This window comes from Bufo bufo, chromosome 3 (assembly GCF_905171765.1).
Source record: "Bufo bufo chromosome 3, aBufBuf1.1, whole genome shotgun sequence".
NCBI classification, from domain to species: Eukaryota; Metazoa; Chordata; class Amphibia; order Anura; family Bufonidae; genus Bufo; species Bufo bufo.
The window spans coordinates 639,789,402-639,861,490 of NC_053391.1; the positions used below are offsets into that span (position 1 = coordinate 639,789,402).

Genomic DNA, 72,089 nt, shown 5'->3' on the forward strand with positions numbered 1-72,089 from the left:
ATCTTATCCAAGTCGGGACCAAAGACATATTGGCCATGGAACAGAAGAGAAATTAATTTTTTCTTGGACGTCATATCCTCCAACTAGGCCTTCAACCAAAGGACTCTTCTAATTGTATTAATTAGAACCACCATACGGGCAGATAGCCTTACAGAGTCAGCGGAGGCGTCTTCCAGGAAGCCAGTGGCCATCTTTAGTAGGGGAAGAGTGTCCAAGATCTGCTCCCTCGGGGTCTTATTAGTTAAATGGTGCTCTAATTGCTCCAACCAGACTTTTAAGGTACGAGCCACACATGTCGCAGCTACTCCCGGCTTTAAAAGAGCTGCCGTGGCTTCCCATGTCTTTTTAAGAAGGCTCTCCACCTTCCTGTCCATAGGGTCTTTCAACTGTGTAGCATCCTCAAAAGGAAGAACTGTGCGTTTCGCGACCTTAGCTACAGGAGCATCGACTCTAGGGACGGACACCCAGTCTGCACAATCTGCTTCAGAGGGATACCGCCTCTTAATGCCGCGGGGAATGAAGGAACCCTTTTCAGGTTTATCCCATTCGGCTCTAATTAGCTTCTGTATAGCTTCTTCCGGAAACACAGATCTATGCCTTTCCCCCAGACCCCCAAATATCTCCTCCTGAACCGATCTGGGCTTCCTGGGAATCTCCATCCTGATCGTGGCCCTTATAGCTTTAATTAATTCTTCAGTTTCTACAGGGTTAAATAGGAATCTCCTATATTCGTTATCTTCATCGGACTCCTGGGTCATATCCGAAAGATCAGAATTTACTGAATCGGAATCACTTCCCACGCTAATAAGATCTCTAGAAAATCCCGGTCTAAGAGGGGGGGGGGCCTGGGGGAGGGGGATGCATCCTGGGAGGCCAGGGCAGATTGAACTTCCTCCCTAACCATGGATCTGATGTCTTCCAACAGGCTAGTGGATTCAGATTTGACAACCGAAGCGGTACATTCTTTACACAAAGGTTTAGACCCAGAAGAAGGCAGACGTTTTGAACACAAGCCGCACTTCCTGGCCTTAACCTTAACAGAGGAGGACGACTCCTTTTCTCCCTGAAACATATAAGGGAGAGAAGGGTCAACCACTACAGGGTAACAATAGTACATGAAGGGTGCCTGACACAGGCTATTCACTAGACCCTGGGTAGTGGGAGGCTCCGATCCTGAGCCAGGTGTGGTGGGGGCACTCATCTTCAACAGGTCCCGTCCACCAGAACGCCAGAGGCACAAACAGGGGTGACAATCCGCTGGGTGCCATCTTAAAGCCGGCATTGCCCCCTTTTATTCACTGGGCATACGCCGGAACGAGCACCGGCGTGACATCACAAAGCAAAGCCATGCCCACTTTGCGATATGACGTCATCACCTGGCAGATGGAGGGAAGCGCGTCCTAGCGTCGCTCCAGCCACCATTACCACTCCGCATATAGCCCCCCTGGACCGCCGCAGGGGCCTGGGCTCAGACCCTCCTGGAGGAGGGAGAGTAGCGCCAGCGGAGCCGACCTCCTGTCTGTAAAAAAACAACAACTGAGGTACGATACTGCCAGGAACCCCATAGAGCTCCCAGCACTTCTCTGGTCTTCCTTCCCTGGCAAGACAGGAAAAAACACTGGCGATGAGTGGTAGGGGTGGGGCCTTTAACCTCTCTGTGTTTTTTCATGTCCTATCAGAGAAAGTCAGTCTCAAGATGTGCTGTCATGGAGACGACTGGGGAAAATAGTAATACATTACATTTCAGTTCATCCTGCAAAAAACAAGTCTTCAAATATCTATACTGATGGAAAAATAAAAAAGTAAAAAATTCATAGATTTTATAATGCAGAGATGAAAAAAAGGAGAGAAAAAAAATCTGCATCATTATAGGAGTATTCCCATCTCAGAAAGACCTCCTCGCCAACCTCCTTCAGCCTTGACGTGATAGCTGGGGGTGATCAGAACTACAGACAACAGACTAGCGGACTGTAGCTGTTATACTGTACAAGTGAATGGGAGTGACGAAAATGGTGTAGCACAACTACTTCCAAAAATTGTGAGATGCAGAACCCGCATAGCACAACTTACTCATCCCAAGTTTCCATGTCTCTGACCACCTTCGGTTGTCGCATCCAGGCTCGAGGAGGTCAGGTAACTGGTCAGTCTTGAGTAGGGTTACACCTAGCCTTTCTGCTGCCTGAGGCAAAAACTGAAACGGCACCCCTCCAATGCCAATTTCTTAACCTAATCCTTTTGCCACAATGAAAGCCCTCATTGCCCATGGCCCTTCCATTGCCCCTCTCTTGCCCCTACTTGGTGCTGCCTGAGGTGATCGCCTCACCTGGCCTCATTGGTGGTGCACTCCTGGTCATGAGGAAAGAAGGGCAAGGAGGGTGGACATGATTGAAACCTTTAAAGAGCTTGTGCAGTAATATATATTGATGACCTATTGTCAGAATAGGTAATCAATATCTGATCGGCGGGGGTCTGACACCTGGCACCCCTGCCGATCAGCCGTTTGAAGGGGAGGCAGCGCACCATACAAGCACCGCTTCCTCTTCATTACACTACGTGTCATCTCTCTTGCAGTGTCGATATAGTGTAATTACAAGTGCTTGCTCCATTCAAGTGAACAGAGAGAGTACTTGTCATTACACTGCACTTCCAAGAACATGTGCAGTGTAATGAACAGGTAACAGCGCTTGCATGAAGCTCCACCTCCTCTTCAAAAGGCTGATCCGAGGGGGACTCCCAATTATCAAATATTGATGACCTATCCTGACAATAGAAAAAAAGACAATGCAACAGCACTCTGCAAACACAAATAAAGTACAATAATGCCATAATTATAAAAAACATTCTGGTGCTAATGCTACCCTTATTTAGCAAATTTGAGATTCTTGGCAAATACATTTTGTACAAAATTATTTGGGCCCGTCTGCCAAACGCCAAGGTGATCTCTATAAGACGGGAACCTAACACTAAATACTACCTGTTATGTGCCATAATGGCCACCATAAAATTCAGGGACAGCAGGACCCAGCATGCATGTGGAACCTGCACTCCCTGAATTTTATGGTGGCCATTATAGCACATAACAGGTAGTATTTAGTGTTAGGTACCCGTCTTATAGAGATCGCCTTGACGTTTGGCAGATGGGCCCAAATAATTTTGTACAAAATGTATACCTTAGCACCTTACTTTGCTCATTGTATATGGATATATTGCCTTTGACCCATATTGATGATTGGAAGGAAACAGTACTATACTGCTTGGGATTTATATGTGTGCCCAGCTCCTTCACAAACTCTGGTGGTGTTAAAGGCATCCATCCGATAAGAGGTTCAGCCATTTAGGGGTTGCATTTGTTGACAAATGACATGTGATGTGTAGTCCCATTTTTTATTCTTGTGTATGTTTGCTGCGTATACTTAATTTTAATATTTTTGTAGAGGTGAACAATAAATTAATTATTTGTACTACATATTTTGCTGTGTGTGCTTATTTTGGGGTGATGGGTCAACAATACCATAGTGCAAAACACCATCCCAGCAGAACCAAATAGCACAGTGTAGCCCAATATACTGGCCCAAAAGCTGGCCCTCTAAGGTGGCCATCAGTAGCTACCATCTTCTGTCCTCCTCCTCCAGTTGTCTGTGGATCAGGGGCTTAGGAGGTGAGATGTGGGCCACAATAGTTGAATTCAGGAGGGCATGTGTGGTTGCAGGCCGGGTACATGAAAACTTGATTCTCACAGAGTTAATTACTGCTGAAAGTTTATTATGTACCTGACCAGCGGCAGAGAGGAGGACTTGGATGGCCCCTTGGGGCATCGGCCTACCGGGAAATTTCCCTGTAAGGTCTATGGCCAATCCTCCCCTGTCTGGGATACACACATCTATCCTAAGACAAATAATAAATGATATAAGGGCATACTGGATGGACCAGGGGGTCTTATTCTGCCGTTAATCTTTTATGTCTCTATGTTTCTATCCTGCAAAGGGTTGATTTATTTTCCCATTAAGTTGTTCCCCGGACAGAAAAAATACATTTATATTTTTTAGTTCGGGCATTTTGGGATACAGTGGTGCAAATGGTTTTAATTTTTTTGAATATTTTTTTTTATTTGTAATCTGGAAAAAGGGGGGTGTATTTTTTTTAAACTTAGAAAATTTTTTTTTTTACTGTCCCTTATGTTCATCTTTATCGCAATGTTTGTTAGTAGGTTTAGATGCCTAGCCAGTGCTGGTTTTACTATACACACAACCAATTCAGCAATGGTCAATGCTTAGATAGATGAGGGTAACCCAAAATTCAGAAAACACTACACAAATTATATCCAACAGGTACCTTAAAATTAATACATACGGTAACTTTTATTGTTTAATTGCTAAAATTGCCCTAATAGTTAGATGTCCATTGTGTATTGACATCTAACTATTAGGGCAATTTTAGCAATTAAACAATAAAAGTTATGTATTAATTTTAAGGTACCTGTTGGATATAATTTGTGTAGTGTTTTCTGGACTTGGTTTTAGCAGAATAAGGCTACTTTTACATCAGTGTTTTGGCATCCCTGGAAGCATAAATGAAAGGAAGTGGCGGGCGCGCACCTCTATAGGACACCAGCATGGGATAAAGAATGGAGGCAGTGCAGCCGGAGGACGCATCTGGCAGGCACGTGGCTGCCACATCTGGTGGAGACTATGGTTGTTTCGATTCCAATATTTTGATTCGGTTTCGATACCATAAAAAAGTGTTGCGATACTCGATACCTTTCGATACCACGCAAAAATAAAATAAAACACAAAAAAGCCTTTTGATTGAATTAAACTGAAAAACCTGCACCAGATATCAGATTGTCAAAGTTCGATATTGAATTTGACAATGTAACAATGCTAATGAGGAGCATTCACCTCTCCTGCCCGACTTCTCTTTAGGCAAAAAATTCTCGAGCATTTATTCTATGTTTTACAAACTCAACCCCAACATTAACCCCAGGTTGCCCATCAGGGCCGGTGCTACCATAAGGCAGACCAAGCGGCTGCCTTACGGCGCACCCTGGGGGAGGGCGGAAAAATGTGACATGGAGGGGGAGAAATGTGACATGGAGGGCTGATGTGACATAGGGGGGTGATTTGACATGGAGGGGGAGAAATGTGACATGAGGGCATGATGGCTTACATGGGGGCATGATGGCTTACATGGGGGGCTGATGGATGGGGGCTGATGGCTGACATGGGGGGCTAATGGCTGACATGGCGGCATGATGGCTGACATGGGGGGCTGATGGATGGGGGATGATGTCTGACATGGGGGTCTGATCTGAGGTCTGATTAACATTGGGGGTCTGATTGCTGGTCTGACCTGAGGTGTAATGGAAAATATATTTTTCTTATTATCCTCCTCTAAAACCTAGGTGTGTCTTAGAGGGCGAAAAATACGGTCCTCAAACCAGCGATTGTCTGAAGCAGAGAGAAGATACCAGGACCACACAGAGGAGAAGCCAGCTGCTGCAGATGGGACCAGCCAGCATTAACCCCAATCTTGCTGGCTGCCTGATACAAATGTTTTTTGCCTGCCCTTATTTTGAGGCAGACTAATCACTCTAGACTTGCACCGTGTGGGGTATCTTCTATGCTGGCTGTTCAGGGCACTGACTCTGGGGCTCGAGCTGACAGTGAGCTGTGCACTCAGGAGGAGGATTCTGCCGCTGCTGCCGTTCGCTGAGCTCACTAACTCAGCCGGCGCAGCGGTAACTTTATCACCTCCCCGTCCCTACTCCTGCTTTCATTAGTAGCCAAACATTCATTGGCGCACCGTGGAAGTGGTGCGAGCAGCTTCAGAGCCCAGTGCCCACTCATTTCATTGGTCTCACAGCGGCCGCGTCATAGGAGGGAGGGATTCCCTCCCTCCTTCTTCACTGTCTGCCGAGTGCGGCACACGCCATATTTTCATATAAGAGGAGCGCAGTCTAGCACAGTATGATACCGAAAAAAAAGAACATCCCGATACCGAATCGATACTGGCATAAAAGTATCGATTGGGTATCGAAAGTCCGATACCCGAAACAATCCTAGCAGAGACAGCAGCAGGCAGCGAGGTAGGAGATGTTGGGGTTATGACAGGTGAGACAGCGAGAGGTATGGCAGAAGTCCCAGGCCTAATACATATAAAACTACATGAGCCAGTCACCAGACATTACATGCCATAGTGCTATTTATTAGTGAAATCTCTGGGTCTGTGTGTGAGGGACTATTCTGCAAAGAACGAAAAGAGGAGAACACCTTTGGAAACTGAGGGTCAGTAAGATCTGAAGCAGTACCCCAAACCTGGGGGTATCTGCAACTGTTTGTTTTGTTCTTATTGTTATGTTATGTAATGTACACCCAGCATGGCATGGTATGGTTGGCAGGGACAGGGTTAACCACCCTGTTCCTCCCCTTTTGGTAGGAGTGGGCTGGTTCTGCTTCCTGACAAAAGGGGGAGCTCCTGAGAGATAGTGAGGAAGGTAGGAAGCACATTCTAGAGCTCCTACTCCAAGGAACAATAACAAGTGCTCATGTGAGACCCTTACTCCAGCAAGATTGCTGGAGTGAAGAATATTGCTTTTAAAAACAGTGATCAGCAAAACTAAACCTTTATAGACCATGCTGCAGGTGAAGGACAACGACTCAGCACCCATCACCTAGACCTTTTCCTGGAGAGTCTAACTCCAGGCCTGTATCCCTCCATTAACCACTATATCCACAAGTTCCTCTAAGTGCCATTTAATTGCCAACTAACCAGACACCATACCTCATCATCTGATGAACAAAACTGCATTTTGAACCCACTACTTCTAGATGTAGCACAAGTTATATAATTTTACTTCTTGCCTGCTTCTTCAAATCACCTTTCTGCTGCACTGATCCCCAGGGAGCAATGGCCCGAGGGAGCACAATGTAACATCTCATCAGAGCCACTACCACTCCCATCCTCTGCCCTGGCTTCTCAGGCATTCGCTGCACACACATCGCTGCTCCTGCCTGTGCCAGCTATACTTTTCTAAAGCCTGGCACAGCACATTACAGCAGGAGCAATGATGTGATATGCAGAGCTCCTGCTTGTGCCCACTTTACTCACTAGAAGCTCTGCATAGCACATCAGTACACGGTCCCCTGCAATAATATGCTATGCAGAGTTTTTAGCCAGCCACATGTGGCATAGGCATGAGCAGCAGTGCATGATCCTACATATACATCGCTCATTGCAGCCACACAGTGGAAACTGTGCACCAGTACACTTCTGACATGTATATACTACCCCTTTCCCCCCAATATGCCCCTGCTAAACTCCGCTAAAATACATTGACAGGATTAATGAGCTTGCATTTAGGAAGTCCTCTCCATTATGTATGCGTGGCTCATGAGTCCTATCAATGCATTACAGCAGCAGTTTGCGGGAGCACATCGGGGGAACAGGGGGGAGTATAAATATATAAAGTAGAGATTCAGACTCATTGACAGTAGTACTACTCATAGTTCTTCAGGGAGATAAACTCCCTTTAAGACTTTCAGTTTCAAAACAGGAGCCAAAAGTCAGCTGGGTCGGTACTGGAGACATATAAATGGGAGTCCATGGGACAACTGCTCCCTTTCTAACACTATTATCTAGCTATGGCTGTTCATCTGTAGATCAACTATTTTAGAAATGATCTAGATAAACTGGGACCATGCTTTTCAAGTGTACTTTTTATGACAGAAGATCCACAATTGTTTTAAAGGTTGTCTTATCTATGGGAGAATAATGGCATATCCATAGGATATGCCAGAAATGTCCAGTAGGTGCAGGTCACATCTGATGGACCAGCTTCTATGTCAAGAACATGGCCCCGCCATGAACGGAGAGCATACCACATACAGTACAGACCAAAAGTTTGGACACACCTTCTCATTCAAAGAGTTTTCTTTATTTTCATGACTATGAAGGCATCAAAACTATGAATTAACACATGTGGAATTATATACATAACAAACAAGTGTGAAACAACTAAAAATATGTCATATTCTAGGTTCTTCAAATTAGCCACCTTTTGCTTTGATTACTGCTTTGCACACTCTTGGCATTCTTTTGATGAGCTTCAAGAGGTAGTCCCCTGAAATGATCTTCCAACAGTCTTGAAGGAGTTCCCAGAGATGCTTAGCACTTGTTGGTCCTTTTGCCTTCACTCTCCGGTCCAGCTCACCCCAAACCATCTCGATTGGGTTCAGGTCCGGTGACTGTGGAGGCCAGGTCATCTGGTGCAGCACCCCATCACTCTCCTTCATGGTCAAATAGCCCTTACTTTCAAAGTTTTCCCAATTTTTCGGCTGACTGACTGACCTTCATTTCTTAAAGTAATGATTGCCACTCGTTTTTCTTTACTTAGCTGCTTTTTTCTTGCCATAATACAAATTCTAACAGTCTATTCAGTAGGACTATCAGCTGTGTATCCACCTGACTTCTCCTCAACGCAACTGATGGTCCCAACCCCATTTATAAGGCAAGAAATCCCACTTATTAAACCTGACAGGGCACACCTGTGAAGTGAAAACCATTTCAGGGGACTACCTCTTGAAGCTCATCAAGAGAATGCCAAGAGTGTGCAAAGCAGTAATCAAAGCAAAAGGTGGCTATTTTGAAGAACCTAGAATATGACATATTTTCAGTTGTTTCACACTTGTTTGTTATGTATATAATTCCACATGTGTTAATTCATAGTTTTGATGCCTTCAGTGTGAATCTACAATTTTCATAGTCATGAAAATAAAGAAAACTCTTTGAATGAGAAGGTGTGTCCAAACTTTTGGTCTGTACTGTATGTGTAGTGTCCTTTCCAGTCACTGCTATGGGAAGCCCAAAAATCGCCGATCGAGCTGGTCGGCCTCATAGCAGTAAAGTCCCAAGCCACACGTGCACCCACACCTCCATTCACTGCTAGGGGACTTTGTTTAGCTATTTTCAGAAGTCTCATAGTGGTGAATGGAGGGGTGGCTGTGCATGAGCAGATCGCTTTCCATTCATGACAGGGCCCTGTTCTTCAAATAGTAGCAGGTCTCAGAGGTGGAATCTTCACATATTGGACATTTATACCCTTTTGTTACCGTATGCCATAAATGTCCCTTTAATGCATCATGTAACCTTCCCCAGTCTTGACTTGGCCTGACATGAAGCCCTCTAATGGACTCAAGGACCACATTTAAAAGGGGCATTCTGGTTGGTATCACCTACAGCAGGCATGCTCAACCTGCGGCCCTCCAGCTGTTGCAAAACTACAACTCCCAGCATGCCCGAACAGCCTACAGCTATCAGCCTACAGCAGGGCATTGTGGGAGTTGTAGTTTTGCAACAGCTGGAGGGCCGCAGGTTGAGCATGACTGATTCCTACAAGATAGGGGATAACTATTAGATTGGTGGGGGTCCTACCACCAACCACGAGAACAGGGGACCAGCCCCCCTGAAATGAATGGAGTGGCCACTCGCACATGCGCTCAGCTGCTCCATTCATTTCTATGGGCGTTCCAGAGATAGCGCTCTCGTGATCGATGGGGTCCCAGCGATTGGCCCCCCTACCGATCTAATAGTGAATAGAGGATAACTTCTACCAACCGGAATACGATCCCATTATTGTGGCTGGTTGAAAACTACATAAACTGTGTGAGCAGGACTAGCTCTGAAGTGGTTTTAGGGTTCTGCATCTGAACAAGAATAGTTCCATCCCCTGCTGGCAAGCAGAAATGTTTAAAATGGCACAGAATTACAGTTACATTTAGGAGTATCTAGATAAGGAGTCAGCTAGAGAAAGTATGCATGCTTGTGATTTCACCTGGAGTGCCAGAGGTTGCCTACCCCTGATCTAATTGTCAAAAAGCAAAGGTTTTTTCCAGCTTGGAACACTTTTCACAAATAATTTATCATTATCGCTCGTATATTCCCGGAATAATAACGTATTACTGAAAACATTAACTACATCAAAAGAAATCATTAACAAAACCCAACTGTGGCCACCAAATAATTATTAAACAGACGTTTCCTACATCAGTCTTCACCCCCTGTTTGCTGGAGTGAGATAAGTGAATTTCTTGAAATTCGTTTCGGGTCCGATTCTAATGTATTAGTCAAAAAGGTTGATTCACTTCCGAATCAATTCTGCCCAAATCAAAAGTGCTTCAATTGGCCTGAAAGTTGGTGTATGACACTCTAAGTCTCCTAGGACTCATATTTTTTTCTCGCTTGTCTTTCTCTCTTTTTATTTTATTCATATGTTTTCTCTCCCCCCCCCCCCCCCCCCCCCCCCCTTTCAAATTCTTTGATGCACTGACAGCAATAGTAGATAATGTCAGAGTGACAGTGACATAGCTATGGGTAAAGGCATGGTTGATCGTGGTTGAGCCTGTTTAAAATCCCACTGTGCCATTGGATTTGTTATGCCTTTTTAAAATAAAAACTTTAAAAAACACTGGTATTGATGTACTAAAAAACAATTATTTGTGCATTTATAAATGGTAGAAAAATTGCAACAGGTTTTCTGGCTGCGCCTACATTACACACTGCAACTGACATGTATACCTTAGAAAATTTTCAAGAGATTTTTGGGGGAAAATACAGGCCCCCAGGCTCTGACCACACTATACACTGGTATTGACTCACTAAAATACACTTATTTGCAAACTTAAAAATGGCAGAATTATTGCTACTGCAAAATATATGCTGCTGGTGATGCTGGGGAAATTCCTATAAGCAATTATGAACCGTGGAAGCTTTGCAGTAGGATTTTGGACAAAAAAGGCTGGGCTCAAGCACATAAAAACAAATAGTGTACTGTCTCTGCACCCTGAATTCATGTGATTTGTGAGCAGCTCCAGTCTTGGTACAGCCAGAGTTCACATCACCGGTATGTTTCCGTTCTTCTGATCCTTCAGAAGAACAGAAAAAAAAGGATCCTGTAAAAAAAATGGATCCTGTACATTACAGCTCATGCACATAAATGTATTTTCTTCCCGTGTCTGTTCCTTTTTTTTTTTTTGTGGACCGTATGCGGAATCATTTATTTCAATGGGCCTGCAAAAAAACAGAAGTTACAGAAGTTACTCCGTGCACATTTCGATTCCGTATGTCTTTATTTCCATTCCGCAAAAAATGTCCTACTGTATGTCAAGGATAGGACTGTTCTATTAGGGGCCAGCTGTTCCGTTCCGCAAAATACGGAATGCACACGGACGTCATCCGTATTTTTGTAGGGTACGTTTTTTTGTGAGTATGCACATTTAGCATCTGTTTAAACCATTTCCGTCTGAGATCCGTTTTTTTTAGATAGGAAAAAAAGTCCTGCATGCAGGACTTTTTTCTGTCTAGAAAACAGATGTCAGACAGAAATGGCTCATACGGATGCCGAATGTGTACACTGCGTGCAGAATTATTAGGCAAATGAGTATTTTGACCACATCATCCTCTTTATGCATGTTGTCTTACTCCAAGCTGTATAGGCTCGAAAGCCTACTACCAATTAAGCATATTAGGTGATGTGCATCTCTGTAATGAGAAGGGGTGTGGTCTAATGACATCAACACCCTATATTAGGTGTACATAATTATTAGGCAACTTCCTTTCCTTTGGCAAAATGGGTCAAAAGAAGGACTTGACAGGCTCAGAAAAGTCAAAAATAGTGAGATATTTTGCAGAGGGATGCAGCACTCTTAAAATTGCAAAGCTTCTGAAGCGTGATCATCGAACAATCAAGCGTTTCATTCAAAATAGTCAACAGGGTCGCAAGAAGCGTGTGGAAAAACCAAGGCGCAAAATAACTGCCCATGAACTGAGAAAAGTCAAGCGTGCAGCTGCCAAGATGCCACTTGCCACCAGTTTGGCCATATTTCAGAGCTGCAACATCACTGGAGTGCCCAAAAGCACAAGGTGTGCAATACTCAGAGACATGGCCAAGGTAAGAAAGGCTGAAAGACGACCACCACTGAACAAGACACAAGCTGAAACGTCAAGACTGGGCCAAGAAATATCTCAAGACTGATTTTTCTAAGGTTTTATGGACTGATGAAATGAGAGTGAGTCTTGATGGGCCAGATGGATGGGCCCGTGGCTGGATTGGTAAAGGGCAGAGAGCTCCAGTCCGACTCAGACGCCAGCAAGGTGGAGGTGGAGTACTGGTTTGGGCTGGTATCATCAAAGATGAGCTTGTGGGGCCTTTTCGGGTTGAGGATGGAGTCAATCTCAACTCCCAGTCCTACTGCCAGTTTCTGGAAGACACCTTCTTCAAGCAGTGGTACAGGAAGAAGTCTGCATCCTTCAAGAAAAACATGATTTTCATGCAGGACAATGCTCCATCACACGCGTCCAAGTACTCCACAGCGTGGCTGGCAAGAAAGGGTATAAAAGAAGAAAATCTAATGACATGGCCTCCTTGTTCACCTGATCTGAACCCCATTGAGAACCTGTGGTCCATCATCAAATGTGAGATTTACAAGGAGGGAAAACCGTACACCTCTCTGAACAGTGTCTGGGAGGCTGTGGTTGCTGCTGCACGCAATGTTGATGGTGAACAGATCAAAACACTGACAGAATCCATGGATGGCAGGCTTTTGAGTGTCCTTGCAAAGAAAGGTGGCTATATTGGTCACTGATTTGTTTTTGTTTTGTTTTTGAATGTCAGAAATGTATATTTGTGAATGTTGAGATGTTATATTGGTTTCACTGGTAAAAAGAAATAATTGAAATGGGTATATATTTGTTTTTTGTTAAGTTGCCTAATAATTATGCACAGTAATAGTCACCTGCACACACAGATATCCCCTTAAAATAGCTAAAACTAAAAACAAACTAAAAACTACTTCCAAAAATATTCAGCTTTGATATTAATGAGTTTTTTGGGTTCATTGAGAACATGGTTGTTGTTCAATAATAAAATTAATCCTCAAAAATACAACTTGCCTAATAATTCTGCACTCCCTGTATATGATGCAACTATTGTAGTACTCTTGAAACCAGGAAAGGACGCGGATGAGTGTGGATCATATCGTCCGATATCCTTATTGAACATAGACTATAAGATTATAGCAAAGATCTTAGCCATACGACTTGGTAAGGTAGCCTGCACCTTGGTGCATCCAGATCAATCCGGATTTTTGCCAGGCAGGTCCACCACTGATAATATTAGGAGGGTGCAAGTGGTGACCCAGATTGGGCTCCAGAGGCAAGAGGAATGGGCCTTAGCGTCTTTAGACACAGCAAAGGCATTTGACTCTGTTGAATGGCCCTATTTATTCCAGATCCTTAAGAAATTTGGTTTCGGCCCTAAATATATACAGTGGGTGGAAATGTTATACAAACACCCAAGGGCGGACATATTAGTGAATGGGATGCTCTCAGAAAGGTTTAGATTGGGACGTGGTACCAGGCAGGGGTGTCCTCTGTCACCATTACTGTTCGCCTTAGCTATAGAGCCATTGGCTATACGAATCAGGGCGGACTCACAATTTCATGGTACCCAAGTAGGGGAGCAAGAAGATAGAGTAGGCCTATACGCTGATGACATGGGGCTCTTCATGTCACAGACGGAGTCCACACTTCCTAGAGCAATTACTATAATAGAACAATTTAGCCAGTTTTCTGGACTAAGGATAAACTGGTCCAAATCGACCCTGTGCCCACTATATCAGATGGATGATACCGTCGCCCGAGGGGAATTACCCATTGTAAATAGCTATAAATATCTAGGTATATACATAACAAAGGATGTCACGTCCTATTACGACCTAAATATTCAGCCACTTATAACATATTGTAAAGAAAAGTATAGGGTGTGGCAAGGATTACCTCTATCAGTTTCAGGGAGAATAAATCTGATAAAATTGATCATATTACCGAAGTGTCTGTATATTCTACAGCATGCTCCATACTTAGTTCCAAAAGCAATTTTTCTGAAACTTAACTCCTTGCTTTCACCCTTTATCTGGGGAGCAAACAGACCCAAGTTGTCAATGGTGAACCTAACCCGCTTTAAAAAAGAAGGAGGTATGTCCTTGCCAGACATTCACTTGTACTACCTTGCAGGGCAAATGAGGAATATCAAGTCATGGGTATATCCGGAAGGTTCTCTCTGTAGACAGGAGAAACAGCTAGCCGAGTACCTGGGTCTCACTAACCTATGGCCGGTTCTAGAACAACCAAAACTGTTCCCACGTAAATTATTACCAATTCATAGAGTGGCAGTCCAGGTATGGACAGCCTGCAAGCGGCTACATGATGTGGAGGCGGATCTATTGGAAACCCCGGTTTGGGATAACCCCATGTTCCCTGATTTGTTGACACTGCAAGACAGAGCATTCTGGATGGAACATGGGGTCATCACATTGGGAAACCTCTATAGTAATAATGTTTTCAATGATTTTGAATCCATGAGCCGTAAATATGAGCTGCCGAGACAAGCATTTTATAGATACCTACAATTGAGGCACGCCCTACAGACGCATTATCGAAACACCCCAGTCCTCTTGTCCTCTTTTCCAATGATTGGTATTATACGCTCTCAAGGACCACGAGGCTTCATATCAGCACTATATACCCACCTCTTAGATGTCAAGCTGAAAGGTACCCCGATGCTAGCGTTAGATAAATGGAAAGCTTTGATTCCTGACTTATCCAATGAAGATATAGAGGACGTGCTGGAATCCCCCACACTAGTGTCACCGGCCATAAATAATAAATTTATTCAAGTATGTATAATACACCAAAGTTACCTAACTCCGTCCAGACTATTTAAGATAGGCAGACGTGCTCACTCCGAATGTCACAGATGCACGTCAGAGGGAGCTGATTTCTGGCACCTTGTCTGGGCATGCCCAGTTATACAATCATTCTGGGGTGAGGTTATAAATCTGCTCTCAGATCTCATAGACAACACACTCCCAATACATCCGAAAACTTGCATTTTTGGAATATTAGATGACACTGTATATTCTCATCACACTAGGATATTTTTGAGAGAGACATTGTTTTTAGCGCGCAAGGCAATAGGCATGAGATGGATGGGTGATAGGGCACCTACCCTAACGCAATGGAAACAACTGGTTAACACTGTCATACCATATGAGAACATAGTGTATAAGAATAGAGGCTGCTCGCCCAAATTTCAAAAAGTGTGGGGGACATGGTGTGCGTCTTCCAGGACTGCTTATTCTGCTCGAAGGTTAACCGAAGCTCTAAATGCAGAACAAGCTGGATAGATGTAAAAACCTTGAAAGGTGGAAAACAATGGGTACAGGTGAAAGCAACAGATTCTATGAGGGGTGCAACCTCTAGAAGGTTTTATTCAGACATACAAATACCTCTTGTCTAGATAAGAAAACGCAAACGAGTGGATACAGCATAAATGTTTATTGTTCTTTTATTATGCAAAGTCATGTTACTTTTTTGTAATTATCGAAAATTACTGATGTACATTATGTCATAGAATGTGTACAATGATTGTCATCATAATTGGCTTTGTGTGTTCAATAAAACGAATAAAAAAAAAAAGAAGGCACTGGCACAGCTTACCAAACACAGTGCCGTCCATTGTATAGCGGCTGTGCTTGATATGGCAATCAGCCCCATTCACTGCTCCTAGCCCACATGACACATAAACGTGTCCATCACACAGCCTAGGAAAAGCTGAGAGAAGGCCACAGCACTCACCGGAGTGCCGCTGCTTTCTTAAACAGCTGATCGTTGGGGATCCCGGGTGTTGGACACCCACCAATCAGGTACTGATGACCTAAAGCACAAGTCAGTTAGCAAAGTGCAGAAAAAGAAAGCTTCAACTACTTTAAAAAGACCTTTTTGGCCTATGATTACCTGTGCAGCCGTGAGACCTGTAACATTTGAGGATACTGCATTTCAGGTCCATTGCAAGTAAGATCTGTCCTGAACTGTTTGCACTTGAATTCTTCAGTAAAGAAACAGTTGTTGCTCAACTATCTCTTCATCTTCTTGACCACCATCAAATAGGAGGAACCCAAGAACCAAAGAGTTCCTCAAAGGGAAGAACCTGTGCACCCTTACCATGACTGCACGCCAACCCATGGAGCTTCAGAAACGCGAGTACCATAACTACTACACCCATCAGGACACCCACACTCATGCGTGCCCCTGATGCCGCAAATAGTTCGTATGGACTCTGGCTTTGACACAGTCTCTCCCCACCACTATTCCCTTATACAGAAAAATCCTCCCTTTAGCTGCCAGGTATCATCCTGAAATATTGAGAAAATCATTGTATTATCAATATGCAAATTATCTCTTAAGTGCACTGAGGATGTTTGGTGCACCACAGCTCTGGACCTTTGTCCTCTATGCTTCCTATTCTTGTTTAACTGGGACGGCCAAGCTCAGCATTGGACTGGCCCACCAGAGTACCAGAGAATCTGGGCCCAGTTTCTGATACCATAGTGGGCTCGAAAGGTCCAGAGAAAAAAACATTTGGAGCTGCCTTTAGAGACAAAAAAATTGCCACTAGTGTCTATTTTTTTCAATCAAAACCTACTAGACTTTATTGATGATATAGTGGTTGGGCCCTGTGACGAATACCACACCTCGTACCCGCTTGACGTCAACTACTTTGGGCTCACGAAATGCGGTACTGTCCCTGTTTACCAAAAACGTGACGTTACGCCCTCCGGGAGGAGCAGGTAGGGTCAGGTTGGTACAGTTTACACACACACACCTCCTGTCCACGCGGACACAGAGAGGCAACAAGCTGAGAGACCCTTTTAACTGCCGCAGTTAAAACAGCGCTGTCTCAGCCAGGGAAATCTGCCACCAGCTTCTCGTTTAATATAAGCCCGGTCCACTAACGGGATTATATAGGGTCAGAAACCAACCCGCGATAGCTTATAACTAGGCCAAAACACGGACGTGGAGATTCGTGATCGAGATACAAGATAGCACAAGATTAAATGATATATTTAATCGCCGTAAGGGCACACTAGATTTAACACAATATACACAGAATATACACAGTGGTCTGAGGTTACAGATACGGGTTATATGGGTACAACAGGGTTAAAGGGAGTCTGTCACCTCCATATGGCCATATACAGTGCTTACATGGCTCTGTAGCACACCTATACAGGATTGTAACGGTACCTTTGTTCTTTTCTTTAGACTTGCACCAGCAGGAAAAACGATATTTAATTCATATGCAAATGAGCACACGCAAGTGCCCAGGGGCGGCGTTCAGTGTGTAGGTGCCCAGGCTGCTCTGCCTTCTTTTCACTTTACTCCTCCCCAGCCTCTTCCTTTGCCCGCCCTCCAAGTCTCTTGCCTCATCAATAGGTCTGGACTTGGAGGGCGGGCAAAGGAAGAGGCTCTCTGTATAGGTGTGCTACAGAGCCATGTAAGCACTGTATATGGCCATATGGAGGTGAGAGACTCCCTTTAAGCAGAGTAAAAGTCAGTTACCGGGTAAGATGAAAGTTCCTTTTGGTTGTGAGATGTTCTTTGCTGCAGTCCACATGAAGGGCCGTGATCTGAGCTAGTTCCTGGGTCCCTCTAAACACATTACACGATGTGACCCTTCTTCAGAGAAATACCCGACCGCTTGCTGGCACAAGCCTTTTAACCTGTAGCCGGCCCCTCCCCTCCCGACCTCAGGGAGGGGTTCACTCCCCCTCTTCTGGGATGGCAGCAAATGACCCACAAAACCCTTTAGGGTTCATAGCTCCAGACCAGAGGGTCACAGGGAGATGTTTCTGGGACCAACGGACCTGCCTGGGTTCCGGCTACAAGTAGAGTCCAAACCTGGTACCGTTATGTGGTTTCTATGGGGAGATATGGATATCTCCCTCCCCTGACCTCGTCCCATTAAACAAAGCCCATGGGCACGTAGATCGTGGCCACCGGGACACAAATATGTATCCGGTTTGTGCCTGCGATGGCCAGGTGATTTATAATTCCTTATGAAAGGTAGGTGCCAATATGTCTGGGAGGTCTCATTGATCCTGGGCAAGGGCTGATACCCCCTGCTGGGGGTGTTCCTGCAGGATTTAGCTTGGCTCCAAACTGGTGGACTGAGGTGTGACCTTCTCTACCTGGGGCCTCCTTGAAGCCTGGACCCCTGGGGCTTTCTTCCTTGCCAGCTGACACTCAGATGGCTGGGGGGGTGGAAACTTATTTTGCATGTATACTGATGAACCTGCCAAAAGGTGAATCAAATGACAAGCAGGGCTGGGGCTCTGAAGCAGGGCCCTCCTGTGGAGTTCACTACCTCCGCTATCTGTCAGCAAATTGGGGTGTGAGGACATGGCTGACAGTAAATATTAATCCATATTTCTTACAGGCCCCGAGAATAATTTTCTTGGGTGGACCTGAGGAACCGCAGTCCGACCCTGGCCAGGCTTCCTCCATGTCACTACAGCTTACCCACAGAAAAAAAAGCTTTCACACTAAAGATGAGCAAACAGGTTCATAACGAATTTCACAAAAATGAATCTGCAAAGCAAACCCAAAGCTTTTCAAGTATGCTAGCAAATACAGACCAGTGAATAGGGAGGGGGGCTAAGGAGCCCACAATGAGATTTAACAGTCTGATAAAAGTGGCAGGAGGGTGAAGACTCCAATGATTGTGTGTTGGTCCGGACCTGGGAGCAGGATCTGGGCGCCAAAGGAGGAGACATCTGAGGAGAAGGGTGATGGCGGTGGTGGCAATAGAGTGGAGGCAATTTACAGCTAAAACCTCCAAAAGAACTGCCAGGGCCAGATCTGCTTGTATTGTGGTCAGCTCAGGAACTGGCGATGCTGCTAATAAGCTGTAGGCATTCAAACACAAACATAGGTACCAGAGCTCTATTGCAGCACATGAGACAGCATCACTAGATCCTTTGGAAAAATAGAACTGGCCAGCATTCCCTGTCAGAACAAGTCTGTCCTCTGTTTCCTAGTCTTCTTTGTGGTACACAGCCCGCATCCCCAAGCAATACAGTGTCCTTATCATCATCATCATTAGCTTCTTCTTCTCCTGGTAAGGCCTCTTTCACACGAGCGTGGCGTGTGAGGGCCTGATAAGATACGGGTGCGTTGCGGTAAAATGTGCAATTTTTCCGCGCGAGTGCAAAGCGTTTTAATGCGTTTTGCACGCGCGTGAGAAAAATCGCCATGTTTGGTACCCAGACCTAAACCCGGACTTCATCACTGAAGTTCAGGTTTGGGTTAGGTGTTGTGTAGATTTTATTATTTTCCCTTATAGCATGGTTATAAGGGAAAATAATAGCATTCTTAATACAGAATGCAATGTAAATTAGGGATGGAGGGACCTGGCAAAAGACCTGTGGTGACGTCACTGTGCTCATCACATGGTCCAATCACATGGTTCATCGCCATGGTGAGGGACCATGTGATTGGACCATGTGATGTGACATCACCACAGGTCCTTAGCCGGCAGCTCAACATTACAGAAGAAGACAGAGATCCGCAACTACGCGATCAAGTGGACTCGGTGAGTTAATTTTTTTTATTTTTAACCCCTCCATCACTATTTTACTTTGCATTCTGTATTCAGAATGCTATTATTTTCCCTTATAACCATGTTATATTTATAAATCTCTCTTAGGCCGAATGCACACGGCCGTGAACGGTCCGTGGTATGCCGGCCTGGATTCCTGCTGACAGCAGGAGCGCACAGTGTCATTGGTTGCTATGACGCCGTGCGCTTCATGCCGCCGCTGTACTACAGTAATACACTCGTATGATCTATACGAGTGTATTACTGTAGTGCAGCGGCGGCATGAAGCGCACGGCGTCATAGCAACCAATGACGCCGTGCGCTCCTGCTGTCAGCAGGAATCCAGGCCAGGATACCACGGACCGCTCTCGGCCGCAGAACACGGCCGTGTGCAGGAGGCCTTATGCGGTGAACACTGTAAAAGAAAAAAAAGAAAAGAAAAACTGCGCGATTCGCCATATTTTTTTTTTGTTAACTTGTCCCCCCAAAAAATAGCATAGGACTGTTCTATTATGACCGGACGTTCCATAAAATGCGGAATGCATGCGCCATTTTTGGGCGTTTCATTTTTTTCGCGTGGTATTGAGTATCGCAATACTTTTTTATGGTATCGAAATCGAATCCAAATTTTGGTATCGAAACAACCCTAGTCTGATGATTACTGTATAGCCATGCTTTTAGAGCCCTGCTATTATTAGGAACCCTAGGACAGGTGCCTAGGGCGGGGCCAAGCAGGGGGGGGGGGCACCACCAGAGAGAGTTTTCATTTTTTCATTTCAGTTATTATTTTTTTTACTTGGCCACCATATGGATCCGTCATGGATCTGCAAAAATGTTTCCGTTACAATAATACAACCACATACATCAGTCATGAACGGATCCAGTTGTATTATGCGTTCTATAGGCAAGACACATCCATCATGAACACCATTGAAAGTCAATGAGGGACGGATCCGTTTTCTGTTTTGTCAGAGAAAACGGATCCATCCCCATTGACTTAGGGCTCATGCACACGAACGTATTTTCTTTCCGCTTCCGTTCCGGGTTTTTTTGCGGACCGTATGCAGAACCATTCACTTCAATGGGTCTGCAAAAACAACGGAAGGTACTCCGTGTGCATTCCGTTTCCGTATTTGCGTTCTGCAAAAAAGTAGTACATGTACTATTGTTGTCCGCAAATCACGGTCCGAGGCCCCATTCAAGTAAATGGGTCCGCAAAACGCACACGGAACACATCCGTATGTCATCCGTATTTCGTGGATCCATACTGTAGAAATGCTATGCCCAGCCCATATTGCTCATGTGTTTATTGATTAATAAGTTACTGTTTCCGTTTTCGATCCGCAAAAAAAGGATCAAATACGGAAACCATACGGATATGTTTTGTGCAATAACAAAACGGAAGAGGGGAAAAAAACTCAGATGCGGAACAACGGATCCGTGAAAAACGGACCGCAAAACAACAACGGTTATGTGCATGAGCCCTTATATTGTGTGTCAGGACGGATCCGTCTTGCTCCGCACCACATCTCGTACAGAAAAACGCTGCTTGCAGCATTATTCTGTCCGCAATGGGAGCGCAACCAAACGGAATGGAATGCAGTCTGGTGCACTCCGTTTCGTTCAGTTCAGTTTTGTCTCCATTGACAATGAATGGGGACAAAACGGAAGCGTTTTCATCCGCTAATGAGATCCTATGACAGATCTCTATAGCAGAATTGAAAACGCTAGTGTGAATGTAGCTTTACATGCCTACCATCATGTTCTGTATGGCTGCTGCTGCCACCATCATGCCACTGTCTGCCTGCTGCTGCAACTCCTCGCTGCTAATCCCCTACAGCCACCAGTATTACTTTACACATCCGTCACTACTATTACTACTACCCATAAACAGCCGATCTACTGCCTTGTATGTTTCATGATAGGTTGCTAATGCTGCGACTACTCTTGCGGCCTCATGCTGCTATTACCTTACCATATTCACACTGTGTTCTTTCTGCTCTCAATTAAAAGGGAGAAATTTTTCCTGACAATTAACACTTGTGCTTGCATTCTGCCCTCGTTAAAGGGCTCATACAGACATTGCCCTGCCGTGCCAATATTGCTGGTGCCGCAATATACGGGCACCAGCTGTTTGTGCACCGAATTACATATTTGGACCCATTCACTTGAATGGATTTGCAATGCGGAAGGTGCGGAACGGAGGCACGGAACCCCACGGAAACACTACGGAGTGCTTCCTCAGTGTTTCTGTCCGTGCCTCCGCACCGTAAAAAGTGCATGCACCGTCGGATCGCGTACCACATTCAAGTGAATGGGTCCTGTCTCCGCATTCGGAGGCCCTATGGTCGGTACCCGTGCAATGCAAACCACAATTTGTGGTCCGCAGCATGGACCCGGCCGGCACACATTCATGTGCATAAGACCAAGGCATAATTTTTGGAGGCTTAGTCCCAACAAGCCACTCTTTTTTCTGACACCCATAACACCATGTACTGTATGTTTAAACATCATCTGCCCTCGATAAGGGACAATATTTGGAAGTTTTGGAATATGAAAAAGCATGAGACATTTGCCGGCGCAATGTTTTTAACGCCATCAAGCATGTGTTTACCCATAGCTATGTATGTCAGTGTCAGACATGATTTACTATTGCTGTCATTGCATTCAAGAGTTTAGGGAGAGGGAATAGAAAAATGTTTTTAAAAGTCTGTCATCTACTTGAGACATATTCAACTGTTATCACTGCCCTGTAGGTGACAAACAGATTGTACCTTTCTTTCTTACTTCTGTGTATTTGATGTTGAATAAAGGAAGTCTAAAGATATATGTGTCATGTTCTGTCAGTGTTCGCAGAACATACAAACAAAGAAAGCCAAAACACATACTTCATTAAACAGGAAGTAACCAAAAACAAGCAGCATAATCCTGGACAAACAGGTAGGAAACAGTGGCAAATGTAGAACCACAAGGCCAAGTGACCGGTTTGACTTGGGGCCAAACTATAAGGTCGTTATTCCGGTGCTCCCCTGGTTTTCACCCTTTAATCTCTATACAGGGATCTGGTCTTCGCCACAGGGAAGCGACCGGACCACTACCCCCTGCGATGGTCCCAGTACACTTGGAAACAGACGCTGGTGCATAACACCAGTGGTCCAGGCAAATAAAACCAGGAACACAGGCAAGTAAACAGGAACCCAAACACATATGCAACATAGGACACTGTTCAGGCAAAGACCAATTAACAGGAAGACAGACAAGCCACATCTTCAGGAACCCATGCAGAACTGAATACAAGGAGCATGGCGCTCACTGACAGACAGGGCAAACTAAGAGACATACAGACATAGCCAGAAACCCATGTGGAAACGGACACAGGGTGCATGGTGTACACAGGCAGACCAATACGTGCAGACAACATAGACACATGCCTGTGCCCAATGTGGAAGTCGGTGCATGATGAAATATCAGGCTGACACACAGTGGTCAGTAGCATGCACCCTTCACACAGCATTCCTGGAAAAAGACTGAACCCCAGGCATGCAGCACACAGGTCTAAATAGCCAGGTGAATTAAGGCACCTGACCACCTGATAATCAGACACAAACACAGGGCAACATTAACTCTACGAAGACACAGGAAACACGCAATTCACAGGGTACCGTTCACACTATAGAAAACCGCAGGCAGTACGCAACACACAAGCAACCAGCATACACGGGAATGAGAATTGCAGCCAGTACGCAAGTGCACAGGCAGCCAGCCTACACGGCAATACAGTGTAACAGTAAACATCACTGCGATACATACAAGACACAGGGAGTACATAAATTCACAGGACACAGTTAACACACTATAAGGCCGCAGCCAGCACGCAGCACCCAAGCAACCAGCATACATGGGTAACAGCCCTCAGCTGGTACACAAGAGCGCATGCAGCCAGCCTGCACAGCAATAAGTGTCAGTGAACAGCACTGTGGCAATATGCAAATAAGTTGCAAGTGTCCTCCAAGTGCCCATGTCCTACGGTAAATGCCGTTATAGCACCTCCCATGTTTCACTGTAAGTCAGCCCAGTGCCCTTACGTCACGGTCTCTGCTCCGTGAAATCTCGCACCAGCTCGTGTCACTGTTGGGTCCAGGCATGCTCCGTACACTGCCCACTCTGGGCAGCTGCATCAGTGAACTGACTGCACATGCCTAGATCCGGCAGTGACGCAATCTGGAATGTGATTTCAGGGAGCAGAGTCTGTCACGTAAAGGCATTGGCCTGTCTTACAGTGAAACATGGGAGGAACGATAACAGCATTCTCCATAGGACATGGGCACTTGCATTCGGAGAGGAACACCCCTGGACACTTGCAACTCATTTGCATATATCTTCAAACTTCATTTTTTCAACATCAAATACAAATTTTTTTACAGAGAGAGATAACATCATTTCCTATAAATTCAGAGTCCTAGGATACTAGGGGGTGTTATAAACCAATTTCCAGGTCAATTCAGGTAGAATTGATTCGGGTCCGAACCGAAACTTTAAAAAAATTTGGCAAACCTTAAATGAACCAAATCTCAAAAGGTTCACTAATGTCTACTTCACACAACTCTGTGGATAGAAATATAAAATAGTTATGGGTGTCAGAATGTGGCTATACAAAGCACATTTTTTTTCTTTCAAATTTTTTAAAACAAAAATATCCCTGGTTAGCGGAAGAGGATGGCGGGTTGTCGGTTCCCTTTTTCCAGGGATATTATTTAGCTTCCCAAGTCCAATGGATAAAGTCAGGGGGAAACAACATAAATGAATATCTAGCTTTAATGGCCCAAAATACTATATATTTAGTATATTGGAGACTGGATTTATCAAAACCAAAGGAAAAAAAAAATCCAATATGCCGAATGGTGGACCTGGTTTAGGGTAAGATAAAAGGAATATTAGGAATTTTGAAGACTTAAATTTTTTCACCCTTATGGTGCAATAGTAATATTAGGGAATTCCAATTATTCACAGAACACAAATATTGGGAAAAACACAGTATTATTTATGTATCACAGTTAGTTAAGAATGGGGAAATAAGACCACTAATAGAATTATGCCCTGGAATGAATCTAGACTCAATGAGCTGTTACCGATATTATCAATTGAAACATGTATTTGACGCTACACAAAATAGGGAATATTTTATCACAACAAATCACAAATTCACTGATTTTTGTTACCAATACACGTCCACAAGGGTGACTATCTCCCAAGTGTATAGGAGAATAAGGAAGGGTTTGGGGAAAACAATAAAATTTAATAGTGAAGAAAAATGGGCAAAGGATATGGGATCAAACACAATAGAATGGGCGAATATTTATAAAAATATTTAAAAAACGATTTCCAGCAACTTTCGACTAATTTATTTTAATATAATTCATGGAATATATATGACCCCCACGTTTTTAAGTAAGATCTATAAAGAGCGAGAATCAAACTGTTGGAAATGTAGAGAAGAATCTGCAGATTATTTGCATATGATTTGGAGCTGCCCAAGTCTGCAACTCTTTTGGAGGGAGGTTTTTCGAGTTCTAAGCGCAGAATCTTTAATATCCCTTCCATATAATCTGGAAGTCGCCGTTCTAGGTAGTATTCCATCATTGACCAGAGAAAAAAGGGAAAAAAAGGTTTGGATAAGGGGTCTTATGGTAGCAAGAGTGATTATTGCGAGACAGTGGGGCTCAAAGAGAGCACCGAATATTATGGAGTGGAAAAACTTACTGGCACGGATCGAGAGGTTTGAGGAATATATTGCCGATAGCAGATGAGTGGAGTCGTTGCCTGGTGGGAGGGACGGGTGGGGGAGCGAGGGAGAGATGAGAGCAACCATCACTAACGGAGTGCACCGAGAGGACCACCAAGGTGGTTGGGTGGGGAAGTGGGGGGGGGGGTTCATGTAACTTGGGTGACAATTGATCCGGATAGATTGAAATTTTATTGGGAGCTTGGGAACCTCCCACAATATAGTACACTACTTGCTAGTTTTGTAGTATTTTTGTTTATTGTATCTTATTATATTGACTGCCCTGGCAGACTGTGTATTAATGATTCCGGATTACTGTATTGTCAAATTGGTTTATTTTTGTATTTTGTATTGGAAAATGAATAAACAAATTTAATTTAAAAAAAAAGTAAAGCATGAGAATATCGCACTGACCTGCAGAATATGGCTCTTGGAGGGCAGGAAAAAGAATGAAACCGAATTTTTTTTTCCTGTGGCACCAAGAGGTTAAAAGGTTTTAGCACTTAATATTCAGTTAATTCTGATTGTTCAGCTTTCTTTAACTTTAGATAAACAGTAACTTAAAACACCCAGTATTTAACAGGGTTTGTATATATATAGCAACCCAAAAGCTGCCTAATAAGACTGAACCAAGACAACCAGAAAAGCCAAACGTAGCGCATAATACATTTCAGTTCCAGGGCATTGAGAGCTGAATATGGATGATTTACCAATAGTCGTAAGTATTTATGTACTTTTAATTCAATTTATTGACTAATTTTACAGTTTAAGTCTCCTTTCACATAACTAGGGATGAAGGAGACTTCGGCCGACCTTCAGGTCAAAGTTTGGGTTTGGGACCCGAACTTGACCCGAACTCGAACCCGAACCCAAACCCCATTAAAGTAAATGGGGACCCGAACTTCATTTTATTACCATGGTTATAACGGAAAATAATAGCATTCCTAAGACAGAATGCTAAATAAAATGGACACTGACGGGTTAAAAATGTCCGTAGAAGAACTGTTCAGGCAGATCAGGATGGAGGAGGAGGTACGGGGACCCGGCTGGTTGAGGGAGAAATTTGGAGGCCTGCTACTGCATCTGCAGTGGCCATCCCTGAGGAAGGGGCTAGACGGCCGCGACGTGCTTATGCCCTGACGATATCCCAGGGTCTTGTTTCTGGTAATGGCTACACCCCTTGACTCAGGTGTTGCTTATGTGCTCATTTATCCTTCCCTATTTATTGTGGCTTCTCCCACCATGCTGTACGGTTTATAGCTTCAGTCTTGTTGTGGATTGCTGGTGTTTGGATCTCGGCAGAGTTCCTGTGCTTCAATAGCCATTTGTAGTTAAGTGTCTTCTTTCCCTTTTGTTTATTGTTTGGGTTTTCTTGTGTTGCTCTTTTCCCTGTAATTTGTGTTTAGGCCTGAGGGAGACTCCTGTTCGTCCTACCGTTTGGAGGAACAGGTTGTCTCTTCTCCTGACATTAGCACCAGGGTAATTTAGGACTTTAGGTTCCTGTGTATGAACTCGCCTACCTCTGAGGTCAGTTCATATTTTCAGTCAGTCAGGACTTTGATTAGGGTTTCTCTAGAAACATAGAAACATAGAATGTGTCGGCAGATAAGAAACATTTGGCCCATCTAGTCTGCCCAATATACTGAATACTATGGATAGCCCCTGGTCCTATCTTATATGAAGGATGGCCTTATGCCTATCCCATGCATGCTTAAACTCCTTCACTGTATTTGCAGCTACCACTTCTGCAGGAAGGCTATTCCATGCATCCACTACTCTCTCAGTAAAGTAATACTTCCTGATATTACTTTTAAACCTTTGCCCCTCTAATTTAAAACTATGTCCTCTTGTAGCAGTTCTTCTTTTAAATATTCTCTCCTCTTTTACCTTGTTGATTCCCTTTATGTTTTTAAAAGTTTCTATCATATCCCCTCTGTCTTGTCTTTCTTCCAAGCTATACATGTTAAGGTCCTTTAATCTTTTCTGGTAAGTTTTATCCTGCAATCCATGTACCAGTTTAGTAGCTCTTCTCGGAACTCTCTCCAAAGTATCAATATCCTTCTGGAGATATGGTCTCCAGTACTGAGCACAATACTCCAAATGAGGTCTCACTAGTGCTCTGTAGAGCGGCATGAGCACCTCCCTCTTTCTACTGGTAATTCCTCTCTCTATACACCCAAGCATTCTGCTAGCATTTCCTGCTGCTCTATGACATTGTCTGCCTACCTTTAAGTCTTCTGAAATAATGACCCCTAAATCCCTTTCCTCAGATACTGAGGTTAGAACTGTATCACTGATTTTATATTCTGCTCTTGGGTTTTTATGCCCCAGGTGCATTATCTTGCACTTATCAACATTAAATTTTAGTTGCCAGATTTTTGACCATTCCTCTAGTTTTCCTAAATCCTTTTCCATTTGGTGTATCCCTCCAGGAACATCAACCCTGTTACAAATCTTTGTGTCATCAGCAAAAAGACACACCTTACCATAGAGGCTTTCTGCAATTTCGCTGATAAAGATATTAAACAATATGGGTTCCAGAACAGATCCATGAGGTACCCCACTGGTAACAAGACCTTGGTCTGAATATACTCCATTGACTACAACCCTCTGTTGCATGTCCCTCAGCCACTGCCTAATTTATTCAACAATATGGGAGTCCAAGCCCAAAGACTACAATTTATTGATAAGCCTTCTATGTGGGACAGTATCAAAAGCCTTACTAAAGTCTAGATAAGCGATGTCTACTGCACCTCCTCCATCTATTATTTTAGTCACCCAATCAAAAAAATCAATAAGATTAGTTTGACATGATCTCCCTGAAGTAAACCCATGCTGTTTTTCATCTTTCAATCCATGGGATTTTAGATGTTCCACAATCCTCTCCTTAAGTATGGTTTCCATTAATTTCCCCACTATTGATGTCAAGCTTACTGGCCTATAGTTGCCTGATTCCTCCCTACTACCTTTCTTGTGAATGGGCACAACATTTGCTAATTTCCAATCTTCTGGGACGACTCCTGTTGCCAGTGATTGGTTAAATAAATCTGTTAATGGTTTTGCTAGTTCACCGCTGAGCTCTTTTAATAGCTTTGGGTGTATCCCATCAGGCCCCTGTGACTTATTTGTATTAATTTTAGACAGCTGACTTAGAACCTCTTCCTCTGTAAAGACACGTGCATCAAAAGATTCATTAGTCTTCTTTCCTAACTGAGGTCCTTTTCCTTCATTTTCCTTTGTAAGAACTGAACAGAAGTATTCATTGAGGCAGTCAGCTAGTTCTTTATCTTCTTCCATATACCTTCCTTCTTTTGTTTTTAATTTGGTAATTCCTTGTTTTAGTTTCCTTTTTTCATTTATGTATCTGAAGAATGCCTTATCGCCTTTTTTTCCCTGACTGAGCTAATTTCTCTTCTGCCTGTGCTTTAGAAGCTCTTATAACTTGTTTGGCCTCTCTCTGCCTAATCTTTTATAATTCCTAAATGCTATCTTTTTGTTTTTAATGATTTTGGCCACTTCTGCTGAGTACCACAGTGGTCTCTTCCTTTTTTTGCTTTCACGGACAAGCCTAATCCAATTTTCTGTTGCCTTCAATAGTGCCACTTTTAAGTAGTCCCATTTCTCCTGGACTCCAATGAAACTGTTCCAATCTGATAGGGACTCGTATACCACTAATCTAATTTTAGAAAAGTCAGTTTTTCTAAAATCTAAAACTTTTGTTTTTGTGTGGTGTGACTCAGTCACTGTACTTATAGTAAACCACACTGACTGGTGATCACTAGATCCCAAGCTTTCCCCTACAGTAATATCATATACCAAATTCCCATTTGTGAATACTAAATCTAAAATGGCCTCCTTCCGGGTTGGCTCCTCAACTACTTGCTGTAGAGATAATCCCAGTAGGGAATTTAGAATATCTGTACTCCTGGCAGAACTAGCTATTTTGGTTTTCCAGTTTACATCAGGAAGATTGAAGTCTCCCATAATGATAACTTCCCCCTTCAATGTCATTTTAGCTATTTCCTCAACTAGTAGATCATCTAATTCTTTGACTTGGCTAGGTGGTCTATATATCACACCTACACGAGTTACCTTATGATTATCAAGCTGCAAGGTAACCCAAACTGACTCTAAATTGTTCTCGCTAACTTGTATCAAATTAGATTTTATGCTATCTTTCACATACAGGGCCACCCCTCCCCCTTCTTGCCTTCTCTGTCTTTCCTGTATAGAGAGAACCCTGGTATTTGTTATATCTCAGTCATTACTCCCCTTGAACCACGTCTCAGTAACAGCCACTACATCTATATTCTCAGATGCCATTATAGCCTCAAGTTCATTGATCTTATTCCCTAAACTGCGAGCATTTGTAGACAAGAATCTGAGCTTGTCATTTCTTAACCTTTGTGCTACTGGCATCTTCTGGCATTGTTCCGGGGGGAAGATGGACTGCTGGATTATCACTCTTTTGCCCCCCTTTCCTAGTTTAAATGCTCCTTAGCAAATACTTGGAACTGTTCACCGAGGACATTCGTTCCCTTGAGAGAAAGATGCAAACCATCTTTCTTGTACAGTTCTTTTCCATTTCAACAAGAGCTAACATGAGACACAAAGCCAAACCCTTGGTTCAGACACCATTCACCAAGCCATACATTGAATTCCTTAATACACATCTTCCTGTCATGCTGAAGGTTATGCACAGGCAAAACTGCAGAGAATGAAACAGTTGATGCAACCTCCCGTATATCCTTTCCAAGTGTGTGAAAAGCTTCTTTCACCTTTGAAACCTCATTGCAAGCCAGATCATTTGTCCCAAGATGGACAATAACATCCACTGCCCTTTCCTGCTTTGCTTGCCTAACAATATTAAGGATCCGTCGTCTAACCCTGCTAGCGGTAGCACCAGGGAGACATCTCACAACACCATTCTGTCACGACCATGGTCATGGTCGCGACTCAGGATCCGCATGCAGTTGCCTGCAGTTTGGTTTTATTGTCAACCACATGGCGAGGGCTGCTGGTTTGTTGCCTCATGTGTGGTTGCTGCTGGCAACATGATTTGGTACTTGGCAGTATAGCAGCCTGAGCTGTTGCTAGGCAGCTTGCTGTCAAGTGCATGCGGTTACACCTGGTTGGGTGTGTGTGTATGTATGCACTTTGTACAGGGAGTGCAGAATTATTAGGCAAGTTGTATTTTTCAGGATTAATTTTATTATTGAACAACAACCATGTTCTCAATGAACCCAAAAAACTCATTAATATCAAAGCTGAATATTTTTGGAAGTAGTTTTTAGTTTGTTTTTAGTTTTAGCTATTTTAGGGGGATATCTGTGTGTGCAGGTGACTATTACTGTGCATAAATATTAGGCAACTTAACAAAAAACAAATATATACCCATTTCAATTATTTATTTTTACCAGTGAAACCAATATAACATCTCAACATTCACAAATATACATTTCTGACATTCAAAAACAAAACAAAAACAAATCAGTGACCAATATAGCCACCTTTCTTTGCAAGGACACTCAAAAGCCTGCCATCCATGGATTCTGTCAGTGTTTTGATCTGTTCACCATCAACATTGCGTGCAGCAGCAACCACAGCCTCCCAGACACTGTTCAGAGAGGTGTACTGTTTTCCCTCAATGGGGTTCAGATCAGGTGAACAAGGAGGCCATGTCATTAGATTTTCTTCTTTTATACCCTTTCTTGCCAGCCACGCTGTGGAGTACTTGGACGCGTGTGATGGAGCATTGTCCTGCATGAAAATCATGTTTTTCTTGAAGGATGCAGACTTCTTCCTGTACCACTGCTTGAAGAAGGTGTCTTCCAGAAACTGGCAGTAGGACTGGGAGTTGAGCTTGACTCCATCCTCAACCCGAAAAGGCCCCACAAGCTCATCTTTGATGATACCAGCCCAAACCAGTACTCCACCTCCACCTTGCTGGCGTCTGAGTCGGACTGGAGCTCTCTGCCCTTTACCAATCCAGCCACGGGCCCATCCATCTGGCCCATCAAGACTCACTCTCATTTCATCAGTCCATAAAACCTTAGAAAAATCAGTCTTAAGATATTTCTTGGCCCAGTCTTGACGTTTCAGCTTGTGTGTCTTGTTCAGTGGTGGTCGTCTTTCAGCCTTTCTTACCTTGGCCATGTCTCTGAGTATTGCACACCTTGTGCTTTTGGGCACTCCAGTGATGTTGCAGCTCTGAAATATGGCCAAACTGGTGGCAAGTGGCATCTTGGCAGCTGCACGCTTGACTTTTCTCAGTTCATGGGCAGTTATTTTGCGCCTTGGTTTTTCCACACGCTTCTTGCGACCCTGTTGACTATTTTGAATGAAACGCTTGATTGTTCGATGATCACGCTTCAGAAGCTTTGCAATTTTAAGAGTGCTGCATCCCTCTGCAAGATATCTCACTATTTTTGACTTTTCTGAGCCTGTCAAGTCCTTCTTTTGACCCATTTTGCCAAAGGAAAGGAAGTTGCCTAATAATTATGCACACCTAATATAGGGTGTTGATGTCATTAGACCACACCCCTTCTCATTACAGAGATGCATATCACCTAATATGCTTAATTGGTAGTAGGCTTTCGAGCCTATACAGCTTGGAGTAAGACAACATGCGTAAAGAGGATGATGTGGTCAAAATACTCATTTGCCTAATAATTCTGCACGCAGTGTATATCTGGTGTGCACGAGGTTTATGTAGGTGTGCACTGTGACACTTCCCTTCACTGTGGCTGCCCGTGGCAACGTTTGGTATTGTGTACATGTGGTGGCAGTGTCTCGGCCTTCTGGCTGACTCCCAGGACATGGTTGCCACGCATGTCGTTGCCTGCGATAACAGCTGCAGTGTGATGTTTATTTGGACACTTCCCCTTTAAGTGGCTTTTTCCCTTGCCTGGTGTAGGAAGGGTTAACTCCCTTCTTAGTTTGTGAACACTGGGTGTGTGTGTGTGGGTGTGGCCACTTGGGGTTATTTAGCTCATGCTGGATGCCAGACTCTGAGGGGTACTTCAGCCATGGTTAGCTGAAGTCATCCTCCTGGCTAATACCATCTGTCAGTGAGGGCCACCCTTGTGGTCATAAATTATGTTACATGGTGTTATGAAGGTGTGTGTGTGGTTTCCTTGTTATTGCTGCTTATGGTCCTGGGTTCCTGTGTGATGTCTGGTGTGTGCTGTGTTCGTTTGTGTTCTGAACAGCAGCACTTGCACATGGGTTCCAGGCTTTGTTTTCTGTGGCAGGTGAATGTTGTGTTTGTTGCATTTACCTGCCATTGCCATAAGTTGTTTTTGTTCCCCTACTTGCTTGGCCACTTTAGACTCCTGTTTCTCTGCGTCCAGGAGAAACGGGCTGTCTACCCAGCTCCTAGTTCAGGGATCGGCGGAGGGTCAGTAGGGATCCGAGGTTCCTGAGCATGAGCCCTCCTACCTTCAAGGGCGGCTCATGCAGCTAGGAGTCAGGGTCAGATTAGGGAAGCTTTAGGAGGTGACCTGCTCCCTATTTCTGTCGTTTTGACCGAGCAGCCACTAACATCTTCATTCATCGCACGGCTGAGGGTTTTCCTCAGCCGTGACACATTCTCCTCAAACTTCACACCTCTTATGATGGAATCGCCCACCAACAGCTGCTTACTATCAATCCTCATCTTCTCCTTTTTGTCTTTGGCTGCAGCCTTGCATACTTTAGGCATGGGAGATGATTGTTTCTCACCCACTGTGCTTGAGCCATCCTCCAAGTTGCTCTTGCACTCTGAAAGTGCTGCAAATGAATTATGGAGAGCCACAGACTGTGGGACATGTCTTCTATCCACAACTCTCAGTCTACCAGAACCTACAGTAACCCATCTTCCATTTCTAGGGGGCCTCTGTGGCAGTGACATTGCAATGTTCTCAGCCTGAGTTTGTTTAATGGTTAATTTACAAATCTAGGAGGTGACCAGCTCCTTTCCCTAGTTTCCAGGCCTTTTCCCCCTACCCCTTTCCCTCCTACGTTCAGTGTGGGTTTTCCGCCCACACCGAAACATGACAATTACAGAGGCAACGTGGCAACAACGTCCAGGAGCGTGGAAAATGGTGGCCAGTAGCAACGGGATACAGGACTTGCAGCTGCAGGTTACACAGCGCCCGTGCAGCCTGGTGAGATACCAGGGGTCCTCTTCTATCTCTTCTTAGCTGTCCGGGGGGGGGGGTGGACATCCTGTGGAGATGGGAAGGGGTCTTCGGCAACTTTTGGGGGGTTTAGTGGGATGGTTGTCGAGTTTGGGCGTCGGTGGGGCATCGCCCCGGGTGTGGGGTGTCTGTTGGGGGTCTGGCTAGCAGGTCAGAGGCACCAGTGTCAGTGCAGACCCAGGCGGGAGGGGAGGATGAAAGGCCAAAGGTTGACGACGCGGCAAAAGGTGAGGTGTATGTGTGTTTTTTATAAGGGTCTGTTGGAGGCGCACTTGAAACAGGAGGTTAGGTAGCGAATTTGGAAGGGGGAGTAAGAGGAAATTTTTTCCCTGCTTCCCCTGGAGACATTTAACTTGGATAAAGGGAAGAAAGATGAGGGGAAGAAGAAGGAAGAGGAAAGGCGTTGGTATCGATTGATTCTGTGCACTTTTTCAAACTGGTTACAGGTGATTTTGACGAGCGTTATTGGGGAGAAGACGCCGGAATGTTGCTCGGCATTGTTTTGCTATTTAGACACAATAGGGAACGCGTACCGGGTTTGTTAAAGGAGATATTAATTATTAATATTTTGTGTTAATATCAATAATTAATATTCATAAATAGGCGTGAGTCGTCTATTGATGACTCCGCCTATTTATACTATAAATACTAACTAACTCTGTTGCACTTACACTTTTTCCCTGAACTACGTGCGTTATACTACTACTGCGTCGACTACTAGCTGTACTTTGAATAATAAAAGGAATTTATTAAAACAATTACACGTCTACAGTCTATTATTGCTATAATTATATATATATTTATATCAATGGAAATATAAATATATATACCTATAGTCGCACACGGTAAACTTCACTACACACAATACACCATATCCTACACAATTACAATTCCACCTCACAAACTATCTAAATAGCACACTTACATATTCACACGTTCTTTAGCAGCTCCCACCCAACCACCTAGCTACACACTGTGCCTACAGGGTAAAAGGGGTTAACACAGTTGTGGTTGGCACTGCAAGGGTTAATACGATGCAGGCCAGGGGTATAGGCAGGGCTGTAGCTGTGGGCTACAGGGAGTGGCACTGCAAGGGTTAATACGGTGCATGCCAGGGATACATGATTAGAGGGGTAATACAGGGCAGGGGGTATAATCTTTGGTGGTATAGGACGAGGGTTACTTAGCCATTCCAGGGGTTAATGCAGGGGCTGCACGGCTCAACCGTTCTTCCTTCATGGAGCTGCTTGGTCCATCTCTTTCTCTTCCATCTGTCTCAGTTTGTGATCATGAAAGCCCTCCCTCCCCTAGTCCCAAATGCTGGACTATTTATCTATCGTAAGTAGGGGGGAAGGTGTTTGGCCATGGGGCAGAGGTGTGGATAACCCATGCTATCTTGTTTGGGGTCTGACTAGATGACAAAAGGTGCCAGATAGTCTGCAATCTCCTGTCCTGAGGTGACCAGCAAACGGGCCCATCCTCGTTAGCATCTCTGTGCTAACTACCTGCCGGGAAGCAGTTTGGCTGTTTCCCAGGTACTAGGCAGACTCGACTCTCTATGCAGCCTTAAATCAATTACCCTCAACATGGCCTTGTAACAGCTGTTATAAACCTAACAATGCAAGCCATGGCTAAACGTGGGCCTGTATAAGAGTTCACAGGGAATATTTAATACACTTCCCTCTGCATATATATATATATATATATATATATATCCTGTTTCTTGGCCATGGTGTCCAAAAATTGAACCTGCTCGGTGGAGTGCGTGAGAGTAAATTGGATCTCAGGATCCATTTTATTCAAAAACTCATGGAACTCCGCCAATTCACTCTCAGTGCCGTCCCAGATGACAAACACATCATCTATGTATCTCCACCACCCCAGCACATGGCTGAAGTGGTGGGACACATAGACGTGCTCTGCCTCCAGGCCAGACATGAAAATGTTGGCGTAAGTTGGCCAGTGTCCCACCACTTCAGCCATGTGCTGGGGTGGTGGAGATACATAGATGATGTGTTTGTCATCTGGGACGGCACTGAGAGTGAATTGGCGGAGTTCCATGAGTTTCTGAATAAAATGGATCCTGAGATCCAATTTACTCTCACGCACTCCACCGAGCAGGTTCAATTTTTGGACACCATGGTCAAGAAACAGGATACCGTCCTAGTGACGGATCTGTTTATTAAGCCGACAGATTGCAACAAACTACTGAGATTTGAAAGTTGCCACCCGCGGTCCATGGTGAAATCACTGCCACGGAGTCAGTTTCTCCGTGTTCAGCGGATTGTGAAGGACCCACAATTACGGGAGAAGAGATTGTCAGAGATGGCTGACAAATTTACCAACAGAGGGTATCCGAAGAAATTGGTCCAGAGGCACTTGGACAATTTGGAGCCCAAGGGTCCTAAGGTAGCTAGCAAGCAGGTTACAAACAGGGGGCCATTCAGTTCTACATACACTGAGGGTAGCTACCAGATAGCAGGTGTTATCAAGAAGCACTGGTCTATACTGAATAGCAATTTTGGTAATGTTAAGGAATTTGCTGTGCCCCCCCTCATGTCATATAGGAGATCTAATAGTCTACGTGACAAATTGGTCAGAGCGGAGGTAGCTGGAGACAGAGCACCCATTCAAACTTATATAGGTCATAAAAAGTATGGATGCTACCCGTGCTTGAGCTGCGTGAATTGCAGCTATATGTTGAAAGGGGAGAAATTCATGCACACGATATTGAATACCCAGTTTGAAATACGACACTTCCTCACATGTAATAGTTCATTTGTCGTCTACCTCTTGTCCTTCCCCTGCAATCTCTTATATGTAGGGGAGACCATCTGTGATGTCAAGACGAGGATGAACTATCACAGGTACTCTATTCGTCAAAAACGGAGGGACCTCCCTGTGCCCATGCACTTTGTAGAAGCTGGACACAGAGAGAAGGACCTCAAATTCAGGGTGATCGATCATATTCCTCCACTTAAAAGGGGAGGTAATAGGGAGCGATTATTGAAGCAGCGTGAGATAATGTGGATTCATCGGTTAAGTACACTGAAGCCTGATGGCCTTAATGCAGAATGTAGATGGGATTTGTGTGGATAGGATGTGCGCTTAGTTCATGGGGGGTCTAATCTGTCTTGTCTTGTGTGAGGGATGTACAACAGTGCCAATTTTGAACCAACTGATTTATATATATATATATCTCGCTTTTTTCAGAATTCAGGACAAGCCTAATGGCCCTTTGTCTACTTTAGTGAGCAATGCCGCCAATGGATCCGTGGAGCCCGCGAGTGTGGCTGTGTCTACCATATAAAGATCAGGTGGACCCCGGTGGGTGCCCCCTGGGACTTGTCACATAGTGCATGATGTTAGTTTGGATGTAATCTACAATATTTGTTGTTACGATGGTGGCGATGGAATGCTGTGATACTGGCCATAAACTTTGCGTTGCTAGTCAGCATGTGTATGGCACACCATTGTTAGGTGTATGCAGATGGGAAGGGTTTATTCCATTGGAGCTGCACTTGTGAATTTCGTTGTGTGGGGGATGGCCGAGGGTGGCGCTATTGGTGCCTAGTGGTTGTCACAGCTAACGCGGTGCCAGCCGCTACCATCCCTCCCCCCCCCCCCCCCCCTTCACTCACTGAGGTAAAGATATATGTGGATCGTATGCATCTACAGTCATGTGAAAAAATTAGGACACCCTTTGAAAGCATGTGGTTTTTTGTAACATTTTTAATAAATGGTTATTTCATCTCCGTTTCAACAATACAGAGAGATTAAAGTAATCCAACTAAACAAAGAAAACTGAAGAAAAGTCTTTTCAAGATCTTCTGTAAATGTCATTCTACAAAAATGCCTATTCTAACTGAGGAAAAAGATAGGACACCCTCACATGTATTCCCTCTTAAATTGGCTCAGATCTCACACAGGTATATCACACCAGGTGCACATAATTAGTAGATCGTTACTCTGCATGTTGAATGAGGCTTGCCCTATTTAAACCTCAGACATTTAGTTTGGTGTGCTCCTGACTGTTGAAGTGAGAGTGAGCACCATGGTGAGAGCAAAAGAGCTGTCAGAGGACTTCAGAAAAAAGATTGTAGCAGCCTATGAGTCTGGGAAGGGATTTAAAAAGATCTCAAAAGATTTTGAAATCAGCCATTCCACTGTCCGGAAGATAGTCTACAAGTGGAGGGCTTTCAAAACAACTGCCAACATGCCCAGGACTGGTCGCCCCAGCAAGTTCACCCCAAGAGCAGACCGCAAGATGCTAAAAGAGGTATCCAAAAACCCTAAAGTGTCATCTCGAGAACTACAGCAGGCTCTGGCTACTGTTGATGTAGAAGTACATGCCTCTACAATCAGAAAGAGACTGTACAAGTTTAACTTGCATGGGAGGTGTGCAAGGAGGAAACCTTTGCTTTCCAAGAGAAACATCGAGGCCAGACTGACATTTGCCAGCGATAAAGTTGACAAAGACCAGGACTTCTGGAATAATGTTCTTTGGACAGATGAGTCCAAAATTGAATTATTTGGACACAACAGCAGAGGACATGTTTGGCGTAAACCAAACACAGCATTCCAAGAAAAGAACCTCATACCAACTGTGAAGCATGGAGGTGGAAGTGTCATGGTTTGGGGCTGCTTTGCTGCAGCAGGACCTGGTCAGCTCACCATCATAGAATCCACGATGAATTCTACTGTGTATCAGAAGGTGCTTGAAGAACATGTGAGACCATCAGTTAGAAAATTAAAGCTGAAGCGGAACTGGACCATGCAACATGACAATGACCCAAAACATACTAGTAAATCAACCAAAGATTGGCTGAAAAAGAAGAAATGGAGAGTCCTGGAATGGCCAAGTCAAAGTCCAGATTTGAATCCCATTGAGATGCTGTGGGGTGACTTGAAAAGGGCTGTACGTGCAAGAAACCCCTCAAACATCTCACAGCTGAAAAAGTTCTGCATTGAGGAGTGGGGTAAAATTTCCTCAGACCGATGTCGAAGACTGGTAGATGGCTACAAGAACCGTCTCACTGCAGTTATTTCAGCCAAAGGAGGTAACACTCGCTATTAGGGGCAAGGGTGTCCTATCTTTTTCCTCAGTTAGAATAGGCATTTTTGTAGAATGACATTTACAGAAGATCTTGAAAAGACTTTTCTTCAGTTTTCTTTGTTTAGTCGGATTACTTTAATCTCTCTGTATTGTTGAAACGGAGATGAAATAACCATTTATTAAAAATGTTACAAAAAACCACATGCTTTCAAAGGGTGTCCTAATTTTTTCACATGACTGTATGTGACAGTCCGGATGCCCCCACTGATGTCCGCACCAGGATAAATGCATCCCAGGTTACCATAGTCACTGACACGCCCCCTCGATGCGGTGTGACTGTAGCCGTGTCACATGACCTTGCCCTCCTCCCTCCGCTGCTGCGTGCGCGATGCGCTCCACTGAATGACGTTGCGTTCCAGGGAGCGAGCGAGCGTGGGTGCGTAGCAGGTACCGGGAAGAGGGGAAGGAACGTCTGGCCCTGGCGCATGCGCAGAGCAAAGAAGGGGACGCCAACACTCGCGGCCACGTTAGAACCATTGATGGTAGGCTATACTATTTTAATTTTGATATGATGCAGCTGCATCCTTCTTAATAAGTTTTTAACCCTTGTTACACTGAGCACTTTTGTATTTCACATGAGACCCTTGGCTCCTTACTGTTGAAGTTAAGGGTCATTGATATGTGTGTAGGAATTATATCTTGTACTGTATAACACTGACAATATGATCATTGAATATATGGGTTTTACAGTTTTCACATTTTGACATACAGTACAGACCAAAAGTTTGGACACACCTTCTCATTCAAAGAGTTTTCTTTATTTTCATGACTATGAAAATTGTAGATTCACACTGAAGGCATCAAAACTATGAATTAACACATGTGGAATTATATACATAACAAACAAGTGTGAAACAACTGAAAATATGTCATATTCTAGGTTCTTCAAAGTAGCCACCTTTTGCTTTGATTACTGCTTTGCACACTCTTGGCATTCTCTTGATGAGCTTCAAGAGGTAGTCACCTGAAATGGTTTTCACTTCACAGGTGTGCCCTGTCAGGTTTAATAAGTGGGATTTCTTGCCTTATAAATGGGGTTGGGACCATCAGTTGCGTTGAGGAGAAGTCAGGTGGATACACAGCCGATAGTCCTACTGAATAGACTGTTAGAATTTGTATTATGGCAAGAAAAAAGCAGCTAAGTAAAGAAAAACGAGTGGCCATCATTACTTTAGGAAATGAAGGTCAGTCAGACAGCCGAAAAATTGGGAAAACTTTAAAAGTAAGGGCTATTTGACCATGAAGGAGAGTAATGGGGTGCTGCTCCAGATGACCTGGCCTCCACAGTCACTGGACCTGAACCCAATCGTGATGGTTTGGGGTGAGCTGGACCGCAGAGTGAAGGCAAAAGGGCCAACAAGTGCTAAGCATCTCTGGGAACTCCTTCAAGACTGTTGGAAGACCATTTCAGGGGACTACCTCTAGAAGCTCATCAAGAGAATGCCAAGAGTGTGCAAAGCAGTAATCAAAGCAAAAGGTGGCTACTTTGAAGAACCTAGAATATGACATATTTTCAGTTGTTTCACACAGGAAGCGGCGAGGTTGTTAGAGAGGGGTTTTAGGTTGTGTTTTTACGTTCCTTCGGGCCCATCGTCGGGTTCCGTCGTGCATAAGAATTTGAGGTCAGCGCTAGAGCACCCTCAAGTGGTTTCTAAAAAATTGGCCAAGGAGGTAGCACTAGGATGTATGGCGGGTTCTTTCTTGAAGCCTACATTGGCAAATTTGAGGATATCTCCTTTGGGGGTGGTTCCCAAGAAAGAGAATAAATTTCAGCTCATTCACCACCTTTTCTTTCCAAAAGGGGTGTCGGTCAATGATGTTATTGATCCTGAATTATGTTTAGTGGTTTATACGTCATTTGACGCGGCTGTGGCTTGGGTAAGGACATTGGGCCCGGTGACGCTGTTAGCAAAGACAGATATAGAGACAGCATTTCGCTTGTTGGCGGTTGATCCAGAGAGTTTGCATTTGTTAAGTTGTTTTTGGGAGGGGGGTTATTTTGTAGACAGGTGTCTGCCAATGGGGTGCTCATTGTCTTGCGCCTATTTTGAGACATTTAGCTTCTTCCTTGAATGGGTAGTGGTTGACGTGTCTGGTTGTTCATCCGTTATTCATTACCTGGATGATTTTTTATGTCTTGGCCCAGCGGGTTCGCGGGTGTGTTCATTATTTTTGCATACAGTGCAGTCGGTTGGTTTTTGAAGGTTTTGGGGTGCCGTTGTTGGTGGAAAAGACAGAAGAGCCTACAACTGAGTTTTTGGGGGATTTTAGGTTGCCGGACGACAAGTTAGTGAAGTTGCAGCAAGAAGTCAGCAAGGCAAAAAGATTGTCGAAAATTAGGTTGCGGGATTTACAGTCTCTGTTGGGTGAACTTAATTTCGCTTGTAGGATTATGCCGATGGGGCCCATCTTTTGTCAGCGTCTGGCTTCTGCGACAGCAGGGGTTTTGGCACCCCATCAATTTATTCGTCTCGGTAAAGAGTTACAGGGAGATTTAGAGGTTTGGGTGTTTTTTTTTAGAGGTTTACAATGGTAGAATGATGGTTATGGGGGAGGTTGTCACTAACGTAGATTTTGAACTGTTTTCAGACGCAGCTGGGTGAGTGGGGGGTTTCGAGCATATTGCCATGGTAAATGGTGTGCGGGACGTTGGCCAGAGTCGTGGGTAGTTAGGGGTTGGGTGAGAAATTTTGCGCTTTTAGAGCTTTTTCTAATTGTCATGGCATTAGTGTTGTGGGAAGATCGGTTCGCGAATAAGGTTTGCTTTCACTGTGACAATCTGGGGGTTGTACAGGCAATCAATAGTTTGACAGCATCATCTCCCCCTGTGGTTAAGCTGTTACAATATTTAGTGCTAAGATGCTTGTCCATTAATGCTTGTTTAGTGGCTGTTCATGTGCCGGAAGTTTCTAATGGTATTGCGGATGCCCTTTCTCGTTGTGGGAGTGTTTGCGTCAACTAGCACCAGAAGTGGATGCCGAGGGGTTGTGAAAATCTTGGAGGAACGGTAATGGGGCTTTTACGGGAGTCATTGAGCCCTGCCACGTGGGCTACGTATGGTAAAGCCTGGGAGAGTTGTGAGCGGTGGTGTTTGCAGCTAGGCGCGGATGATGAGGATAGGGAAATGGCATTATTATTATTATTTTTAGGTCATGTTAGAGAGGACGGATGGTCCGTATCACAGTTAAATAGGTGTGTCGCAGGTTTAGCGTTTGGTTTCGTTTGCGCAATCTCCCAGATTATACGATTATACGAAAACGTTTCTGGTAAGGCAAAACTTAAGAGGTTGGAGATGGGGTTAAGTGATTGAGGATCGTCAACAGCGGTTTTGTTTAAATTATTATTAGATATTGACTCAATGTTGGGGTAGGTTTGTCAGTCACCATGGGAGATTAGTTTATTTAAGGTGGCTTTTTCACTATCGTTTTTGGGGGCTTTTCGATTCGGGGAATTAGTGAGTAGCAGTGTCAATAGGGCTGGGAGGTTGTGGTCAGAGGATGTCAATCCTTATGCAGACAGGGTGGAGGTTTGTATTCAGAAGTCAAAAACTGATTGCGAAGGGGGTAGGAATTTGATTTTGTTTGAGGTGCCAGAATGTTTCCTTTGTCCAGTTAGGTGTCTGCGGGATTACGGGGGCGAGATCGGGAAGAGAACAGCTCCTCTTCTTAGGCACGAGAATGGATTATTTTGTTGCGGGTTCAATTCATAGCAATTTTCAACAGATGCCTTAAGGTCTTGGGGATCGATTCGGAAGGTTATACGAGGCATTCCTTTTAGATTGGGGCAGCACGTCTAGGGATTAGCGAGTAGGTGATAAAAAGAATAGGTCGGTGGGAATCAATTCGATTCCATTCGTACGTGAGGCAGGGTAGATTGCAAGTTGGGGATGAAAAAAGCTTAAAGGGGTATTCCCATCTAAGACAATGGGGGCATATTGCTAGGATATGCCCCTATTGTCTGATAGGTGCGGGTTTCACCGCTGGGACCCGCACCTATATCGAGAATGGAGCGGGGAGCGCTGTGGCTGGAGGACCCCAGATTTCCCGGGGTCCGTCCACCACCAAGCGCTAATCCCCACCTCTCCCATAGAAGTGAATGGGAGCGTGCCGTGCATGCGCAGCCCATGCTCCCATTCATTTCTATGGGGCAGACAGCGATTTTCGGCGGCCCCATAGAAATGAATGGAGGGCGGCTGCGCATGCGCAGTGCACTCTCCTTCACTTTCGGGCTCTGTTCTTGATATAGGTGCAGGTCCCAGCGGTGGGACCCGCACCTATAAGACAATGGGGGCATATCCTATCGATATGCCCCCATTGTTTGAGATGAGAAAACCCCTTTAATGATGCTTGTTTTGTTGTTCTTATGTATGCAGCCGGCTTTGGTGTGGATCTTTGGACTTCCTTCGTGTTCTGGGGGGCGGTAAGGGCAGACGTGAGACCGAACAGGCGCCAACTGGGTTTTGTGCGGGACGTTGCAGTTTTGAGGTGGCTCGATATGAGAGGTATGCTTTGGGGTGGGGTGTCGTGGGAGGTTAATTTGGGACGTTAAGTTTGATTTATTGAGGTTATGGTCGTTGTTCCCGGGTATGATCACGGTATGGTCGGACATTGTGCCGAGGCGGTCTTGGAGACGTGCGAGATCAGTGGAGCAATTAAATAAAGCTCGTATTAAAGTCAATAGGGCAGTTGGGAGGTTTGTGGCAAGAAACGAGCGGTTGCAGTACGCCATGTGGAGTTGGAAGTGGAGTGGGTGAATTTTGGAGAGCGGATCGGGTGCATCTTAATGCCGTAGGAATAGATTTGTGGTCCCTGGGGATCCAGAGTGTCATGAACCAGCGGGTGTGAAGGGGCGTTATCTAAGTGAACCTCTCGATCTTCACAGTACCCCTGATGATGGGGATAGACTTTCTTGAGGGGAACACCAGGTCACTACCTCTTGAGGAGGATTGGCACACGAGGCAGCTAGTCCAGGCAGACCAGGAGGTACCTGAGCAAGATACCAGAGGAACAGGCATTGTCAGCAGGCTGAGTCATAACCAGGAGCATCAGTGCAGGACCGAAGCATGAGGCAGGGGCGAAGTCAAAAGGCAACAGGCTTGGCAACAGAAGAGACAAGTCAGGCTGGCAGGGATCAAACAGGTAGCAGAGTCCAAGAATACAAGTACGAGTCAGGAACACAGGAACTCAAGCAGATATCAGGAACCTTAACAGGACACAAGGACCTTCACACTGAGGCATCTGGGAAGGGGGCTGAGCCACTTATATATGTGCAGGAGGGCTAGGATTGGTCAGGGAGGTCACATGATCCAACCTATAAAGCACAGGAAGTGACACGAGTTGGAACCCCATGCTGGCAGGGATGGAGCTGCCTCCCCCATCGGGCGCTGCGCTGCTGTGTCAGCCCCGATGGTTACCATGGCAACCGGACGCCTTCACAGGCATCCGGCTTGCCATGGTATAAAGGGTAGTTTCACACTTGCGGCAGGACGGATTCGTTCCGCCTGCTATTTCACCGGACCGCCGCTCCGTCCGCATTGACTATAATGGGGACGGGGGCGGAGCCCCGGCAGTGCGCGGCGAGAGGCCGCCGGGCGAAAAGTACTGCAGGTCCAACTTTTTCATCCGGCGGCCTCTCACAGGGAACTGCCGTGCTGCACCGGAGCTCCGCCCCCCTCCCCATTATAGTCAATGGGGACGGAGATGCGGCACGGTGAAATAGCGGCAGGACGGATCCGGCAGACTGTCCTGCCGCTAGTGTGAAAGTACCCTAAGGCCAAATGCACACGGCCGTGTTCCGCAGCCGAGAGCTGTCCGTGGTATGCCGGGCTGGATTCCTGTTCAGAGCAGGAGCGCACGGCGTCATTGGTTGCTATGACACCGTGCGCTTCATGCTGCCGCTGCACTACAGTAGTACACTGGTATAGTGTACAGAGGCGACATGAAGCGCACGGCGTCATAGCAACCAATGACGCTGTGCGCTCCTGCTCTGAACAGGAATCCAGCCCGGCATACCACGGACAGCTCTCGGCTGCGGAACACGGCCGTGTGCATTCGGCCTAAGCCTGATCAGGCTTGGCTAGGAAGAAAGGAGCCTGACCAGGCTAAGTGTAATAGAAAATACACTGCAGTACACTATACAGTGTACTGCAGTGCATTATAGAGGCATCAGACCCACTGGATATTCAAGAACCAAGTGGGTCTGAGTAAAAAAAATTATGAAAAAAGTATTAAATAAAAAATAAAGTGCTTTATAAAAAATAAAAAAAAGTTTCACATGTAAAATAAAAAATCCCAAGTAATTTTAAAAATGTTAAAAATAGAAACAAATAAATAAAATAGACATATTAGGTATCACAAAAAGTGTAATGCCAAGCGATCGGCGTATGCCCCCCAAATTAGTACCAATCAAACAGTTAGCCCATACTGGAAAAAATGTATGCAGCGCGGAATCTGGATCCAGCTGCGCATAGAGGGGGTGTGCATTGGAGCGATCGGAGGAGAGTGCAGGGACACGGGGACAATTTTATTTAGTGGCAGAGCTGTATCTAAAGCTGTTCAGCGACAGTGCTTGTGGGGGTGGGGGAAGACAGATGTAGCAGAGCTGTATGTGCTTGGGGGAGAGATAAATAGACAGATGTAGAAGGCTGTATGTGCTTGGGGGAGAGATCAATAGACAGATGTAGCAGAGCTGAATATGCGGCAGTTCAGACAAAGTGTTGTTGGAATAGAGAAACACAACTGATGCAGCAGAGCTGAATATGCCTCAGATCTGACACAGTGCTGGATGGAATAGAGAAACACACTGATGTAGCAGAGCTGAATATGCCGCAGATCTGACACAGTGCTGGATGGAATAGAGAAACACACTGATGTAGCAGAACTGTATATGCCGCAGATCTGACACAGAAGATAGATGTAGCTATATATGCATCTATACTGATAAAAGGTCTATGGTTTATACACAACTGTAGTAGAGCTGTATTGGAAAAAATCTGCATCAGTGCTGGTCGGTGGGGGAGGGTCATGTTTTATGGGAGTCAAAAGAACAGATCATATGGCTACTGGCTGACATGCTTGTGGGCTAATGTATAGTAGTGAATTATTGTTTTGCTGCACAGAATGGGTTTGTAAAAGATAAGACAGGTTCTATGTGTAAAACTGTATTAGGCTACTTTCACACTTGCGTTCGGGGTTCCGCTTGTGAGTTCCGTTTGAAGGCTCTCACAAGCGGCCCCGAACGGATCCGTACAGCCCCAATGCATTTTGAGTGGATGCGGATCCGCTCAGAATGCATCAGTTTGGCACCGTTTGGCCTCCGTTCCGCTCAGCAGGCGGACACCCGAACGCAGCTTGCAGCGTTTCCGTGTCCGCCTGGCCGTGCGGAGCCAAACGGATCCGTCCAGACTTACAATGCAAGTCAATGGGGACGGATCCGTTTGACGTTGACACAATATGGTGCAATTGCAAACGGATCCGTCCCCCATTGACTTTCAATGTAAAGTCAGGAGTCCCTATTAATATACCATCAGATCGGAGTTTTCTCCAATCCGATGGTATATTTTAACTTGAAGCATCCCCATCACCATGGGAACGCCTCTATGTTAGAATATACCATCGGATTTGAGTTAGATCGTGAAACTGCAGACTGCAGGACAGTGACCTTTTACTGTGTAAATAAACTGACTAGTGCTCTCTGAGTGACGAGGCCTCACACTCTGCAGGCTGCTACACTGATGGCTCATACATTTCACATGAAGGAGCACGTAGGACTGAGCTCTCAGTGTGATGTCATAAGGAGGCGTGGCTGGCCTTCACTTGAACTGGCTAAGCCCGCCCAGCCTTAAAGAGGACCTTTCACTTGTATAAACTATGTGAACTGTGTATGCTGCCATATAGAGCGGCGCCCGGGGATCTCACTGCACTTACTATTATCCCCGGGCGCCGCTCCGTTCTCCCGTTATAGGCTCCGGTACCTTTGCTCCTTAAGTTATAGTAGGCGGGTCTTCCCTTGTCCTGTGGGCGTCTCCTTCTCCTAGGCTGCAGCGTTGGCCAATCGCAGCGCACAGCTCACAGCCTGAGAGGTTTTTTTCTCAGTGAGATCCCTGGGCGCCGCTCTATATGGCAGCATACTCAGTTCACATAGTTTATACACATGAAAGGTCCTCTTTAAAAGCTGGGAAGCAGGAAGTGAATGCTGAGCTGCCTGCAGGTGAGTGTTAAATAGCAAGATGAGAATACCCCTTTAAGGAAATGCTGCAGGAAACAAGCAGCAAGCATGCTGTGGCCAAGGTTGAAAGGAAACATTGGCAGCAGATCACCGCTGAACACAGTGCCCGGGACCACGGCGGTAAGCAGGGGAACAGAGGCGCACAGCAGCCGCTGTTACATACGGTGGAATTGAGACAGTCCTGAGGATGTGGAGGGACGCGCAAACTTAAGGGGTCAAGTTGTGCGTTGTTGGCTGTGGGAGGTCCTTGAAGTTGGTCGATATGGTGGCAGTTCAGAATGGGAGGGCCCCATGGGTGGGGCTGGAATCTCATGGTGAAACAGAAGTTGAGGAATTAGGCGTCCATCAGTTGGTGCCTCCAAGCTGGCGTTCAACGGCTGATGGCAAGCTGGAGTTGCCTGTTTTGTTTGGAGCAATTATTTTTTTGGGGCTTCCCTCGTCATTTATTCAGGTTTTAGGGGTTAATGTTATGTTATTTATGTTTGATATTTATTTTATTTAATAAAAACGGCTACTGTGGACAATTTAATCTGGACTGTTGTCTGGCTGTTATTCAATGGTGGGGTTAAAGGGTGAAAGGGTTTAGAGAGACCTGAGCAGACTAACCAATACCTTAGTCATGACTTTTTATGAAATTAAAAGATTCTTTCAAGGCTAGGTGACAAATATCTTGCTGAGGGACCCACCACTGTGACCCCCAAGAACACTTAGTACTGGGGTCGTAAGTAGTCCCCCACGTCTCACACCAGTACTGCTATGGAGAAGAGTTTTTAGGATGGAGTGCCAGGTGCGGATTGGCCATAGACCTTACATGGAAATTTCCCAGTAGGCCATTATCCAGGGGGACGGGTACATAATGAGCTCTCAGAGGTAATTAACACTGTGATAATCAGGCACTTATGTACCTGGACAGCGACCACACATGCCCTCCTAAATTTAACTGATGTGGTCTCTGCTCCATATCTTAATCAGAGACAAATGGAGGAGGACAGAAGATGGCATCTCTTGATGGACATCACAATGGGGCAGCTTTTTTTGGCAATATATTGTGCTGCACTATGGTATATCTGGATCCCCTGTAACATGGGGCCACTTTTAGAATTTTTTTCAAGTGCCACTGTTAGAGATGTGTGAATTTTATTCTATATTTTTTTTGTATCTCTAGGACTGTGACTGGTTAATCTTAAATTGTTACAAACTTCTTATCTCAGGAGCTTCCCCCCTCCCCTTTCTGCTGTTAGTCGAGCTCTGTCTATGCAATGCTATGAGGAGAAGAAGGGGGGGGGGGGAGCAGAGAACCGTGCTGTGGGCAGTGTGAAAGGATGCCAAATCCAATCCCTTGGCTGGATGAAAATGATATACACATATTACTCACTGCCTATAGAAGAACGTCTCTTTGAAGTGTCATATATGACGTGTGCAGTATTATTGTTAGGATAGACGCCATTACAACATGGTGACGATAACCAGATGTTTACATTAGTTCACATTCCAAAGTAGTGCACAGTGCGCAGATGCTAGAGTGTCATCTCCTCTTCTCTTATCTCTTCTTCCTTTTGAGCCAATGAAATAATGTCTGGGCCTCAGAAAGTACTGCCCTTTTTTGAAGATGTATATACCGCTTACTTTCTGTAATAAAGTAGAGATTGCATTGACCATCTATGTGTCAGCATCTAGTCTCTCAGCCACGCGTGGATATTAACCCCTGGGGGGTACTTTGATTTGGAGCACCAGAGTGCATCTTAAAGGCTTTAATTAAAAGCCGCTTTGTCACCACTTTAGGTTCCCAGTCTACCCCTGATGAAGTGGCTAGCATGCATACTGATGCTCTGTGCAACTAAAGGGTTATTGAAAAAGTCAGCTACCTTCACCACAGTGGGAGGGTGAGAAGGCATGTGAGACTTGAGACACCATACCAAAGGTTCTGGGTGGTCCCGAAGGTTGGGGCCTCTGCCTCTACATAACTTGGTCGCATCTGCCGCCAGCGCATGGGAATTAAGACCAGCGTATAAATGGGGATTAAGACAAGCGCCGGTCTTAATAAATGACTCACAAAGTGTATATTTTTGAATATTTTTGTATATCAGCTGTTCAGTGTCTATGTCCTACTCACTGTTAACAGTTGGAATATTCTCTTTCGTAGATGAGACGGATTACATTGCTGGTTGCAATCCTGGTCATATACTGCGTTATAGGGAATTGTGAAGTTGGCACCAAACACAATGAATGCTGTACAGGAGTCCCAGGTATCCCAGGAACACCAGGACTGAATGGTCAGCATGGACTTCCAGGAAGAGATGGTAAAGATGGGGAGCCAGGATCAAAAGGTGACCCAGGTATGCAGTTCTAGGAAGACAAAAAGTGCATTAAAACCCAGGGTTGTGTTATTGTGTGGACTAAATTAGAACATTTTAAATACTTGCATTAAATATTCCCGTCAGAAGTCAGTATAAAAATGATTGAATAAAGGGGTTGTGGAACTCACGGTAGGCCATCATTGTTATGTGACAATGAGTGGTATAATGAGTAGTAAAAAAAACAAAAAACAGACCCTTTCTAATCTTGTAGAACAGCTACGTTATTGCAAAGTGACTATAGGTATACAGGTATCTTGAAAAATAACATACTATGAATAGCTAATCCCGACGCCCATAAAGATTAGCTATCCTAGTGTTTGGGTAAATAAATCTGATTAAAATGATCTGTATTGCCACAATATGATTAGCTATTCAAAAGATACCTGAAAATTCTAGAATATGGCTTAATATATTTTTCCATTGATATACTTTAGGTAAATCTGGAGAAAATGGTCCACAAGGTCCACCTGGTCCTCATGGTAAAACAGGTCCTCCAGGATCTGCTGGGCCTCCAGGTCTTCAAGGTCAACCAGGCTTACCAGGACCACCATCAATGACCAGGAAAACCTATGCCTTTCACGTTGGACTGTCATCTTCTTATCCGTCTACCGATGGCCCAATTAAATTTGAAAAAGTTTTTTACAATGAGCAAAGTATTTATAAGACAGAAAGTGGAAAGTTCATTGCTCCAGTAGACGGTGTTTATTTCCTGTCATACCAAATTACAGTCTATCATAAAAATGTACAACTTAACCTACAACATAATGGTAAGATTGTGCAGTACATGTATCATGTGTACGATGGATCCAATACTAACCAAGCCTCTGGAGCCTCAATTTTAAAGCTGAAACAGAATGAGGAGGTTTGGCTGCAGGTTGTAGGAAGCAACAATGGTCTTTATGCTGATAGTGATGACGACTCTACATTCTCAGGCTTTCTGATTTCATGAAACCAGACCAGATCAAACTTCCTTTACAATAAAAATTCTAATATAATAATGGCATCAAACACATTAAATTCAACTACCACAAACATAAAAGGGCTCAACTAAAGATTTAAATATAAAAGTAATTTTGTTGCATAAAAAGTTGTGTGTGTTTTTTGGCTATTCTATCTTTTGTGGTTGGTTTATGATGAGTTATGATTTTTCCAAATTATTTGGGGCTGTGACATGCATTCTTTAAGGGTTGAGGTTAAAAACTTGACAGTGAAATCATTTTCGCTACCTTATCCCTGCTCCTTTTCTATGTTTTCCTTTTGTGTCTTTGTCTAAATGTTTCTCTCATTTATTATTACGATTTGTTCTATTCCAAGAGGCTGGGACCTTCGGCTTTACACTAGGTGCCCCCTCTTCGGCTTGTGTTAAAAAAAATAAACAAAACTCACCTCACCTATTTGATCACACAGCTGGGAACACTCGCTGCTCACTTGATGCACAGGACAAGACCTGCGCTCCAGCATGATGACATTTCACAGCACTGACCTGTGCATCCAGTGAACAGAAAGTGTTACCTGTGGCTTAATCAAAAGGGTGAGATGAGTTTTATATAATGTTTTTTTTTGCACAAGAAGAGTGGGTAGGGGGCATTAATAATACTGTGGCCTCTAATAGGGGCATTATTAATACTGGTAGTCACTAATGGAGGAAAAATAATACTAGGGGGGCTCTAATGAGAGCATTCATTTTACTGGGGGCCATTAATGGGGGCCTTATTAATATTGTGGGCCACTAATGGAGGCCTTATTAATAGTGGGGGCCACTAATGGGGCATTACAAATATTGGGGGCCACCAATGGAGGCTTTATTAATCCGGGGATACACTAATGGTGCATTATTATTGGAGCCACTGTTGGGGGCCTTATTAATACTGGGGGCCACTAGTGGGGCATTATTAATACTTGGGGCAACTAATGCGGCATTTTTAATACTAGGGAGCACCAACATGGGTATTCATTTTACTGTGGCCTGTGTTAAGACACGCCCCCACTGTTTAACTTGGCCAGTATTCAGGTTAAATTGCTGTGTTGGCATTTTACAAAAAATAAATGGGTTTTGGGTTGCAGTTTGGGCACTCGGTCTCTAAAAGATTCGCCATCACTGCTCTATAACATTTGTAAAAAAAACTTGACAATAGTTGGGAACAATGCCTGCTTGCATGAGCTGCTTTTACATGTGTCAGTCATCCCTTCTGTGTGGGGGAGAAATGAACGCTACTGAGATCATTCATCCCCATGCTGATTAATTACTTGTCGGCAGTGTCTCCTTGCTAACACAGGGAGATGTGCTGCCAACAATAAAGGATTTTATGTGCCAGATAAGCAATAAATCACCGACAAATAAGTGCTTCATATGCTGAATAACCGTTGGATCGCCTAAAATACAAATGTTCAACCTAATAATTGTCCTGATAATCTGCCCATGTAATATGCCCTTACTCTATATCTAACTTGTAGTGCTCCAGCTGTGGTGATACTGTGGTGATACTCCAACTTCTGCTTCCAGCATAGACATAATGCTAGGGTTGAATAGCCATTGTCACATATTGGCAATCAGATGGATAGTGGACCCAGAGATCTGAAGTTAAACCGGGAAAATGTTTCCATAGTTCCAAAATAAGAACTGACCTAAAGTGAAGTGAAAACACCTGAAATTCTAGTCTGAAATCTTTGTCAGAGAATCTACAGACAGGTCTTTTTTTTTTTTTGGGCGGGGTGGGGGGATAGGTAAATAGCAATATACGTGTATCTTACAATACAGTGGATAGTGTTTTTATTCTCTGAGTGAAAATGTGAAATGTTAGTCTGAAATCTGTGTCAAGGTGTCTCCAAACAGTAAAATTTTTGGGAGGGTTTGGGAAAATAGCAATATACGCCTGTCTCACAATACAGAGGCTAGTCTAAAATCTGGGTAGGGGCATCTACAAACAGTTCAGTTATTTTTTGTTTTGCCAAACATAGCAATAGAGAATACAAGTGTGCAATGTGTGTCTTATAATACAGAGGGTAACGTTTGAAATCAATAAGTGATAAAGCAAAGTACTAGTCCGAAATCTGTGTCAAGGCATCTCCAGACAGTTCAATATTTGGGGGGGTTTGGGAAAATAGCAATATATGTCTGTCTTACAATACAGAGGTTAGTGTGTTAAATCTGTTAGTGAAAACATGAAATACTAGTCTGAAATCTGTGTCAGGGCATCTACAGACTGTTCAATGGTTTTTTTTTGGGGAGGTTTGGGAAAATAGCAATATACATGTTTCTTAAGATTCAGAGGGTAGCGTTTTAAATCTTATAGTGAAACATGAAATACTTTTCTGAAATCTGTGTCATGGCATCTCTAGACAGTTAAGTTTTTTGTTTTGCAAAATATAACAACACTAGTGTGCAATGTGTGTCTTATAATATTATAATATGGAGGGTAGCATTTGAAATCTCTAAGTAAAAACGTGAAATACTAGTCCGAAATCTGTGTCAGAGAATCTCCAGACATCATTATTTTTTTTTGGGGAAGGGGGGGTTATAAAATAGCAATATAGTTACATGTGTAATGTGTGTCTTACAATACAGAGGGTAACAGAGGATAACACCGCTAGAAGGTTATATATATTTTTTTTTTTGTGTGTGCAACGTGTGTGAATACAGAGGGTAGCATTTTAAATCTTTGAGTGAAAACGTGAAATACTAGTCTTAAATCTGTGTCAGGGGATCTCTCAAGTGTTGGGGGGAGGGTAATAATCTTATAGTAGAATGACAACTTTTACACTTGAGGAAGCTGTTTTCAGAATCTGCGTATTTGAACACACATAAGATATTAGGCCCAAATCTGATACTGGAGCCGATACTGCATTATTTCCAAAGTCAATCATTAGTAGCAGTGTCTTCAGTGTGTTTGTGGAAAGGGAAGGACATTTTATTGCGCCTCTCTGTCTTTAAGCTCCAGAAAACCGACTTGCAAACCGTTCCATACTTTGTGTGACTGGCTGTGTACATTAGGCCCAAAAATGTCAGTAATACAGAAGGGTTCCAAACGAAAGACCCAGGGCCAGGCCTTGTTCTCCCAGAGCCAGAATGTGGGTAGTAGCAGAACCAGCTATCAGGCTAGAAGTAGTATTAGTAGGCCTCAGTTGTCCCTGGCTTTGGAAAGGTGACACATTATCATGGAAGAGAAACAGGTATCTTGAGAAATTGTGCCAGACCTAGACCAAGCTCGGCTCCCGCTAGCTCTGTGCGAGCAAGATCTGCAGGATTAAAAATAAGCCATGGGCATTCAAACACAAACATGGGTGCAGTACATGATGCAGCATCACCAGCTTCTTTTGGAAAATACAATTGGACAGCATTCCCAATTAGAACAAGTCTTTCCTCCTTCTTCTGGTCCGCTTTGAGGCAGCCAACCCGCACCCTTAAGCAATGCAATGTCCTTGTCATCATCATCATCATGTTTCTTGTTCTCTTCTTCCGCTCCATCGTGAGACATCCATAATGGAATGTGTGTCGACCTGTATATAGCTTGTCTGCAAGTTGAACCCCCACCTGGCTAAGTTGCCGACGGTACAGTTGCTGCCGTACAATTTGGTATTGCCTTGTACTCTCATATGGTGAAAAACCGGACTGCTTCTTGCAGTGCACGCCATGTTGGGCACCTGGAGCAGCTGTTAAGGGCAGAGACAGTACCTGTGTTTCATGGCCCACTGGGTTAATGTTTTTTGCTGCAATGGTGAGGCAGCACCCCAGCAACAATGCCAGGTCCTTTTGACTCCCTCACCATTGTGTCAGCCTGTGTCAGCCTGGCTCCCACACCAGGTACTTATTCGCCTCCTCCACCTCCTCCTCCATGTACACGCTCCCGTCCCCCAACAGCAGCAGGGCACAGCATTGCTCCCACTCCTCCTCCTTCCTATCACATGAGTCAAGTCAAACATTGCCATGCCATGTTGAAGCTTAGAGATGAGCGAATCAAAGTTGACGAAGTGGAATTCGATCCGAATTTCAGGAAAAATTTTATTTGCACTGAAGCCGAATTTCCTTGCGCTTTGTGGTAACAAATAAAAATTTTTCCTAAAATGGCTGATGCACGTGTTAGGACATGGAGCAAAGAACTCTGGGAACGAGGGATCACCCACAATGCCATGCATTCAGCCAATTAGCAGCCAGCCAGCCCTGTGTTGTTACAGCCCTATAATAAGCCTCGTGGATTCAGCCATTTTCCAGTGTACTTATTTTTTTTTTACTTTTATTAAAGCTCAAATATTAACAATCAATTTTATAAAAACATATCAATATTAACATCTTTTTTTTTTTCCCACCCAAAAAAAAAAAAACAATCTCTCCCCCTACCCACCTATGATGTGTCTTACCCTTCACCACCACCCCTCTTTAATACCAAAGAGAGGTGGAGAAGGATGGAGGAAGGAGGAAGTCTAGGGACTCCAATCTCCCCAAATTCTAAGCCATTTTATCTCAATATTTCTTTGCTTATGTAAGATATATTCATATCTCTTATTAGTATCCACTAAATTTAGCCATGTATTAATGCTGGGAGCATCTTGCGCAAACCAAGAACGTGCTATTAGGAGTCTTGCCAAGAACATTATCTTAAACAATTTTCCAGTGTACTTAGTTCAGGGAGAGACGTCAGCAGGCGCTAGGGAAAACGGTAGTAAAGACATTTTGCTGAATTTTTTTTTTACATATTCAGGGAAAGATTATTCAAGGTGCAGGGAAAGGATAGGGAGGCATCATCTACTGTACACCAGGGATCAGCAAGCTTCGGCACTCCAGCTGCTGTGAAACTACAACTCCCAGCATGCAAACATGCCTGGCTGTTCTCACAACTCCCAAAGAAGTGAATAGAGCATTCTGGGAGTTGTAGTTTCAGAACATCTGGGGTGCCGGAGGTTGCTGACCCTTGATCTACAATATCACTGAGACTCTAAGATATCTAGGAGGGGATTGTTTATGTATGTCACTTAAATAGCAAATTACCCCTTAAAAAAATAACCTTTAATTGTATTCTTTAACCGCTTGCCGCCTAACGCTAACGCCGAAAGGCGTCATTTCTGCGGCGCTCCCAGGTCACACTAACGCCAATAGGCGTCATCTCGCGTGAGCCGAGATTTCCTGTGAACGCGCGCACACAGGCGCGCGCGCTCACAGGAACGGAAGGTAAGAGAGTGGATCTCCAGCCTGCCAGCGGCGATCGTTCGCTGGCAGGCTGGAGATGTGTTTTTTTTAACCCCTAACAGGTATATTAGACGCTGTTTTGATAACAGCGTCTAATATACCTGCTACCTGGTCCTCTGGTGGTCCCCTTTGTTTGGATCGACCACCAGAGGACACAGGTAGCTCAGTAAAGTAGCACCAAGCACCACTACACTACACTACACCCCCCCCCCCCCGTCACTTATTAACCCCTTATTAGCCCCTGATCACCCCATATAGACTCCCTGATCACCCCCCTGTCATTGATTACCCCCCTGTCATTGATCAACCCCTTGTAAAGCTCCATTCAGACGTCCGCATGATTTTTACGGATCCACTGATAGATGGATCGGATCCGCAAAACGCATCCGGACGTCTGAATGAAGCCTTACAGGGGCATGATCAATGACTGTGGTGATCACCCCATATAGACTCCCTGATCACCCCCCTGTCATTGATTACCCCCCTGTCATTGATCACACCCCTGTAAAGCTCCATTCAGACGTCCGCATGATTTTTACGGATGCACTGATAGATGGATCGGATCCGCAAAACGCATCCGGATGTCTGAATGAAGCCTTACAGGGGCATGATCAATGACTGTGGTGATCACCCCATATAGACTCCCTGATCACCCCCCTGTAAAGCTCCATTCAGATGTCCGCATGATTTTTACGGATGCACTGATAGATGGATCGGATCCGCAAAACGCATCCGGATGTCTGAATGAAGCCTTACAGAGGCATGATCAATGACTGTGGTGATCACCCCATATAGACTCCCTGATCACCCCCCTGTAAAGCTCCATTCAGATGTCCGCATGATTTTTACGGATGCACTGATAGATGGATCGGATCCGCAAAACGCATCCGGACGTCTGAATGAAGCCTTACAGGGGCATGATCAATGACTGTGGTGATCACCCCATATAGACTCCCTGATCACCCCCCTGTAAAGCTCCATTCAGATGTCCGCATGATTTTTACGGATGCACTGATAGATGGATCGGATCCGCAAAACGCATCCGGACGTCTGAATGAAGCCTTACAGGGGCATGATCAATGACTGTGGGGATCACCCCATATAGACTCCCTGATCACCCCCCTGTAAAGCTCCATTCAGATGTCCGCATGATTTTTACGGATGCACTGATAGATGGATCGGATCCGCAAAACGCATCCGGACGTCTGAATGAAGCCTTACAGGGGCGTGATCAATGACTGTGGGGATCACCCCATATAGACTCCCTGATCACCCCCCTGTCATTGATTACCCCCCTGTCATTGATTACCCCCCTGTAAAGCTCCATTCAGACGTCCGCATGATTTTTACGGATCCACTGATAGATGGATCGGATCCGCAAAACGCATCCGGACGTCTGAATGAAGCCTTACAGGGGCGTGATCAATGACTGTGGTTATCACCCCATATAGACTCCCTGATCACCCCCCTGTCATTGATTACCCCCCTGTAAAGCTCCATTCAGACGTCCTCATGATTTTTACGGATCCACTGATAGATGGATCGGATCCGCAAAATGCATCCGGACGTCTGAATGAAGCCTTACAGGGGCGTGATCAATGACTGTGGTTATCACCCCATATAGACTCCCTGATCACCCCCCTGTCATTGATCACCACCCCTGTCATTGATCAACCCCCCTGTCATTGATCACCCCCCTGTCATTGATCACCCCTCTGTAAGGCTCCATTCAGACATTTTTTTGGCCCAAGTTAGCGGAATTATAATTTTTTTTTTCTTACAAAGTCTCATATTCCACTAACTTGTGTCAAAAAATAAAATCTCACATGAACTCACCATACCCCTCACGGAAACCAAATGCGTAAAATTTTTTAGACATTTATATTCCAGACTTCTTCTCACGCTTTAGGGCCCCTAGAATGCCAGGGCAGTATAAATACCCCACATGTGACCCCATTTCGGAAAGAAGACACCCCCAGGTATTCCGTGAGGGGCATATTGAGTCCATGAAAGATTGAAATTTTTGTCCCAAGTTAGCGGAACGGGAGACTTTGTGAGAAAAAAATTAAAAATATCAATTTCCGCTAACTTGTGCCAAAAAAAAAAAATTCTATGAACTCGCCATGCCCCTCATTGAATACCTTGGGGTGTCTTCTTTCCAAAATGGGGTCACATGTGGGGTATTTATACTGCCCTGGCATTCTAGGGGCCCCAAAGCGTGAGAAGAAGTCTGGTATCCAAATGTCTAAAAATGCCCTCCTAAAAGGAATTTGGGCACCTTTGCGCATCTAGGCTGCAAAAAAGTGTCACACATCTGGTATCGCCGTACTCAGGAGAAGTTGGGGAATGTGTTTTGGGGTGTCATTTTACATATACCCATGCTGGGTGAGAGAAATATCTTGGTCAAATGCCAACTTTGTATAAAAAAATGGGAAAAGTTGTCTTTTGCCAAGATATTTCTCTCACCCAGCAAGGGTATATGTAAAATGACACACCAAAACACATTCCCCAACTTCTCCTGAATACGGCGATACCACATGTGTAACACTTTTTTGCAGCCTAGGTGGGCAAGGGCCCATATTCCAAAGAGCACCTTTAGGATTTCACAGGTCATTTACCTACTTACCACACATTAGGGCCCCTGGAAAATGCCAGGGCAGTATAACTACCCCACAAGTGACCCCATTTTGGAAAGAAGACACCCCAAGGTATTCCGTGAGGGGCATGGCGAGTTCCTAGAATTTTTTATTTTTTGTCACAAGTTAGTGGAAAATGCTGATTTTTTTTTTTTTTTTTTTCATACAAAGTCTCATATTCCACTAACTTGTGACAAAAAATAAAAACTTCCATGAACTCACTATGCCCATCAGCGAATACCTTGGGGTCTCTTCTTTCCAAAATGGGGTCACTTGTGGGGTAGTTATACTGCCCTGGCATTCTAGGGGCCCAAATGTGTGGTAAGGAGTTTGAAATCAAATTCTGTAAAAAATGACCTGTGAAATCCGAAAGGTGCTCTTTGGAATATGGGCCCCTTTGCCCACCTAGGCTGCAAAAAAGTGTCACACATCTGGTATCCCCGTACTCAGGAGAAGGTGGGGAATGTGTTTTGGGGTGTCATTTTACATATACCCCTGCTGGGTGAGAGAAATATCTTGGCAAAAGACAACTTTTCCCATTTTTTTATACAAAGTTGGCATTTGACCAAGATATTTATCTCACCCAGCATGGGTATATGTAAAAAGACACCCCAAAACACATTCCTCAACTTCTCCTGAGTACGGCGATACCAGATGTGTGACACTTTTTTGCAGCCTAGGTGGGCAAAGGGGCCCATATTCCAAAGAGCACCTTTCGGATTTCACAGGTCATTTTTTACAGAATTTGATTTCAAACTCCTTACCACACATTCGGGCCCCTAGAATGCCAGGGCAGTATAACTACCCCACAAGTGACCCCATTTTGGAAAGAAGAGACCCCAAGGTATTCGCTGATGGGCATAGTGAGTTCATGGAAGTTTTTATTTTTTGTCACAAGTTAGTGGAATATGAGACTTTGTATGAAAAAAAAAAAAAATCATCATTTTCCACTAACTTGTGACAAAAAATAAAAAATTCTAGGAACTTGCCATGCCCCTCACGGAATACCTTGGGGTGTCTTCTTTCCAAAATGGGGTCATTTGTGGGGTAGTTATACTGCCCTGGCATTCTAGGGGCCCGAATGTGTGGTAAGGAGTTTGAAATCAAATTCTGAAAAAAATGACCTGTGAAATCCGAAAGGTGCTCTTTGGAATATGGGCCCCTTTGCCCACCTAGGCTGCAAAAAAGTGTCACACATCTGGTATTGCCGTACTCAGGAGAAGGTGGGGAATGTGTTTTGGGGTGTCATTTTACATATACCCATGCTGGGTGAGAGAAATATCTTGGCAAAAGACAACTTTTCCCATTTTTTTATACAAAGTTGGCATTTGACCAAGATATTTATCTCACCCAGCATGGGTATATGTAAAAATACACCCCAAAACACATTCCTCAACTTCTCCTGAATACAGAGATACCAGATGTGTGACACTTTTTGCAGCCTAGGTGGGCAAAGGGGCCCATATTCCAAAGAGCACCTTTCGGATTTCACAGGTCATTTTTTACAGAATTTGATTTCAAACTCCTTACCACACATTTGGGCCCCTAGAATGCCAGGGCAGTATAACTACCCCACAAGTGACCCCATTTTGGAAAGAAGACACCCCAAGGTATTTAGTGATGGGCATAGTGAGTTCATAGAAGTTTTTATTTTTTGTCACAAGTTAGTGGAATATGAGACTTTGTAAGAAAAAAAAAAAAAAAATCATCATTTTCCGCTAACTTGTGACAAAAAATAAAAAGTTCTATGAACTCACTATGCCCATCAGCGAATACCTTAGGATGTCTATTCTCCGAAATGGGGTCATTTGTGGGGTGTTTGTACTGTCTGGCCATTGTAGAACCTCAGGAAACATGACAGGTGCTCAGAAAGTCAGAGCTGCTTCAAAAAGCGGAAATTCACATTTTTGTACCATAGTTTGTAAACGCTATAACTTTTACCCAAACCATTTTATTTTTACCCAAACATTTTTTTTTATCAAAGACATGTAGAACTATAAATTTAGAGCAAAATTTCTATATGGATCTCGTTTTTTTTTTGCAAAATTTTACAACTGAAAGTGAAAAATGTCATTTTTTTGCAAAAAAATCGTAAAATTTCGATTAATAACAAAAAAAGTTAAAATGTCAGCAGCAATGAAATACCACCAAATGAAAGCTCTATTAGTGAGAAGAAAAGGAGGTAAAATTCATTTGGGTGGTAAGTTGCATGACCGAGCAATAAACGGTGAAAGTAGTGTAGTGCCGATTTGTAAAAAAGGGCCTGGTCTTTAGGGGGGTATAAACCTGTGGTCCTTAAGTGGTTAAAATCCCACATGAAATAAACAAACAATAAATCCAGATACTATATAGAGACTTATGACTAATGCAACAAAAGTAAGTATTAATACTTCTACCACATTAGTGGTTACTCACGATACAGTTGACCTCCATGAGTAGGGCCCAAAACGATCTTTTATTCTCTCCTGATGGTAAACAGATGTAGATAGCAGCTGTTCTGTTGCTTTATGCTTTCTTATTCATCCAGGAGAGAAGTAGAAATAACAGTTTGGCTTTTAGGCAGTAGGGGAGCTGTCCCTAATGATCTACGCTTTCCCTTCCTAAATGCGGAGTAATCGCTCCGAAAGGGGCGGCCCCACTTTTCGGTGGCTGTACCCTGTTATACTGGTCCCTTCCTGATGTTACCCCAAATACAAGAACACTGCCTCAATGCACAGATGTTGCGTTTCGATGCCAGACAGTCCTGTGTAGGGAATCCAGATCCAAGTCACAGCGGAGGTAGATGTTGCAAAAAATGATAGTCCCAAGTTAAATAAAAAATTATTAAATTATGGTCCCGAAGCGTTTCCCCCATCCAGATGATAAGGGTTTATCAGGGGACTCTTTTCAGTGGCACAATGGCGGTATAGTGATAAAGGGTGCCAAAAGATGAATGGCTTGTAGCACGATATAGCAGGAAGTGTTGGGTTTAAATATTCCCCCTTACCTCAATGCGCCTATCAGGTTAGCGTCTTCTATAGGCCATTGCGCATGTGCCGGTGTCTTATGTTCAGGACACCATGGCGTGTGACGTAACGGCGCCTAGCGCGCATCGCGCAGGCACTGACTACCTCACAGTCATTTGAGTGCGCATGGAGATTAGATACTCCTGGCAAAAGGATTCAGCTTGCCCAGTGTGCCTGCGCATGCAAACAGCTCTCCGGTCAATGCGCCCTGAGAAAGCCAAAGGAATTCTCCTATATGTCAGCTGATCTTAGATTAAATATATGACAACATTACAATGCGTTCCCCTATATTTAAATGACGCCTTTGTGTATGTATATTGACCAATGATTGGTCAGATTACAATAACACCTGAATTACAGGAGGAGGATGACTCCTTTTTGACATGTTGTATACATAACATATAGCTTGATTTTATTTTTGCAATGATTAGAAAATTCAGTATTTATACTGGGCTGAATTAGAGACTTAAAATAAATCCAGCCCACTGAACCCATTGCTGGCAGTCAAAACGTGGGTCTAAATAATTGGGAACAGTGAAGAGGCTCAATGTCTATAGACTAGAGAGTCAAATACCTGATGTGCCCCAACTTGATGATGTTTAAGTGTATCGCGGTCAGATACACAGCTTATCCAAGAGTAGACCTTATCTATAAGCTTGACCAATTTTTTGTAAACAGAAGTGTCCCTTCATATAAATGTATTATTCACAGAAAGTTAGTGAAAGACAATATCTCATTCAGCCCCAGTGGATGTACTGTTTTTAACCTGGACATCTATTCTGTTTCATTCTGAAGTACTATTGTTTCAATGTCACCACCCCTAACAGAAGGGCGTACCGTTTCAACAACGCAAAATTTCAGAGAGCTGGGGTTTCCTGCATATTTCTCTTGGACGTGTCCCTTTTATGTCTTATATCACCTAGATGTTCCCCTATATGTCTCCTTAGCTCTCTTATGGTTTCCCCCACATATTGCATTGGACATGTACATGTACATAGATAAACTAATCCCATGCTTTTGCAATTGGCATAATCACGGATGTCATACATTTTTTGCGTAGACACACTAATAAAACTTTTTGTGGCATGTATATATGGGCAGGCAATGCAGCCTCCACATCTATATATGCCACACGTTTTTCTTGGTAACCAAGTACCTTGTTTCTTTATGGGTTCAAAATGGCTGTGCACGAGTCAGTCTCAGAGGGATCTACCTCTTCTGAAGGTGATGACCGGGTGGTCTGGTATTGTGTCTCTAAAGTCTGGATCCATTTTTAGAAGGTCCCAATATTTAGATAAGACACCCCGTATTTTTCTATGACGGTCATCAAATGTGCCTATGATAGGGGTATATTGATTTTTCTTTTGTTCCCCCGTATGTAGACACAACATCCTTCTGTGTATCGAGCTGTGGATCTAGGAGGGTAGCCCTATCTCCTTTTAGGGCATTTTTGAAAGCATTGTGGAGTACTTTTGGAGGATAACCTCTTCGTATAAATCTGCCCTGTAATTCTTTCGCTGGAAGTCGTCCCCTCTTGTGCAATTTCTACGTATTTGTAAGTATTGCCCTTAAGGTATACCACATCTAAGACTTAGGGGTGATGACTATCCCATCTAAGGAGACTATTTGTCACGGTAGGTTTTCTGTATGTTTGGGTACATATTTGGCCATGTTCGAGGTGGATATCAAGACCAAGGAATGCCATATGTTGTTCAATGATTTCTGGGGTAAAATGCATCCCAATATAATTTATATTTATCTCTTCTATGAACTAAGGAGACATATAGGGGAACATCTAGGTGATATAAGACATAAAAGGGACACCCCAATTGCCCGACACATCCAAGAGAAACATGCAGGAAACCCCAGCTCTCTGAAATTTTGTGTTGTTGAAACGGTACGTCCTTCTGTTAGGGGTGGTGACATTGGAACAATAGTACTTCAGAATAAAACAGAATGGATGTCCAGGTTAAAAGCAGTACATCCACTGGGGCTGAATGAGATATTGTCTTTCACTAACTTGGTCAAGCTTATAGATAAGGTCTACTCTTGGATAAGCTGTGTATCTGACCGCGATAGGTCTTACACTTAAACATCATCAAGTTGGGGAACATCAGGTATTTGACTCTCTAGTCTATAGACATTGAGCCTCTTCACTGTTCCCAATTTTTTAGACCCACGTTTTGACTGCCAGCAATGGGTTCAGTGGGCTGGATTTATTTTAAGTCTCTAATTCAGCCCAGTATAAATACAGAATTTTCCAAACTTACCTCTCTAATCATTGCAAAAATAAAATCAAGCTATATGTTATGTATACAACATGCCAAAAAGGAGTCATCCTCCTCCTGTAATTCAGGTGTTATTGTAATCTGACCAATCATTGGTCAATATACATACACAAAGGCATCATTTAAATATAGGCGAACGCATTGTAATGTTGTCATATATTTAATCTAAGATCCACTGACATATAGGAGAATTCCTTTGGCTTTCTCAGGGCGCATTGACCGGAGCGCTGTTTGTATGCGCAGGCAAGCTGAATCCTTTTGCCAGGAGTATCTAATCTCCAGGCGCATGCACACTCAAATGACTGTGAGGTAATCGGCGCCTGCACAATGCGCGCTAAGCGCCGCTACGTCACACACCACGATGTCCTGAACATAAGACACCGGCGCATGCGCAATGGCCTATAGAAGACGATAATCTGATAGTCGTATTGAGGTAAGGGGGAATATTTAAACTTGCTGCTATATCGTGCTGCAAGCCATTCATCTTCTGGCACCCTCTATCATTATACCGCCAGTGTGCCACTGAAAAGAGTCCCCTAATGAACCCTTATCATCTGGATGGGGGAAATGCGTCGGGACCATAATTTAGATTTTTTTAAACTTGGGACTATCATTTTTTGCAACATCTACCTTCGCTGTGACTTGGATCTGGATTTTCTACACAGGACTGTCTGGCATCGAAACGCAACATCTGTGCATTGAGGCAGTGTTCTTGTATTTGGGGTAATATCGGGAAGGGACCAGTATAACAGGGTACAGCCACCGATAAGTGGGGCCGCCCCTTTCGGAGCGATTACTCCGCATTTAGGAAGGGAAAGCGTAGATCATTAGGGACAGCTCCCCTACTGCCTAAAAGCCGAACTGGTATTTCTACTTCTTCTCTCCTGGATGAATAAGAAAGCATAAAGCAACAGCACAGCTGCTATCTACATCTGTTTACCATCAGGAGAGAATAAAAGATCGTTTTGGGCCCTACTCATGGAGGTCAACTGTATCGTGAGTAACCACTAATGTGGTAGAAGTATTAATACTTACTTTTGTTGGATTAGTCGTAAGTCTCTATATAGTATCTGGATTTATTGTTTGTTTATTTCATGTGGGATTTTAAAGAATACAATTAAAGGTTATTTTTTAAGGGGTAATTTGCTATTTCAGTGACATATGATCCCTGATCTACACTATAAAAGGAGAACAGGGTGCAATAGGAGAGTGTACAGCCTGGGTAATAGGAGCGATTCTATTTCAACTTGCTGCACTAATTGGGGATCCAAATTGCAGTTATACTGCTGCTTTTAGGTTGTTTGCACTATATGATACATCCGTAATTCCAGCAAACCTTGCTTGTGATTGGGGTACATGTTCTGTGTGATACAGCCATTTACGGGGTGTATTAATAGGAAATATACGTACAGTACATCCTATTAACCGTTCTGCATTGATTTTACATAGTTTATTTTTTTATTTATTTTTTTGGGGGGGGGGGGTGAATTAATAGGGGGGGGGGGGGGGAAGGAAAAAATATATGTCATAATTGCCATTCAGCGGTGAAGTTAAATTGTACTACAGTCATTTATGGGGTGTTTTTTTTTAAGTTTTTTTTAACAAATCTCTTTTTATCAAAGGTTTCAGAAAATAAGTACAATAGGTACAATAATAACTGAATACATATGAAGTCTTCTTTAACAACATCACAATGCTGAGTGGAGAGAGTGAAGCAGGTAAGATATGGGTGGGTGGGTAAGTATGGGTGGGTAAGGATGAGGGGGAGTGGGAAATGAGGTTAAGGGAACAGATAGATCTGCTCTATAAGAGGCCGGGAGCCTAAAAGAAGGCCTCAGATTAAAGCAGTAAGAAATAGATGTTCCATATGCAGATCTCTCCAGAAAGGAACAAATGTACAGAGATACAATAGTCCCTCTTGTAAATATGTTGGAGAAACTACAAAACTAGTATCAAACAGAAAACAAGAATCAAAACTAAAACTAAAACCACATCCTGGGTGCAGCTCCGACTGGAGTGAGTATTAGAGAAGGGCGATAGGGAGAAAAGCAGGTATGCTATTGCATGTATAGGCAGCTATGTGAGCAAGTAGGTGGGGGGGAATAACATCATAGCCTCAGAATCCTAGTTGGAAGAGAGTGAACCTTTGTCACCAAATGGGTTAGTGGAGGACATAGAGCTATAATGTCTTCGGCGAAAGGCTTTCCATGGGGCCCATAGTTTCATAAACCTGGAGTGGTTTCTGGCTGCCCAACTTGCAATTTCTTCTAATAAATATAGCTGATCCACTTTCTCCTGCCAGAGGGCTACGGGGTGTATTAATAGGAAAGATTTGTACATCCTATTAGCCATTCTGAGTTGATTTTGCATTGTTTTAAAAAAAAATTGGGGTGTATTAATAGGAAAAAAAAAGAAAAAAATATATGTCATAATTGCCATTTAGCTGTGAAGTTACATTGTACTACAGCCATTTACGGGGTGTATTAATAGGAAAAATACGTACATCCTGTTAGCCGTCCTGCGGTGAATTTTGATTGTTGAACTTTTTTTTTGGGGGGGGGGGGGTTTATTAATAGTAAAAAGAATACGTCTTAATTTCCGTTCAGCGGTGAAGTTACATTGTACTACTGTTATTTACGGTGTGTATTAATAAAAAATATACCTCCGTCCTAGTAGCCGCTCTGCGGTGAATTTTGATAGTTTTTTTTTGAGGGGTGCATTAATAGGAATTAAAAAAGGCAAAAATATATGTCATAATTGCCATTCAGCGGTGAAGTTACATTGTACTACAGCTATTTACAAGGGTGTCTTAATAGGAAATATACGCACGTCGTATCAGCCGCTCTGCATTGATTTTACATTGTTTTACTTTTTTGGGGGGGGAGGTGTATTAATAGGAGAAAAAAAATGAAAAAATCTATGTCATAATTTCTGTTCAGCAGTGATGTTACATTGTACTACAGCCATTTAGGGGGTGTATTGAAAGGAAATAAACGTACGTTCTATTAGCCGTTCTGCGGTGAATTGTGATTGTCAAATTTTTTTGGGGGTGTGGTTTAGTAATCGGAAAAAATATATATTTTAATTGCCGTTCTGCGGTGAAGTTACATTGTACTAGAGCCATTTACAGGGTGTATTAAAAGGAAATGTCACGACTATGACTGATCCAGACAGGTCTGGGAGGAGAAGGTCGCAGCGACTTGCTACTCACGATAGCTTGTGAGTTTGCTCCGTGGTTCAGGGTATGTCATCAGGGTTTTGCCTTGTGAACCTTTTTGTCCTGACTGGGAGTTTGTAGGCATGCTTCTCAGGTGAGTCCTGTCTGCCACTCCCAGCTACTATATTAGTTTCAGTTTCACTTGCAGTCATTGCCAGATATAGTCCTTACTTCCAGTGCTATTCTGACCTTTGAAGGAGATCGTTTGACGGTGTTGCTGTGGAGCTCTTGTCCGGCGTGGACTGTCGTGATTGGGATCGCCTTCTCTGCTCGTGACTGGATAAGTCTATCTGCTGTAGATTGTTTGTTTCTTGCTGTCTTCCCCTGTTGTTCTCCTAGACATGAGTGATGGTGACTAGTGCTCCCATCGGCCGTTCCCCAGTCTAGTCTTGTTAGGGTGACTGAGGGTTTAGGCATCCTGCTCGCCGCATGGGTTCACACCCTGTCTAGGGTATCAGGGCAGACAGGTGCCAGCTTAGGGTTAGTCAGGGGTGGCTGTTCTATTTCCCATCCGTAGATAAGGGTCCCCCTTCCCCTCCGTCTGGTGCGACACGACTGCTGCTGGGATAGCAGTCGTGACATTATATCTAGGCTTTTTTTGCTTGCTGTTGCTTTGTATTTTTCTGTTCCACTATGGATCCGGTTACGGTTTTGGCGAAACAATTACAGGGGTTATCCCTTGAAGTGGCAGGATTAAAAGCAACAGTGCTGCAGCAGCAATCCTTGGGTTCCACCGTTGCTACGGGTGACCAAGGTACTCCTGAGCCAAAAGTGGCTTTACCTGATAGGTTCTCAGGAGGGAGAGACCAATTTGTAACCTTCAGAGAAGCTTGCAAATTGTTCTTCAGGTTACGCCCTAGATCCTCTGGCGGTGAGGAACAACGGGTGGGCATTGTAATTTCTCTCCTGCAAGGAGATCCGCAGGCTTGGGCTTTCTCCCTACCATCAGACTCTCCGGCTTTACGATCAGTGGAGGAGTTTTTTGAAGCCCTGGGTCTCGTATATGATGACCCGGACAGGGTCTCACTGGCAGAGTCTAAGCTACGTAGACTTCGGCAAGAGAACCGGTCTGCTGAACTATATAGTTCCGAATTCCGTAGGTGGGCTACTGATACATTATGGAACGACTCGGCCCTTAGGAGTCAGTTCTGCCAGGGGTTGTCTGAAAAATTAAAGGACGCGCTGGCGGTATACGAGGTCCCTGGGTCTCTTGAGGCTGCCATGTCTCTGTCCATAAGAATCGACAGACGATTCAGGGAGAGACAATTAAATTTGACAGAGGCCTCTATAGGGCAGGGATCGGCTTGTTATGATCCAGTCGAACCAATGCAAATAGGGGGCGCCACTAGACGGGTGAATCCTCCTAAGGTCCGCCGTAGGTCAGAGGTTTGTTTTCGTTGTGGGGGGAGGGGTCATTTTGTTAAGGTATGTCCCTCAGAACCCAAGAGGCCACAAACAAAGGAGCCGCCAGAAAACTAGAGTCCCCAGATTGTGCGGAGGATAACAGTCTGGGCGTATTCGTTTCCTCCATACGCATGTCTCAGTTTTTGTTGTCCGCTACCGTTGAGGCGGGCAATAAGACTGAGATCTGTTCCGTCTTTTTGGACAGTGGGGTGGGGGTCAACTTGGTGGATTCACGGTTTGCTCAGGCTCTGGGTTTTATTCCGGAACCGGTACGCAGAACTATTCCTGTTTTTGCCATCGACTCCTCCCCTCTTACTCAGAGAGAGTTAACTCAGATCATCCATAATATCCATCTGCAGGTAGGGGACCTCCACAAAGAGCATATCCCTTGTTATGTCCTGGACGGTCTTCCGGCTCCTATGGTATTGGGGCTTCCCTGGCTGGTGACTCACAATCCAGTGGTGGATTGGCAGGCCGGGGAGATTGTGGAGTGGAGTGAACATTGTAAGGACAACTGCTTGAGTAGTAGGTGCTCTACACTCTCTGTAACATCTTTACCTGCCTTTCTGTCAGATTTTATGGATGTGTTCTCTGAGAAGGGTTGTCAGGGGTTACCACCTCATCATCCATATGATTGCCCGATTAATCTAGTACCTGGGGCAAAACTACCTAAAACCCGGTTATACAATTTTTCCGGCCCGGATAGGAAGGCTATGCAAGATTATATTTCGGAGAGTTTGGCTAAGGGACACATCAGACCCTCTTCTTCACCCGTGGCTGCAGGGTTCTTTTTCGTTAAAAAGAAAGATGGGGGCCTGCGTCCTTGCCTGGATTTCCAGGAATTAAACCGGATAACTATGCGAGATCCCTATCCTCTTCCTCTCATTCCCGACCTCTTTAATCAGGTTGCTGGTGCTAAATGGTTCTCCAAAATAGATCTCAGAGGAGCCTATAACCTGGTTCGCATCAAAGAGGGGGATGAGTGGAAGACGGCTTTTAATACTCCGGAAGGGCATTATGAAAATCTGGTAATGCCATTTGGTCTTACTAATGCGCCTGCGGTGTTCCAACATTTTGTCAACGATATTTTTAGTCACCTTATCGGGAGATTTGTTGTGATATATCTTGATGACATCCTGGTCTATTCTCCGGATCTGGATACACATAAGATCCATGTGAGACAAGTGCTGCAGATATTAAGGGCCAACAAATTATTTGCTAAATTAGAGAAATGTGTGTTCGCCGTAAAAGAACTGCCATTTCTGGGGTATGTGTTGTCAGATTCAGGTTTCCGCATGGATCCAGAGAAAGTCCGGGCGATTATGGACTGGGATCTGCCTGAGAACCTGAAGGCATTGCAACGCTTCCTGGGGTTTGCCAATTTTTATAGAAAGTTTATAAAGAACTTTTCCTTGGTGGTCAAACCACTGACAGACATGACCCGAAAGGGATCCGATTTTTCCAAATGGTCACATGCAGCCAAAACTGCCTTTACATCTCTGAAGGAGAGATTCACCTCGGCCCCTATTCTCGTACAGCCAGATGTCTCGCTTCCTTTTATTATAGAGGTTGACGCATCAGAGGTGGAGGTGGGAGCGGTACTATCTCAGGGCCCGTCCCCTGGTGAATGGCGTCCGTGTGCTTTCTTTTCGAAGAAATTGTCTACTGCAGAAAGGAACTATGATATTGGCAACAGGGAATTTTTGGCTATTAAGTTGGCCTTTGAAGAGTGGCGTCATTTTTTGGAGGGGGCGGTTCATCCCGTCACGGTGATTACTGATCACAAAAACGTATTATATCTGGAGTCTGCTAAACGTCTCACCCCTAGACAGGCTCGGTGGTCGTTATTTTTTACTAGGTTTAATTTTGTAATAACCTATTGCCCGGGGGCAAAAAATACTAAGGCGGATGCATTGTCCCGAAGTTTTCCTGGAGGGGGTGATGTTGATGTACCAGAGCCTATTTTGCAAAAGGGAATGGTGGTCTCTGCATTACACTCAGGTTTAGATGGGAGGGTGTTAGAAGCTCAGGGGGACGCCCCGGCCTCCTGCCCCTCGGGTAAACTGTTTGTGCCAGAAGATTTACGCCTGGAGATACTAAAAGAACACCATAACTCCACACTGGCAGGACACCCAGGTAGTAAGGCAACCTCTGAATTAGTGTCTCGTCGGTTCTGGTGGCCTAAGTGGCGCCAGGAGGTGTTGAATTTTGTGTCTGCATGTGCTACCTGTGCTCGTTCTAAGGTAGATCATACTCGTCCGGCAGGGCGTCTTTTACCTCTGGCCATCCCCAACAGGCCTTGGACGCACCTATCAATGGATTTCATTACGGATCTACCAGCGGGGAAGACTGTTATTCTTGTAGTTGTTGACAGATTCAGCAAAATGGTGCACTTTATTGCTCTTGCCGCATTGCCTAATGCTAACACACTGGCTCAGGTTTTTATTGACCACATCGTGAAGCTTCACGGGGTCCCTTCCAATATTGTTTCGGATCGTGGTACCCAATTTGTTTCTAGATTTTGGAAAGCTTTTTGTTCTCGTTTAGGGGGTTCATCTGTCGTTTTCTTCATCTTTCCATCCACAGTCCAACGGTCAGACTGAACTTACCAATCAAAACCTAGAGACATATTTGAGATGCTTTGTTTCCGAAAATCAGGAAGAATGGTCATCTTATTTACCGTTAGCCGAGTTTTCCATTAATAATCGTCGTCAAGAATCCACCGATAAGTCACCATTTTTTGGTGCGTATGGTTTCCATCCTCAGTTTTGTACGTTTAGTGAGGGGGGGCCGTCTGGGATTCCCGAGGAGGAACGATTTGCGTCTTCACTTTCTTCAGTGTGGCAGAGTGTGCAAGAAAGTTTGAAGAGAATTGGTGGTAGATATAAACGTGTGGCTGATAGGAAGCGCTCTGAAGGTCCGGACCTTGGGGTGAATGACTTGGTGTGGTTGTCTACCAGAAATATCAAGTTGAAGGTTCCCTCGTGGAAATTAGGTCCGAGATTTATTGGTCCTTATAGGGTAATTAAGATCATTAACCCGGTAGCTTTTCGTCTGAAGCTACCTCAGACTCTAAGGATCCATAATGTTTTCCACAGATCTCTGCTTAAGAGATATGTAGAACCTCCTGAACCATTGACACTACCGCCTCCACCGGTGGTTGTTGATGGCAGTCTTGAGTTTCAGGTAGAAAAGATTGTGGATTCACGATATGTTCGCCGCTCTCTTCAGTACCTGGTGCACTGGAGAGGTTATGGTTCCGAAGAGAGAATGTGGGTGCCAGCATCAGAGATAAAAGCGGACAGACTCATTCGGGCTTTTCATAGGTCCCATCCGGAGAGGCCTGGTCTTGAGGGTCCGGTGGCCCCTCGTAGAAAGGGGGCTACTGTCACGACTATGACTGATCCAGACAGGTCTGGGAGGAGAAGGTCGCAGCGACTTGCTACTCACGATAGCTTGTGAGTTTGCTCCGTGGTTCAGGGTATGTCATCAGGGTTTTTCCTTGTGAACCTTTTTGTCCTGACTGGGAGTTTGTAGGCATCCTTCTCAGGTGAGTCCTGTCTGCCACTCCCAGCTACTATATTAGTTTCAGTTTCACTTGCAGTCATTGACAGATATAGTCCTTACTTCTAGTGCTATTCTGACCTTTGAAGGAGATCGTTTGACGGTGTTGCTGTGGAGCTCTTGTCCGGCGTGGACTGTCGTGATTGGGATCGCCTTCTCTGCTCGTGACTGGATAAGTCTATCTGCTGTAGATTGTTTGTTTGCTGCTGTCTTCCACTGTTGTTCTCCTAGACATGAGTGATGGTGACTAGTGCTCCCATCTGCCTTTCCCTAGTCTAGTCTAGTTAGGGTGACTGAGGGTTTAGGCATCCTGCTCGCCGCACGGGTTCACACCCCGTCTAGGGTATCAGGGCAGACAGGTGCCAGCTTAGGGTTAGTCAGGGGTGGCCGTTCTATTTCCCATCCGTAGATAAGGGTCCCCCGTCCCCTCCGTCTGGTGCGACACGACTGCTGCTGGGATAGCAGTCGTGACAGGAAATATACGTACGTCCTATTAGCAGTTCTGCAGTGAATTGTGATTGCTGTATTTCTTTTTGTGGGGTGTATTAATAGGAAAAAGAACACAGGCTACCAGGGGCAACAGAATGCTACCAGCAGTGCGCAATGGCACATTCTAAACATATCAAGAAAAATAACTGAAA

At 44.3% G+C, this 72,089-nt stretch overlaps 1 protein-coding gene across 1 annotated transcript; it reads left to right on the forward strand.

The window, feature by feature from the left end:
- Positions 1-25,874: 25,874 nt before the first annotated feature.
- Positions 25,875-50,240, forward strand: LOC120996341 (adiponectin-like). The gene is made up of 3 exons (XM_040426198.1): positions 25,875-25,989; positions 48,940-49,132; positions 49,588-50,240. The coding sequence occupies exons 1-3, from the start codon at positions 25,972-25,974 to the stop codon at positions 50,100-50,102; spliced, it is 726 nt and encodes a 241-aa protein (XP_040282132.1). The 5' UTR covers positions 25,875-25,971; the 3' UTR covers positions 50,103-50,240.
- The last annotated feature ends 21,849 nt before the right edge of the window (positions 50,241-72,089 follow it).

Excerpts from the sequence above, each read along its gene's own strand:
- LOC120996341 (XM_040426198.1), top strand. Across the intron at positions 49,133-49,587 it reads AGGATCAAAAGGTGACCCAG|GTAAATCTGGAGAAAATGGT; the intron begins GTATGCAGTTCT and ends GATATACTTTAG.